The sequence below is a fragment of the Hippocampus bargibanti genome, linkage group LG10, assembly GCF_051943395.1.
Source record: "Hippocampus bargibanti isolate YZ-2025 linkage group LG10, ASM5194339v1, whole genome shotgun sequence".
NCBI classification, from domain to species: Eukaryota; Metazoa; Chordata; class Actinopteri; order Syngnathiformes; family Syngnathidae; genus Hippocampus; species Hippocampus bargibanti.
Window position 1 is genome coordinate 285,463 of NC_142743.1, and position 71,464 is coordinate 356,926.

At 43.6% G+C, this 71,464-nt stretch overlaps 3 protein-coding genes and 1 pseudogene across 8 annotated transcripts; 3 read left to right on the forward strand and 1 right to left on the reverse strand.

Moving 5' to 3' along the window:
• Nucleotides 1–3,645: 3,645 nt before the first annotated feature.
• LOC148892008 (zinc finger protein Aiolos-like) lies at nt 3,646–18,143 on the reverse strand. 2 transcript variants are annotated; one of them, XM_089006657.1, is made up of 8 exons: nt 18,106–18,143; nt 17,762–17,835; nt 17,572–17,646; nt 12,008–12,367; nt 11,071–11,238; nt 10,580–10,696; nt 9,859–9,969; nt 3,646–5,941 (listed from the first exon to the last, which is right to left on the reverse strand). In XM_089006657.1, the coding sequence occupies exons 3-8, from the start codon at nt 17,621–17,623 to the stop codon at nt 5,319–5,321; spliced, it is 1,431 nt and encodes a 476-aa protein (XP_088862783.1). In that variant the 5' UTR covers nt 17,624–17,646; nt 17,762–17,835; nt 18,106–18,143; the 3' UTR covers nt 3,646–5,318. The 2 variants fall into 2 exon arrangements, with proteins under 2 accessions (XP_088862783.1, XP_088862781.1); XM_089006655.1 differs by lacking the exon at nt 18,106–18,143 and having other exon boundaries at nt 17,572–17,872.
• Nucleotides 18,144–19,668: 1,525 nt separating this feature from the next.
• Nucleotides 19,669–43,463, forward strand: LOC148892009 (insulin-like growth factor-binding protein 4). Its single transcript, XM_089006245.1, has 4 exons — nt 19,669–20,536; nt 29,331–29,494; nt 32,758–32,883; nt 41,170–43,463. The coding sequence occupies exons 1-4, from the start codon at nt 20,179–20,181 to the stop codon at nt 41,305–41,307; spliced, it is 786 nt and encodes a 261-aa protein (XP_088862371.1). The 5' UTR covers nt 19,669–20,178; the 3' UTR covers nt 41,308–43,463.
• Nucleotides 43,464–56,536: 13,073 nt separating this feature from the next.
• On the forward strand, nt 56,537–67,072 carry smarce1 (SWI/SNF related BAF chromatin remodeling complex subunit E1). Of its 5 annotated transcripts, none has more exons than XM_089006369.1 (12): nt 56,540–56,690; nt 57,776–57,865; nt 58,441–58,489; nt 58,695–58,738; nt 58,907–59,011; nt 60,737–60,817; nt 61,124–61,255; nt 63,801–63,972; nt 64,979–65,151; nt 65,249–65,350; nt 65,738–66,005; nt 66,122–67,072. In XM_089006369.1, exons 3-12 carry the CDS (start codon nt 58,483–58,485, stop codon nt 66,325–66,327), a joined length of 1,290 nt encoding a protein of 429 aa, XP_088862495.1. In that variant the 5' UTR covers nt 56,540–56,690; nt 57,776–57,865; nt 58,441–58,482; the 3' UTR covers nt 66,328–67,072. The 5 variants fall into 5 exon arrangements, with proteins under 5 accessions (XP_088862494.1, XP_088862498.1, XP_088862495.1 ...); XM_089006370.1 differs by lacking the exon at nt 56,540–56,690 and adding an exon at nt 56,707–56,868; XM_089006368.1 differs by lacking the exon at nt 57,776–57,865 and having other exon boundaries at nt 56,537–56,690.
• A 4,228-nt stretch (nt 67,073–71,300) lies between these two features.
• The window catches only part of LOC148892011 (glutamate-rich WD repeat-containing protein 1 pseudogene), a 1,616-nt pseudogene continuing 1,452 nt past the window's right edge, over nt 71,301–71,464 (forward strand).

The following is a 71,464-nucleotide window of genomic DNA, read 5'->3' on the forward strand; positions in this document are numbered from 1 at the left end:
AGACTTATGTCCCTTTGTGGCTACAGAACAAGCAACTCGCTCAGTAAAAGGCTCACAAACACACAAAAAAAAATGGCAATCGGCACAGCAACATTCAAAAAAGCTGTCAATTCCAGTCGCCAGCAGGGGGAAGTAGAACTCCAAAATAGCCGCGGCATTTTGGAGCGTCTCATCAATATGATGAGTGACTTTTTGAAATGAAACTCAGACTTACTCAATCTAGACCAGAGGTGTCAATCTCATTTTTGTCGCAGGCTGCTTTTCGGATTGCATCTTGCCTTGGTGCACCTAATTTAATATGTAATATAATATCACGTAAACAATGTTGAACCACCAAATTCCAATCACTGAAATTAACTATCACAGTGTGTCACATTGTTTCCAAGTGAGTGTTAAACAGAGAGAATGATCACAAATCTCGACATTATTGATGATACATGGAAATTGGACAATCCAATACTAATTTTACACTGGATCAGATTTGTTGACGCGTGTGATTTTGCCAAACCGGAGGACCCGGAGAAAACATGCAAACTCCACACAGGGAGGCCGGACCGGGATGCGAACCCGGTGTGCTAACCACTGGACTACCGGGCCGCCCATAATCATAATAATAATAATCATCATAATAATAATAATACCTTTCATTTATAAGTGCCTTTCAAAACTCTCAAAGTCACTTTTAAAACCAGAGAATGAATTTCCTTCTTTATTTCCCAAATGCAATATTCCTTCGAATATTGTGTTCACAACTATGAGAGGTGGTTACGACATATAATTACACGTGTGTTTTTGAGGTGGTTTAAATTGCATCTGCTTCAAAAAATGTGTCAACTGTCACGGTTTGCAAGGTGGTGATGGCGGGTGCAGATCCCAAAAAGCAGGCACGAGGGAGCAGGAGGTTGTTTGACAAATTGTATTAAAATAAAGGTCAACAGGAACAAAATGTAATACATCAAAATCATCTGAATGGAAAAAAATACAAAATAGCAAAAGAAGACCAAAAGTAAAAGTCCGCCAAGGTTAAACAAACACATGCAGCAAACAAGCAGCAAACAATGAACCGACACCGGATGGTCGTGCCGGGTGTCCTTTTAAGTGTCAGTGATTAAACGACCAGCACCTGCGAGGCTGCAGGCAGGGCTGACGTCGCTACCCGTTCGTCGCCAATCTGATCGGGACGACCAGCACCTGTGCAGGTGCAGGCGGGGCCGACAGCGCCCCCCGTTGGTCGCCAACCAGATCATGACATCAACAACGAAGAATGAGAGTTCCCTCGGAGGCGTTGATGCTGGCACAGCTGTCGTGCAGTTATGCAGACAGTCACATTCCAACACATTCAGCCAAAGCTCATTTTTGGAAATCACCAAAAAGGTCTTCACTGAGCGACACTCCACATTTGTGTTCACAAGATAATATCCTGTTAGTCTGGCCTTTCATGGGATAACTGAGACAGCCAGCGGCATGCGATATTGAGCACAGGTGGTAGACTTCCCTTTGCTGAGGTCTCGATTTCCGAGAAAACTTTTTGGAAGGTCTGCTTTCCACGTCGGCCTGGTTTCTTCGTTCCTTTTGAAATTGGAAAAATGCTGCGGCTCCATTCAGTGATACGCACATGGAGGACACGACTCGAGTGGGCAGTTTTGATCAATTGTTTCAACTTGGCAGCACCAAACAACTCCCGTCGCCTGCTAGGGAATGATGAGGAGTGATTGCACCTGCTGTTTTTTTCTTGCATTGGATCCACAAATACGCGGGGAAAAACATTTGAAAGAACAAGTTAAACAATGTGCCTTGGAAAAAGCCGATTTGCCCTTGACTGGCATAACAACTCTGTTTAAACTGATGTTATAGAACCAACAATTACGTGTCTCAGGTCGAGTAGACCAGTATTTTTCAACCTTTTTCTAGCCAGGGCACATTTTTTTCATTGCGGTACACCACTAACCAAAAATGTTATACAATGACATGAACAGGATATTTCATAACAATACAATTACTCAATTTATTTATAAATCAGTCAGTGTGAATCCTGGGCCTTTTTAGATGAACCTTCATCCAGGCGAGAATTTTATACTGATCCAAATTCGGAGTTTGCAATTGCCCTTTTTAAAAACCTCTCCATGTCTGTCACCACGACCACCTCTCATGTGCATCAAGGCAGAAATGAGTGCATCCAAAAGATAGGCTGCCAAATGAAAAAACATGTCATGTCGTTTATTCAATACATTGTAAATGTGAAATTTGTAAAGAGCAATACATTGAGGAGACTAAACAAATTCTCAAAAAAAAAAAAGACTATCAGCATCGCAGGGATAATACTTGTGGGCCTCAATCTTCAGTACATATGCACATAAAAGCTATCAACCAGTCATTTGACGACAATGTGGTTCATGTCTTAGCAAAAGAAAATAGATGATTTGAAAGGGGAGAAAAAGAAGCTATTTTTATAAAAGAGCAGAACCCTTCACTAAATCGCCAAGGTGGGGAGATTTCATTTTGATCATTCTTACAACAGACTTCTTAGACCACATAGGCTTAGTTATGCTGATGAGGTGATACCAGAGAAGATGTGGCAACCAGGCCAGTCGAGACCCCATAATCAGGCAGGACAATAAATAGAAGTAATCAGTCAAGACAATAGGGGTAAAATATATATCTATAGTGATACCTTGGCTTACGAACGCTTTAGCTAATGAACTTTTCGCCTTACAAACATTTAATTTGCGAGAATATAATCTTGGCACACGAACTAGTCTTCGGGAAACACACGGAGCGCCACGGGACTAGTTTTCGGCGAAAGAACACCAAACCACACGGCCGAATAGCGCCACGGTGGCTGTCGGACTACTTTTCCACGTCCCCTTTCTCTGAGTGCATATGTGGTGTTTTCAAGGATACATATATGGGACCGAAAAGGACTCCGCCACAGGCTAGTGTTCAGCCGAAGAGGACACAAAACAAAATTACCATCGAGCAAAAGGAGATTATCGAGAAACACCAACGAGGTGTGTGTTTGTGTGACTTAGCGTCCCAGTCATGTATGCTAAGTCAACCATTGCCATGCTTCGGAACAAGGAAGCTATTAAAGGTTTGTGTGTTACCAAGGGTGTTTCCGTGTTGTCTAAGCAACGGTCTCAGGCAATAGAAGAGGTTAAAACACTTCTGTTAATATGGATTAACGAAAAGCAGTGAGCAGGTGACAGCGTGAGTGAAGGAAATATCGCAGAGAAAGAATGGCAACTTTACTCTGATATCGTCAAGAGGCAACCTGGAAGTTCGTCATCCATTAATGATTTCAAGGCTAGACACGGATGGTACGATAACTTTACACGTCGTACAGGGATTCGTAGTGTCATTCGTCATGGGGAGGCAGCCAGTTCTGACGATAAAGCTGCCGATGCTTACAATGAATCATTCCTCAAGATGGTGGAAGAAGAAGCCTACGTTCCTCATCAAGTGTTTCATGCTGATGAAACCGGGCTTTTTTTTGGGGGGGGGGGGGGGGGGGGGGGAAAGATGCCTAACCGGAATTTCATTACACAGGAAGAGAAGTCCGTCCCTGGGCATAAGCCTATGAAAGATAGGCTAATGGAATATGACTCTCCTTCCAAACAGTAGCTCCCTCCCTCCCACCTCCTCCCACTCCATTCCATCAACGACCATCACAAAGGTAAATAAAATGACTTTGTTATACACTACAGTAAATTACAATACAAAAGTGCATTTATTATACATAAAATAAGGTCTATTTTGTGTTGTTTTAAGACTTATTTACTCGAAAGTTATGTTTTATGGGGACCTGGCAATGGATTAATCTCATTTTAATGGTTTCTTATGGGAAATTAATGTTTGAAAGACACATTTTCGCCTTACACACACACTTTCTGGGAACCATTGAGTTTGTTCTTTGAGAATTTCTGAGAATATCTCATCTCACGGGAACCTGTAGTATTATTTACTTCTCTTCAAACCCAAAGTGAGAAAAGGGAACTGCCTCTGATGGATGGATACATGGTAGCAGCTCGATGAAGCCAACACTGTCAGGACTTAAATAACATTCATCAACATCAAAATCGCCAACATACCAGCAATCAACTCTCAACAAGCCTCAAATGCCGCAAAAGTGGGATGGCTTCCACAAATTCAGAAAAAAATGAGTAAACTCACAAGTAAAATCACATTCACCAGTGTCAAATGTAATGAAATGTATTGATCCTATACATTGTGTGTTTCAGGAGTGAACAAAACACATTCTCGATGGGAAACTGCTTGTCCTCCTAACCAAAGCCTACAAAGATGAGATGTAACCTTCAGTACTTTTTCTTTTAGTTTGTACATTAAATATTTGGTGATGAATACAACAAGGAGGAGGTATTCGTGACAAAAATAGTCATTTTATTCTCATCTCTTAGCACAAAAAAAAAAACATTAGCAGAATATATTGAGCATTTGAGTGTTCAAAATGAACAAAAATTATAGCCTGGTATGCAGCACAATGTATAACACCAACATAACACCGATCGATTCTTAAAACCAGCCTCCTACTGTGTAATATACGCTCAAACCACACCACATAGTCCGTCCTTTCATTCCTTGTTACACGATCTCAGGGGTCGGCACTACTCCGGAGCTGCGTGTGGCTCTTAAGCACCACATAGTGGCTCCATGGAGCTTTTTGAAATGTTTGAAATGTTTGGAAAATGAAGAATGAGTGAAAATAGATGTACGTATATACTTTTTGTTTGAATATGGTTTTGGTAGGCGGACAAACATTCTTAACATTTTCCAGTGCTGAAAAAATTTCTGGAATAAATATTACATGTCAATATTTCTGTCAATGAAGCTTTGCGGCACACATTTCTATAAGTATGGCGCAATGGATGGCAGGCAGGTGGCTGTTGTCAGAAGAAATTGCATTTCGTGTCCAATTCACTGAGGGAACTGACAAAGAATGAAAATGTGTTACGGCTGTTGCTCATTATGGCATGCGCGTGCATGTACGATTGATTATAGGTCGATCGCAAGAGGCTGGTGGGTTGAGAAAAACAGCGCTTTGGTCAAAAAAGGTTAGACCACCCTGCTCTACAGGATGCACTGCAAGGAACACGAATCAAAGTTCAACGCAATGCAATGCAACATAAAGTAGCTAATATACACACAGCGTTTGTTGCCTTCTTTCTGAGGCTTTAATTAGTTGCGGCTCCAGGCACTTTTTTGGATTGACGACCCCTGCACGAGCTCCATTAAAAAGTAAATCTGCATCGTCATTTGTCACCTGACTAAGTGTGTAATGTGGGCCCTTAATGGAATAGCGGCTACTTCATTTCCAATCGGTGCTCCCCGCGGACTATGTGTGACGAGAACTCGTAACGGTCTCGACTACGATGGCCGCACACATTGCACTCAAGTGGGTTGCGGAAGCCGTGGCAACCCATATGGATTGTGAACATGACATAGTCAAGAAAGATCACCTTGCAGTGACTGCAGGAGTACAAGGCCCCAGTCATCCCCCCAGCTTCTCCGTTAGCCACCCGCAAACCTTCCAAGGATGACAAGGGAACAGGCTGAGAGTGTGGGATCTCGTTCTGATGATTGAGACCACCCAGCAAGTGGCCAAAGCTATACGTTAAAGGAGATCCCTGGAAGCTATCAGGGTTGAACGCATCCATGCTCGGAGGTTGCCGGGGGATGTGAGGTAGACCCGGCAGGGACATTATCGTCTTGTGGCCGTTGTCCAGGCCAATAGGACTGATGTCACTGCAGTTTAACACAACAGGGTACGGCCTTTGGGACGAGTGAGCTGGGTCACAATCAGGGCCTGAACGCATGAATGTTTGCACATCAGGCCCCGGGGAGCATAAAGGAAGGTCCTGTCGGTGAACCGTGTTCCTGTTCAAGCTCAGGTCCAGACAGATACCATTATCACCTCGATCGGCACCTTCAAAAAAAGCAGACTCATTTATCACACATCATATCGTAGTAGGAAGAAGTCAATGCCGAGAGCAGGACTGTAAGTAGACGAGGTTTGAGGAGACGGAATGATAACCAGGGCCAAGTCAACAAAAGAGGACCTCACAAAGGAAGCAAGAGCAGAAAGGGTTTGCAGGGCAAAATAGTTCAGAATCTAGAGCAGGAGTCGTGAACCCATGGCTCGCGAGCCATTTACGTATATGGCTCCTTTGATGATTGCATCTGGCTTGCCGATAAAACTAAATACGTACTCCATATTCTCGCTTTTTCGCTGTTCATTTGTTCTTTGGGCGGCAGTAGGCGGAAAGCGCAATTTCGATTGGATGATACTGACCGAGGTTGGCTGAAAACTCCATTTTGCTTGAATGATGGATTGGATTGGATATGCCTTTATTAGTCTCACAGTGGAGAAATTGGAATGATGCTAACCTAGGGTGGCCATTGATGGTCAAGGAGCAATTTTCATTGGATGATACTGACTTAGGTGCCGTTCATGTCGAAACAGGTAAACAGCCCATTTAAAAAAAAAAGAATGATCGTACACTTCAGGTTGAATGGACCGAAGGATTCGCCTTTGTGGAAAGAAAAGGTACTGCCATGGTTCTTATTTGCAATGAAACAATACCATTGACGAAACAGTCGAATGTCAGTGGCACTTTGACAAGCCCCATGCTAACGTTAGCATCGATATACTTCTGCGAGAGACAGCAGAAAACAAGCGTGCAAGCTAATGAGCCGTGTGCAGGCTAGCTAGCAGTAACTTTGCACGTGGACCCGGCAAGTTGACTTTCATTCCCATCATTTTGGATGGATTTTGACCGATCGTGAGGAACGGAAAACCATTCGCATTCATGGGGAGTATTATCACAAAGTTATTTTAAATAACACATTCTGACATTTTGTTGAAATCGCGTGCGTGCGTTTTGCGTGTCTGTGTGTGTGCGCGCGTGTGTGTGTGGCTGTCACTGAATAACATTTCTAAATACATATTTGACTTTTATGGCTCGCTCTCTGAGTCAAAAAGGTTTGCGAGCCCTGATCTAGAGGAAGCAGTTGTTCTGGGGGGCATAGAAAGGATAGAGAGCAGATAGGAAACAGACAACTCAGACAAGGGCCTCAAGTGCAGCTGCGCTACAGAACAGAGGGGCGCACCCGCTGACATTTGTCTCCTCCCGCCTTGTTGTTTCCCTGCGATTGAAGTGGTTATTTGGCTTTGTCTCCTTGTGGCTGTCATATTGAAAGCTCTCACTTCATTTGTCAACCCGATGAAGCCATTTGGAGGCGTTGTGCCCCCAAACTCTCATGCGTGCGTGTGGAGTTCTTTCCATTTTTCACGGCCCTCTGAATCGGGATCGTCCGTCGTCACGGAAGGATTACTGGCTCTGTACTTTTATTTGATTCTTTATTGAAGCACTTTGCAGCAGAAGAAGAAGCAGTGTCAGTCGATGAATAATCCAAAGTACACGAAACGCAACAAACTAATTCTTTTGATCTTCATTTATCGCAATGTCAATGTGTGTCGTTGACAATTAATTTAATACCTTCAACTTAACAATAATTAATATATTCTTATCATCATTATCCCAAAGGTAAGAAACCATGAAACGCAAACTACAAATTCCATGGGCCAAAGGCGGAAGTGACGCGCCGGCAGGATTCACGCTAGCCATAATGCAAATTACTCTACTCAGTTAAGACATTGCAATGCAGCCGGACAAACTCATGTTTGAAACCAACGGTGGGCCGTCAGGGCCTGCAAGGCCTTCTCTGCTGGCCTAAAAATATCTGAATGACAGACAAATGTTAATTATATTTTGTCTACGAACTTTTATTCGTTTAATTGTCTTTCAGCTTCCTTTCATTGCTTTTTCCTTGTGCTGCTTCCAGATGCGTTTCGTATTTAAGCATTTAACCAATCACATTTCAGCCATTATTCGTTACCGCCGTCAGAAATCGACCTGGACGCCTTCACAATCAGTTCGGCAGGCCTTGGAGCATAAAAATCGATATTGATGAAACTGTTGCTTTAACCAATCAGTGTTCGAGTTGGCTACCCAATGCCTGCTGGAAGTCACTGGAAATGTCAGAGTTTTTGCAAACTACGATTGGCTAATCACATGATTGACTAGTCACTAGCCAATCATATTATCATTAGCCGCTAATGAAGAGCATATTGGCTGGCTACAGATACAGTGTGCTAGCTTTATCTGTAGCGAGCTGCATAAGCAAATATATTGTTGTGTTGATTTAATTGCAGTTTTGTCGAACCACAATGGCTGAAGGAGGAGAAGAAATGTATTGTGTTGCAGACACTGTTCAAGCCAGTTTTCAAGACAGATTTTTCAAGTATAGATGAACATCATCATCATCATGAATACACACGTTCATGGTAAAAATCCGAACACTTTAATGACAGTATTTCTTCAGTTTTAATCAAGTCACGAGTTTTTTTTTTTTCCTGTATTGGACGTGTCGTAATATCACACCACACTCGCAGCTGATTGACTCAGACATAGCACTACTGGAGGCCTGGGAGTGACATGCACGGCCCACCATTGTTTGACACGATGCAAAAACAATTCAGTACAAACACTACTGTGATTGAAAGACTTTCCTGAATGACTAAACCGCTGCTAATTTGCTAAAAGTAACATGCCGCGATCGCAATGTGGCAAACATAAAGCGCAACAGACACAAGGCAACTCCGACAAGAAAAGCAACCGATTAGGATTGAATCTAGATGGGAACTCGACAGATCGTACACAAACGTGACTTAACATGGGGCCATGCGGATAAGCAAGTGAACAATTTACCAAAGAAACAAACTGTGACACCACTTTTTATTTGTCGATGCGAACGGTCACCTGTTACTGGCGGACCAGCCCCTCTTAAAATACAGGTAAATCCAACATGGCCGGCTTTAAACACAATTGTGCAAGTGTTTGTTTTGGACAACAAAGGTTAGCAAGCAACCCAAAAGTATTAAAGTACAAATAAAGAAGCTTTACAGGTGCGCCATTGACTGAAATTTTACTTTCATGAATTATTCCTGTTTGCTCTTCGTTCAATTTAAATAAAACAAGCTCAACACATTCAAGCACAATTTTCCCTTTGCACTGATTGAATCAGACATAGTCAATGAATAATCTAAAGTACACCTAACACTCATCTGTGGATGGTTATACCCACCTATGACACAGTCGGTGTTGAGTATTGAGGGTGCCTGAGACAACTCTCTGGGGTTCCTGGCAAGACACGGAGGCCAGCAGCAGACAGACAGACAGACAGACAAACACAAGTAGCTCAGAAGCGCACCCCCCATCACACACACACACACACACAAAAAAACATTGAAATGCTCTAAAACAAGGGTCTCAAACTCATTTTTTTGTTGCGGCCACATTGTTTGTAGTTACAATTTCCTCTCATTGTTGGTTTACATGTGCCAATTTGAAATGTGGTTCGGACTTTAGCAAGCCTCATGGAATTTCACAATTTTGATTTACTTTCGCGGGCCTAATGAAATGATGTGGCGGGCCAGATTTGGCCGCCGGGCCTTGACTTTGACACCTGTGCGCCGAAAGCTCATTTTATGGACAAAGCGCATGGCTGTACGGATCTCAAATGGAAAATCATAGAAAAATAAAACAAATAATGAAACCTAGAAATAAAGTTTCATTAACGTGGTCCAGTCCAAATGTCCGTCATAGTGTAGCGGAAAAGCACACATAAAAGCACAAATATCACGCAACAGCAGATTTTAAAAAGAACTTTCTAGCGTCGTTTTGGAATAACCATAAAAAATGTGAAAAGTCAGTCCGTGTCGAAAACATCTTAGTGCTTACATTTTGTCGTTTGTGAGTTGTGGAGCGCCGGGGTACTTACCTGTAAACTTCCGCGGCATGCATCGCTTGCGTTTGGCTACATTTGTGACGAGCCTGTCAAGTAGCAGAGCACGCTCAGTGCCCATCCGAGTACTTGATGGGTGACTCGTGTCTGCCGCAAAGAATCGGAGGGAGAGCCTTAGTTATAGAACAGAGTCAGGAAATGACTACGTTTGTTCTTTAAGGCGCACGCACACACAATTAAATGAAATAATGAAACGGTGTCCAAATGTCCACTTTCCTTCCTACCTTGCATGTAAAAATTGAGCGACTGGCACCTCGGCAGCTTGAGGTGAAGGAAGTACAAGCTATTGATGCAAGATCAAAAGTTCTTTTGATCTTACTTCCTGGTGCACGCGTGCTTTAACGTCTCAGGATGAGGATGTACTTCCTCACTACTAATACACTATTGGGCGTAAACGTACGACACTTGGTGACCAAAGTAGGCACAAAATGATCGATGCGAATCTGAGAATGCAGCAGACCGCACCACACATAACCTATTTTGATGTAATGAAGGGGCAGCAGCTATGAAATCACATTTATTTACCAGCCCGTAAGAACAAGCTAGAAAGCATAATCACTAAGTTTAATGCTCAGTGCAGTGATTGTCTTACTCATCTTACGGCACAGCTAGCGGGTTGTCTACAGTGATGTGAAGTCCCTTCGAATGGAGGACAATGTCTTTTGAGCTGAACGGTGAATGCAAAATAGCTTCTGACCTTTGTCAACAGGCGCTTTGTTGTGAACGTACGCATGGCACCTCTCTCTGTGCTCTTCGAGGGAACTGCGCTGCTTGTAACTGCGACTGCAAAGGTTGCACTTGAAGGGCTTCTCCACTGTGGGAAGGACATTGAAACCCAGGCATGTGAGTTTTGATTTGTCCCAACATGAAAAGCGCCAAAACCCAAATCGGAACAGGGCACAAATGCTATTGGGAATGGATGACTAAACAATGGAGAATATATTTGCAGAAAGCAAACATTTCCTGAACGCTGATGATGAAAGAACTGAAATTGATCGTTTTCGGAGGTGAACGAGTAATGTCATGTGCGATGCGTGTAATCGTGCATGGCGGGTTTTTTGCTGGAAAAGCAGAAATAATGCGTTTGGGTTGAACACCAGTCAAGACACAGGTGCGTACAGCGTCAGCTCACAGGAGTCGCTCAACTGAGTGTGCATGTGGCTGGCTGGCTGGCTGGCTGGCTGGTACCAGAATGGGTGCGCAGGTGCCCGCTCAGGGCGTCACGACGGCGGCAAGCGTAGCTGCACATGGGACATTTGAAAGGCTTCTCTCCGGAGTGGAGTTTGATGTGGCGAAGCAGATTTCCTTTCTGAGTAAAGGAAGCTCCACATTGAGCACAGTGGAATGGCCTCTCACCTGGAGGGATGAAAACATTTTCCATTCAACGCTTGCACCAATTTTATGGAGACGACTTTTTTTTTTTACTGCAGAAATTTAAACAACCGTGGTCCCCCGATTAAATATCTCACACAAGTGATTTGCTTTGAACATATTTAAGTGATGTTTTTCAGTAACTAAACTTCTGTCCAGAGAGCAACACTTCACATCTTCCTTTTATGACTTGCAAAAAAACATATCAAGAGCCCACTATCTTTGAAAAGGGAACAAAGCACCATCCCACTGTCATTGTCACAAACTGTTTTCTCACATCATATGTAGTATACAATTCACTCTCTCTCTCTCTTATATATATATATATACACACGTATCTGCAATGTGTGTGTATATGTACATGAAACACATAGTCTGATATTTCTATTATTATATATACTATATATTAGTCTTATATTCTTTTGCTATTATGAAAAAAAGTGCAGCTTTGCTTTCAGTCTCCACTTTTACACCTTTGTTAGGTTCATATATTGATTTTGATTTGAATGTTAATTTGATTTGACCAAAAGAACCAAAGTTCATTGTTTATTTTTCCCACTTGATCAAAGTCACTTTTAACCTCTTTTGTCAAAGCAGGTCAAAGATAATTTCCACGTTCAAACAAAGGTTGAGCGCAAAGCAACTTTTTCACTCCACTTGCACAAAACACGACACTACAGAAGGTGCCGAATAAGTGATGATTGCACAAGGGTTGATGTCTGATGTGAGGTGTTGATTGGTTTCCTGCGCTTACCCGTGTGGCTGCGTTTGTGCACCAGCAGTACGTTGACGTTGACGCAGGACAAGCCGCAGATGTCACACTTAAGCTTCCCTATTGACTGCACGTGGGGAGTTCTGGCTCCTGTCACGTAAGTTCTCTGCGAAGCGGCATCCTGCCGAGCTGCACTGTCATCAAGTGAATAGTCCACCATCAACAAGTCCTCCGGCTCAGTCGCGGAATCTCTCTCTTCATCATTTTCATCATCGTATCCTTCCTCCATTGCTTCTTCAGTAACGCACTCTTTTTCTTCCTTTGGCAAAATGCCTTTTGTTTTCTCAGCCTGAAGATATGCCTCATTGTTTCCAATCTCTTCATCCTTGACCTTAATTAAGCCTACGTAAGGATAAAACAAGGAAGGGAAAATGAGTATCTGATGTCTAATTTTACAATGTTGTTAGATTTACTCTATATGAGCTTCAACATACTATTGGATGAAACAAGATTCACAAAACGCTACAGAACATGTAACTTTGTAGCCGTTATTTTTAGTTTAAATTCTAGCATGCTTCCGTGGCTAAAGGAAGAACTTGGGCAGATCACAAGTTAGGATATGTGTGCTGAAGATTGGGAAAAGACATCTTTTTCCCCGATGAAACATTGAAGCCAACAGGTAAATTAACATGATGTCCTTATTGAATTAAAATGATACTTTATGCAGGTTCTGGCGACATCCCGAAACACTGACGTGTCCTCAGGCCTCATTTACATAATCTCTCTTTAAGTCATGATACAGTGTTTTTATACACATCCGTAAACATCCTATGTTATTTCATGTTTAGTTTAGTCTATATGGATGTGTGTAGCTTATGAGATAACTTGTTGGATCAATAGGATGCAACAAGTATTCATTTTAAGTGTCTAATGTTCTCTCCCAACCCCTTCCCGTTGCTGATAGGCTTGGTGGAGATGATGTCATCGCTGCTGTGTGATAAAACTAAGTTAAAGGGGCGGGCTTTGCTCTCTTGGCTTCCCGCTCCGACTACGGATGTTCTTCTATTGTTTACGAGAATAAAGTAGTCTTTTCTGTTCACCATCTATGGTCCCCGCTGGTATTTCATCATAAAACTCCGTTGAACGCCGAACCAGAAGAGATACAAGGATTAGAATCCAGCAGTACTCGCATGTCAACCAACCACCAGTGAATTCAGGTCCATCCAAAAACAACACCGTGGTCTCTAGAGCAACAGACAATGAGCTGACGAGCGTCCCGTCACATGGTGGAAAATGTTTAAATGTGCAATGGAAACTTTGCACATACCAAGTCCTGATTTAGTAAACTGGCTCTAGGGCACAATAAACCACATGGGGAATAAAGACCCAGATGAAGGACCGGAAGAACTGCTCCAAGAGACACCATGATGGATGGGCCTTACCTTTAGAGTCAGGCCAAGAGGTTGTGCTTGATCGGGCATGCCTGGTGGCTGAACAACCCAAACAGGCAACAAAAGTTCCCATGGGGGCACTACCGGAGGGAGTGGCCAAGCGGGTGTTTAGCGAAACGGGTGGCTGTCGAAATGACGTGACAGTCCTATCCCTGGCGACATAAGCTGGCTCGAGGATGTGAAATGCCATCTATTTGGCAGGGTAGTTCCTACAAGATACTGTTGGACTACAACTCGACATGTTGCTTTGGTTCTGGTACCGGACTTCAAAATACAGTTTGCATGACATTCAACTCTGAATCGATGAAAAGGTTTCTTCTGCCGTCATCTGTACTTGTTTGAAGGTGTCAGACGTTTTTGCTTCTTAAGCAAACTCAAGTCGTACTGGTAGTGTTGAGTGAAGGATTTAGCTGTTTTATGAAAATCGCTTCTTTTACCCCCCTTTCAAACCATCTATGTTCTTTCGCTAAGATTTTAACCTCATTGTTGTCAAATGAATGGTTGCTAGCTTTTAGGTGCAAATGTACTGCCGATTGAGTCCCACTAGTATTATCCCTTCGAGTAATTCTTCAACCTCAACAATACTTGTGTCACTGGGCACTTCACTCACAATAACCGCATGGGCAGGATTAATGTTTTCTTCACTGCACCAGGTTTGTAGCTCAGATAGTGAGAGGGGACTGGATGCAGGAGCCCTAGCCTAAATGTTGTATTTTATTTATTTTATTTTTTTTGAGATACGGTCACTCAGCAGATCCCGGGCGACCACCCGCTTTATGTAACGCCTGTTACGAAGCGTCTCAGACTAACTAATAGTAATAGTAATAGTAATAGTATAAGTTCATATGCTGACGGTCTACTAAGAGTGTGGGTGACCGGAAAATAAAGGAATAAAGAGGAGTACAGTGGGGCCTCGGTTTACGAACACATTGCCTCACGAAATTTTCGGTTTACGAACGTTAAATTTATGAAAATTAAACCTTGTATTAAGCACTACTTTTCGCGATATGCACCCCCCACCACGGCTGGCGCAGTAATCTTTGGTGAAAGAACACCAAAGCACATGAACAGCGCCACAGCCGGTCTGCCTTTTCACACCCCCTTTCTCTGAATGCACACGTTGATTGAGAGAGAGAGAGAGAGAGAGAGAGAGAGAGAGAGAGAGAGAGAGAGAGAGAGAGAGAGAGAGAGAGAGAGAGAGAGAGAGAGAGAGAGAGACAGAGACAGAGAGAGACAGAGACAGAGAGACAGAGAGACAGAGAGAGACAGAGAGACACACGTCAATCGCCTCCAAGGAGTTTTTGACAGATACTTTTGCTGTTATGGGACCGAAAAAGACCCCACCACAGGCTCGTGTTCAGCCGAAGAAGACAAAAAACAAAATTACAGTTGAGGAGAAGAAGGAGATCATTGAGAAACATGAATTTGCGTGGTGTGCGTTTGTCTGATTTAGCGGTTTAGCGGATATGCTCAGTCCACTATTGCTACCATCCTTCGCCTAAAAGCTTTACACAAAGGCTTTATTTATTCGACGCTTTCACGTGACTAAAAGCTTGGCATGATGTTACCCTTTGATCCTTGAAAGCTGCATGGAATAATTTGTGGACCGCATGCATCCTTGAGAGGGACTTTGGAGGATTTGATCCTCATGACTCTGTTGTTTTGGATGACATTGGACAGAACATGGGACTCGAAGTGGATGCAGATGACATCGAGGAGCTTGTTGCTGACCATAATGAGGTCCTCAACACAGAGGATTTGATTTGCCTTCAAGAGGACAAGCAGAAGCAAGCCATTCAGGAGTTGTCATCTGAGGGCGAGGAGGAGGAGATGGCTGCAACATCAAGTGCAGGCTTTTATTGAACAGTTCCATCCAGAAAAGACTGTGGCTATGAGAATCATCAACATGATGAATGATAATGTGATGCCTCAGCTTCGTAAGACCTTACAAGTCAGAAAGCAACAGGTGTCAATTAAGAGCCATCAACGACCATCACACATGTAAATAAAGTGACTTTATTACACAGTGCAGTGTATTTATTTCATTACAATACAATAGCGCATTTATTATACATAGAATAAGGTATGTTGTGTGTAGTTTCAAGGCTTATTTAGTTGAAAATTATATTTTATGGAGACCTGGGAACGGATTATTCTCATTTTAATGGTTTCCTATGGGAAATAATTTTTTGGGATACACACTTTTCGCCTTACACACTCCGTCTGGGAACCTATTAAGTTCGTAAGCCAAGGCCCTACTGTATCTCGTTTGGCACTAGCCCCCGCCTCCCCTACTGAAACCACGCTAGGTGACGCTATTTTCCCATAGCGTCAACCACCACATACACAACGGCACCACATACACAACCAAACAAACCCGACATTCAACGCCTAATACAGTTCCACCCTTCGGGATCGAGGGGTTTAGCTCTTTATGTTAATCAGCCCTATGCTAAAGACCAGCCGCCGCGAAGACCAAGCGTCTTTCTTCGCCACCCGGCGTGGAGTAGGTTACTCACCCCGAAGGTCCACAAGCGCTAGGCCAAAAGCCACTTCCACTTAGTGGTGGAAGCAGGGGTTTGGGAAGCCCAACGGACTCAACGAGTTCCCTCCCGCGAGCTCCTCAATGACACGGGAGCTATGATCTGGCGAGTCCCAATCCAAGTTCTGTTCAGTCTTCCACCATTTACTTTTACCGGCTACAAATCCGGTCCTAAGCCGCCACTTTCCCCATGTTCTGTCGATAAGGAGGAGGGTACGACTCCGCCGCTCTCTCTCAGCCCAGTTCTTCAAAAATGTCTTTCACTCCCCTCACGCGCACTGGCTCGCCCTTTTATCAGGTGCTCAATCACCACCAATTGCCACCACCGGTGCTATTGCCATTGACGGATTTACGGCCAAATTACCCAATCAGGGCACTCGAACATTGACCCACGGGCAACACACATCATTTTATTCGGCCCGCGAGAGCAAATCAAGCATGTCAAGTGCCATAATGCTTGCTCAAGTCCGAACCAAAACTTCAAATTGTCCCATGTAAACCACAATAACAGTCATTATTCTTTACTTCAAATTTGGAAACTAGTTATTCATTAATTTGTTGTGAATTCTGTATGTAATGTGGAGGAGATGAAACATTCTAATGGCTTCCTCAACGTCCCCGAGAGGAAACCGTAACTACAATGTGGCCTGTGACAAAAAATGACTTTGACAACCTTGATTTAGAACAATCTCATGGAAAGATTGTACCAGGGTAAGACTCTTCCTGGAACTGTACAAAAGCGTGGCATTTTATAACTGTTAAAAAAAGTGATGATGCTCCATAACAGAGATTTTCAAAGTGGGTGAGGACTCAATAGCAGGCCGTGGGCAGACAGTAAAAAACATTTTAGAAGCATTTTGAGGTGGACCGAGGTCCTATCCGGAACATACAATATTCGATTTAGAACTGTTTTGAGGTGGAGTGAGGTCCTATGTGAAATTAATATGTGATATTGGATAAGGATATTGTACACTCGTCACTCGCTATTCTGAAAGCAAATCCAGTGAAAAGTCAGCCTTGGCTAGCAATATATCAAAGTCTGCAATTAATAATATAACACACAATAAATGTATTTTCAGATGCCATTATCATCCAGCCATTATCTGAACCAATTAATCCTCAAGAGTTTTGTAGGTGTACTATCCAGCTTTCTTTGGACTGCAGGTGAGGTTTAAACCCTGAACTGGTGGCCAGCCAATGGCATGGCTCTCCCAAGTGTTCTTAACCTCTTTAAAATGAGTCGTGACTTTGAAACAACCATAAGAGAATGGTTGCAGCATGGCAGCAATTGAGAACCAATACTAAATGATGGATGAAATACCAAGCTCGATGTGGCACAATAACGTGGGCAAGTGCAGCTGCTTCACATTTGCATCAGCAGCGCATCTGAAAAAGAAGCAAAACATCTTCAGAGGTTTTGCTGTCGTTTTTGTTGCTTTAGGAATCGAACCCACAGGATACTAAAGCGTGATTCATCAAACTACTCGGGAAAAGCTGCCTGCTGTGCATTTACAAATGACACGTCCAATTTGTGAATTCCTTACAAAGATTTAAAATGTCTTGTGTCGTCACGGGATTGTAAAGTTACCATAAAGATGGAACAAGACACTCACCAATCCCATTTCCAATGGTGGCCACAAATCCAGTATTGTCATCCGTGCTCATAATGGTGTTCCGTAAAAAGGAGTCTATTTGTTCGACAAGGGACAGATAGAAAGGCGGTAGAAAATATGAAAGGAGGTTTATTTTAAGCATAACCAGAATTGCACCATTTCACAGTTGATTGCTCGAGCAAGTCATTACATTTAGCCTGATGTGAGAGAAGTTCAATGCATGCGTGTTTCCTGCCACGTTTGCACACGTGTAAAATAACTTTCCTGTCCAAGACACACACAAAAAAAAGATTATTCGAGCCTCCTACTTCTAAAAAGTTTATAAAGTTTAAAGTCTATAAATTTCAGTTTCAGTTTAAAAAAAAAAAAGAATACAATTGCCACTGAAACTTTGCATTGTGAGACCCTATAAATGTACAGGCAAAAATACTTCACTCAACCAAAGGTTCAGATGCTTCATGAGAATTTATTTGTAGAATCGTGAACAGAACAAAAAAAAATCTCTAAATGCGAATGATCCAAAAATAAACTCACCCGATGAGCTGCTTTGTGCTGTGCACGTGAAGATCTGCACACTGCAACAATCTGAATATGAGCAAAGTCACCAAGAACGCTTTTGGAGAGACCACTTAAAGGAACAGACCTCATTTCAAACAAGGTGGAGCAATAAAGATGATGCAAATTCAAAATGCACAGGTTGCCAGTCTTTCAATGACCACATGACTTTTTCTACAACTTGAATGAGGGCATTTAAAGCTCCATATTGAATCCTGATGTTTATAAGTGAATGAAGTACTCGGTAGTGAACCTGGTATCAAATCATTCTAATCTAATCAAATCTAACCACGTGATCATTTCGTTTCAATGATGAACTACGCCATCTTGTGGCTAAAATAAACGTTCACTAACGTCAACACGGAAGTAAACATTTCATATTTGAAGATGACTCATTATCTGGTAAATTAGCCAGTGTGTTCTTGTGCCGGTCCCAAGCCCGGATAAATACAGAGGGTTGTGTGTGGAAGGGCATCCGACGTAAACGCTTGGCCAAAACAAACGTGCAAATCAAACCTCTGAAGATGGAGGACACCGATTGGCTGTGGCGACCCCTTGAAGGGAAAAGGCCAAAGGAAAAGAAGAAGATCTGGAAAATTATTATGAAAAAAAATGTGGAACAAAAGCACACAGGCATGTTTTGGGCTGATTTATTAAAGGTGAAAGTGCATTGGAATCAATGACAAGCATTGTTACAAGAAATGTGGCAGACAAGATTTACGAAGCAAGTGTACATTTGGTGTATCAGATTGAACAACTCAGTGAAGCACCCACCTGAGTTGCAAGGCTTGGCGGGCGCCCATCGGCTACCTTGGCAACCAGCCACCTTCTTGAAGAAAAAAAGCACACACACACACACACACACACAAAGGCAGTACAACACATGCAAGGTTTCCATGGTAAAAACGGGGCCATGGAACGGAGGGAGGGAGGTGAGTAGGGGACGGCAATGCAAATTATCCAAATCTTGTTTCAAACCTTGAAGCCAAGGCAGAAGGACAAAGAAGAAACACACATTCATGGAGAAGCAGATCAGAGAAGCCACTTAATAAGCGGTTTGTCTGCGTTTCAATCAATCTTACTCTGTATTTATTCTCTTGGGTGCGGTGAGGGAGGGGTGCTCCGAACCAGTGGAGCACGATGGCGTTTGGAGGACTTACGCTCCCTGTTTCCTTTCAGAACTTTGCAAAGGAACACAAATGAGAACACGTGATGAGGAACAAACATAAGCGCACACGCATTTGCTGTTGTCACGGTCTGACAAATAAGGTGTTAATACAACTTGTTTGTTCTCTGTGGAAAACAAAACCATTTCAAGGAAATGAGAGTTGCATTTGCAAATGAGCAAGGCAGAATTCTGCCATTTCCTTCTTTGTGCAGTCAAGGTTGAGAGAACAAGGAAGAGGGAGTAAGATTGTGTTTGAGAGGAGGGGGAGAGAGAGAGAGAGAGAGAGAGAGAGCTTTAGCCTGGCTTTTCTCTGCTGAGCCTTTCAGCTTCTCTCTGACTGTAAAAAGAGGCGTGCACATCGAGAAGTATAAAGTCCAAAGCGAGCCACTCAACTTGAGCCATTCTCAGGCGCCAGTTCTACGCTCTGCACACCAGCAAGAGGTCAGACCGCAGTTCAAAACATTGCCTACTGATTGCTGATTTCACCGCTGGACACTGATTTTTGGGCGTTTGGGCCGAAAGTGGCAAGACTCTGGACTTGAAGAAGAGGCTCACCGGAACACGCCGGTGGATATTTGTTTTGACATCACGCAACCTGGTTGATATCATCACTCCAGCCGCCAGCTGAGCAGATCAGATCAGGAGCAAACTACTATTTCGATGGCGTTCCGTTGAATCAGTGGGATTAAGAAGCATTACAGACGAGGCGCGGTGTCTGTCCCGAGCTGAAAATATCAAAGACCGTTGTGGACAAAGACTTTCTCTCAAGTCCCATCCCCTTGTTGGGCTGCAATCTGCTTTTGAGAATTTGAAAAGTGACCTCAAGCTGAACACCACTCAGGAACATTAAATAGTCGGGTGCGTAGGACTGCCCGCAGGCTGCCATGGTGCGTGAGGGTGGTGTGACGGTGCCTCCATCCTACTGGGGCCTGTGGGCTTTTGCCACTTTGATGCTAGTGGCACCGAGCTTGTCCGACCAGGCCATCCGCTGCCCGCTGTGTTCCGAGGAGAGGCTAGCCAGCTGTCAACTGCTAGAAAACTGTGACGAGACGGTGCGCGAACCGGGCTGCGGCTGCTGCCCCACATGCGCCCTGCCCAAAGGGGCGCACTGCGGCGTCTACTCGCCGCGATGCGGGACTGGCCTGCGCTGCTACCCGCCACAGGGTATCGAGCGACCGCTGCACTCGCTCATGCATGGCCAGGGCTTGTGCACCGATGAGAGGGAGGTGGAGGACAACTCAGGTGAGCTTCCATCTTTACAAGTTATTTTTTCCCCCTTTCCTATCAGGGTCAATGATCTCGAGTTGCTCTCCGACAAGGAATTTCTGCTGGATATTGAGGTTACCTGGGAGCGGTTGTTTACACTAATCTTAGCTACGGCCCACGCAGCGGCTCCTTCTGCACGGCCCGTTGGGGGCACGGTCCCGTTGTCTTGCAACCAACCGCTTGCTGCGAAAGGGGCCCCGCAGCAGGATCCGAAGTAGACTGCTGTGGTGATAGCTGGTGTAGGCGTGGACGGGCGGCGAGCTCGGGCCGGAGACATCTGCTGCTCGAGCATGCGGTCTCGGTGACCTTTTGACCTACCGAGTTATCGTTTTCAAAACACACATTTATTGAGGCCATATCAAAAGGTGCGCGTGTATGTGTGTGCGCGCGCATTAACTAAATCATGGCAATGTCCTGAGGTTGTGTGTGTGTGGGTGTATCTATACCGGAGCCAATAAAAGCATCAGTATCAAAAGTCTATGATGGAGTGCGGCTAGTCTGTAAATTGTCCTTGAGAGTTTTGAAAGGCGCTTAAAATGTAATGTATTATTATTAGTCTTGGGCTAATAAAGCTCTCTGTTATCAGTAATTCGCTGTTATTTCTCATCTCTTCTGCAAAAGGTCTGAATTTGTCTTTGATGTCTTCATCTCACACCTGGGACCCTTGTCTTTGTGTCTTTGCTGTTTTCCTCATACATACTTTTTGTTCTGTTGTTAATCTTACAATACCTTATCTGTGTCTCCCTTTCCAGTTCAACGGACTTTAACTTCTCCCTGTTGATGTAATGGTAGCAACTCTTGTCTGTCTTCATCTAATGCAAACAAATAGAGCGGTGTTGATGATTTGCATGACTCCATGTGAGGCAATTGTTTTTGATTGTCAATGGTCATGGCTCTTTGATTTGATCAAATTTACCCACATACTGGTCCCGCGTTAACTGGTAAATGCACAGGCTTTCGGCTCCAGCCAGAACAACAAAGCCTTGGATCCGTCATTAGAAAATTCCCAGGACACTCATCTCCAGCATCTGTTTCCATTGTACCCCTCCGCCCTACACACACACACACACACACACACACACACACACACACACACCATCCAACCCCCAATTCCCTAACAAGCCTTCGAATGCATCGCCCACCGCGTCCAGCTCCTGCAGGAGGATGAGCTCATCGGCACTCATTCCGCCAGAGCTGAAATGAGAGCCTTCTGCTCTCCATGCAGGGCCAGTACAGGTTAGGCCAGCACATAGCGTGACTAAATGGAATCAGAAAGAAGAGGAAAGCTGCTTGGAGCATGATGAAAAAAACAGAGGAGGGCTCTTCTAGCGCTGAGCAGATTCAGAGTTTCTGAACTGAAAATTACCCACAAAGAGGTTTGAGCTTGTTAAAAAGGCCAAGGGTTCACTTGCCGAGTTCAAAAGTCTTTTGATGTGCTGAAATCTGACCATTGAGCTCTGTTCGGCTCGACGCTTCTTATTACCCTCGGAATCATAACAAAGTGAAGGCGATGTGTCCACTGAATGGTAAATCAATGTTCCGCTGAGCAGCTACTCAAATCCACGGCACAAGAATGACGGATATATTCATGGCGATGTGGAGCCAGTGCAAAAACGAGCACTAGATAAAGCTGGAAAGAAATGTGTTTGCCGCTATTAAACAAGGATGTGATTTCTATTGACACGTCGCACAGTGGCCAATCAACACTCTGCATAAAAAGAGAAAAAACGTTTTCTTTTTTAAAAAAAAATCCAATGGAACTCACTTGGAAGGAATCTGTAATCGCAGCAGGTCTCAACACCAATCCAGGATCAAGCATGGAGGCCATCGATGCATTATTTCCACCATGTTTCCAGTGAAGCCAAATTCCAAGCGCTGCTATCATATTCCAAGGTTTAAGGCAGATTTAGCGATAACGTCCCCTACTTTGAAAGCCTGTCTACGCTAACACTCAGAATAAGTCCATTTGTGTGTGTTGGCATCCGGGCCGACATTCCGATCAAGTCTTCACCGGTGTGAGACACACAAATTCTTCCTTCCCTTTTCCGAAAAACAACATTTGACGTGAAAAGTTGAATTGAAGGAAGGTCTGTGAAACTCAGCACCGAATTTCCCATCACCCATCTTACGTCGTTGTTCAACGTGTCTGCTGTCTCGATATTGATTGGGGATTTCATAAATGCCTCTCAGGTGTACTTCAGCGTTGTGTATTTGCTCACTCAAGGTGCTGCGCTGCATTTGTACAGCTGCGGCCCCCTCTTAGGCCCCTCGTAGCGCCAAAGGCAAGAGATCCACAAATAATCCGACACTGACCTTTCTGAAAGACATTGAATCTCCAGGAGATTATTAGCTTGCGTCCAACGGCTGACGTTTGGGCTTCGACTCCGGCTCAAGGCTTCCTCACGGAAGTTGTCTCGCCAGCCTACTGCCCGAAGACGGCAGGGAGAGGCTCCAGCACACGCGTGACTTCTGTGACAATAAATGGCTGGATGCAGATATCCCTTTTTCCATCTATCCAACGAGGCACAATTTTTTTTCTCTTAAAAAACGTCCATCCATCCATCCATCCATCCATCTCCTGCCACTTATCCGGGGTCGGGTCGCGGGGGCAGCAGCCTCAGTAGGGAAGCCCAGACTTCCGTCTCCCCAGCCACTTCTTCTAGCTCGTCCTGGCGGATCCCGAGGCTTTCCCATGCCAGATGGGAGACATAGTGCTCATGCTCGGAACACCTCACGAGGGAGGCGTCCCGGGGGCATCCTAATCAGATGCCCGAGCCAGCTCATCTGGCTCCTCTCGATGTGGAGGAGAAGCGGCTGCACTTTGAGCCCCTCCCGGATGACCGAGCTTCTCAGCTTATCTCGAAGGGAGAGCCCGGACACCCTGCAGAGAAAGCTCATTTCGGCCGCTTGCATCCGGGACCCATAGCTCGTAACCATAGATGAGGGTTGGGACGTAGATCGACCGGTAGATTGAGAGCTTTGCTTTTTGGCTCAGCTCCTTCTTCACCACGACAGATCGGTACAAAGTCCGCATCACGGCAGACGCCGCACCGATCCGCCTGTCGACCTCTCGCTCCCGTACACCCTCATTCGTGAACAAGACACCCAGATACTTAAACTCCTCCACTTGAGGCAAAATCTCCTCCCCGACCCGAAGAGGGCACCCCACCCTTTTCCGACTGAGAACCATTGTCTCAGATTTGAAGGTTGCTGATTCTCATCCCAACCGCTTCACATTCGGCCGCGAAACGCTCAAGCGAGAGTTGGAGAGCTCCACTTGAAGGCCCCAACGGTACAACATCATCTGCAAAAAGCAGAGATGCTATACTGAGGGTACTCTTAAAAAACGTAAGACATTCATAACATCACTCTATTTTATTTTCTTCTCGAAGAATCATAGCGTTTCTTACAGACCACAGAGTAAAGCGTGAATATCAGACGAGGCTGCATGTAGGGAAATATTCACATTGGTCTCGAGCAGGGGTGCTCACACTTTTTCAGCATACGAGCTACTTATAAAAACTACCAAGTCAAAATGATCTACCCACGACAAAAATGCAAAACATAATTATTGTCAAATGTTTGAAGGATTCTTTGTATGTACAATACGTCTGTGGTGGTTCTTAATTTGGTTCTCAAATTTGTACAGATGACGGCTGAAGAAACCTTCTCATCGTTGTATGTTGATGTACCTTGCATAACTGAATAAGCCAATATTGCACAACACACATAATAACTACATATACATAACAGAATAAATAACTATTAACATTTTTTGTAATTACCTGAGTTTACTTTGATGACTTGCACTGAATTGAATCAGCCAGGGATGCATAGTCCGGACAGTAGCTGCTGTCAGCCAGCCTCAAGCACATTTCCAAATGTTCATCATTCATGGTGGAACGCTATTTGGACTTAATGATCTTCATGTAGGAAAAGGCTGACTCACATAAATAAGTGGAGCCAAATAATGCAGTCAAGGAGGTAGCACATTTCCTCATGTTGGGGTACTTTTCCCGTGTGAGTAAGTTCCAGAACTGTCCACGAGCCCTGGACTTCAGCAGTGAGAACACTCACAATCTCCGATGTCTTTCCACATTTGCTGGGTTAAATCCTCAGCCGTGGCTTCACAGCGCCGTGTAACTGTATGTCTTGACAGCTGCAGAGCTTTGATTGAAGATAATATCTCTGAACAAGGAGTGAGCTGCTTCAACAAATGTTTCTTTTACCATCTCTCCGTCTTGGAAGGACTTATTGTTTTTAACGATGGCGTGACTCACCCGAAGCGATGCTTCGGTTGGCGGCTTTCGCTTTTGAAGTGTGTTGAGTGAAAAATGACTGCTGTCCCATGGGAATGAACGTTACCTTTGATTGCTGGATTGATAAGGATAAACACTCGATGAGATGAGATGTGATCGGGTGGCATTTAATAATTTTTAAACATTGGACAGTCCATAAGGAGAAAAGTAGCGATAAACTTTTCAACCAATGAGTCAAATGCAGTCAAATCTGTTTTTAAATAAATGTTTGTATGTATGTATGTGTGTATGTGCGTATTTGTGTATGCGTGCGTGTGTGTGTGTGTGTGTGTGTGTGGTGTGTATGTGTGCGTGTGCTTGCGTGTGTGTGTCTATGCGTGTATGTGTGTGCGTGCGTATGTGCGTGTTTGTGTATGCGTGTGTGCGTGTGTTTGTGTGCGTGTGTGCGTGTGTGTGTGTCTATGCATGTATGTGTGTTTGCGTGTGTGTGCGTATGTGCGTGTTTGTGTATTTGTGTATTCATTCATTCATTCATTTATTGATTGATTGATTGATTGATTGATTGATTGATTGATTGATTTATAATGCAGTTGACCTCCAAAATGTGAGCGGTACATGATTGGGACTCGTTTTCACCTGGATAAGACAGGACAAGACTTTGTTTTTTTGTTTTTTAAATTACGGTTCAGGACTAGGATGGGATGGAATTCTTTTCTGTGGGAGTGAGATGGCAACATGGTCAATGTCCATTCCCGTGTCACCCCTTTAGTCTGCACTTCACAAAATGTGGTTAATTTTACAGAGCGCAAAGATTTTAATTGAAAATAATATTTTCATGGGCAGAGGACAAGTTTATTTGGATGATGATTCATCCATCCGTCCGTAAGACTGTTTCTTCTGTATTTGTATTTGGCTAATTGTCATTACAAAATTGTGTGTGGAAGAATAGACATCACGGCCACAGAATTGTTTTTAACTCATGCTACGACACATCCAGTAATATTTTTACCACTATAATTAATTTATAATTTTACATTCATTGACAAGTTCTGTTATGTGTGCTCAGTTATTTTATTGGAAGAATCTCAAAAAGACATTTGAAGTTCACATAAAAATGATACAATGTGCCAACTTCAAATCTCTTCAGATGTTGCTTCTTGTGGATTAAATCAACCATCTAACAAATAAAATGCCTTTCTTTTCTCATTTACAAAGACAGAATAGACCCGGTGATCTGTTTTGGAGCAGCATGTGGCAATGTAGCACTCGCAACACTTTCTCTTTTTCTTTTTGGCAATTTCTTTTGGTTGACTCTTTGGTTTTGGCCTGAGCAAATTAATAGAACTCCCTGCTTTCCGGCTCATGTTATACCACGCATTGATTTTAGTGTTCTGACCATTTCTTTAGATTTGGACCAGGCTATATTATTGATTGATGTTTTGGACACATTTGCTGTTGACTCTGAAAAGGGCGTTCCCGTTTCCTCGAAGAAAGTCCGGGTGGCTTTTGAACTCACTGACAGATGATTAACAACAACAACAACAAAAGAATCATTGCTTGTGCTAAATAAACGTTGTTGGTGCGACATTTTCAACATCGCTTATCCTGAGCAGAAGAGTTGTTTTCATTTATTCCACCTCGCAGAAAGCAGTTGACACTCTCAACCGGTCACCAGTCAGACGCAGGGGAACCGAGAGACACGCAATCCTTCACACTATCACTGAGTGGGAACTGATCTCAGATTCATTGCACACAAGTGCGGTGCGTGTACCATTACAGCATCAACGACTTCAACGTGCAATCAGTGTATTCTTTTTTATCCTTCCATGAGTCATATATTGGTCTTTGTTTTTAATCCAAACAATTAGGCTATGCTCGATTCTTCATGTGGACTGTAGACCATCTAAAAAGAATGTGTAATTTCAAGCAATTACGCTAGTTTTTCTTTCACGACAACGTATTTTCACACACTTGAAAGTGCAACTCAAGCGAAGCCTTTCAGCTTTGATCGCGCTTGAATGAAAATATCCTATTGAGGAGTTGCATCTTTCGTTTTACATAATCCTCAAAGTCGTTGACAGAGAAGACCAAAATGAAGAACCGTTTTCCAACAAATGCAGAGGGCTTCAAACATAAAACACACTCATCATTCGGGAATGAGGTTCTTTGAAGATGAAGCCGAGATTTAGTTGGACCACACTTAAAGGAACCAAAAAAAAAGAGAAGCAGTGAAAAAAAAAAGAAAGGCTCGTGAAGTAAACCACACCATATTTCAACCATGGCAAAGGCACGTCCAGTGCCAATCAGCAATACATCTATCCAAGACATTCAGAGCTATAAAACAAATGTAAAACTATGACGTGAAGATTATTTAAAGCTGGAATCATGATAAACGTGGTCAATGATCGTGTAGCGGTTCACTCTTCTGACTTCTGTGTGGGCGGGCGGGCGGGCTCTGTTAATTCAGCAGCGGAGTGTTCAAACCTGGACCTAGAAATAATGACGTTAGTTTCTTTCAGGCCACCTTTACAGAGCCTTGCTTTTAGGGTGTCTGGTTGCTTTATTGACTCGCTCGAAGGGATTTGAGGCAGACGTCACAAAGAGGGCTGATGAGTAACATTCTCAGAGGGCTGACCTTTGACCCAGGCTACCGCGGCCATTCTGGGTCATTTACTTTTAAATCATAGTCCAGTCAGTTGGTCAGATGTGAGGAAAGTGTCTGCTGCGGCGCTGAAAGAAAACACATATTGACCTCGCCTTGGCTTTTGACGTTTAACCATCAATCAAAAACACGACGGTACGCTGAGAACACAATCTGTGGATTCTACTGAGAGATTCTCTGTTCCTACTGGTTATGCGTCGCTCCACAACTTGCCTCAAGCTAAATATTGTCAACGCGTGGAAAAGATTTGTCTTCATTTGACCTCACCTTGGGTCAGTTTGAGTTCAACCTTAGATTTAGTACAATTGTTTCTCTAAATTCGGTGCTATTTGGTGTCCTTGGGTGTAAAAAAAAAACAGAACAGAACAGACCATTTCAATGTGACAAAAAGAGACATTTATTTCTGAGTTAGAGCTCTACCCGTGTGCTAGGTGTCAAGAACCCACCAATATACTATATATATTGTGGGTTATATATATATATATATATTCACTAAAGGCCAAGCAATTGTAATGCATAACATGGTATTTTTTTGTACTCAAAGAGAACATTTTTACATGGATTTCTTTTGTAAAAAGTATCAAATACAACAATGTAATCAGGACGACATATCATTCCTAATGATGAAAAAAAATATGTTCTTGTTATCGTGATGCACCCAAGAATGTCAACAAAATAGAAGATGACATTACAAATCAAATGTGTAATGATAAGAAAAAAAAAAGTTGTTGATATCCCATATGAAAATTGGCAATTGAAGCAACAAACGAGATAGCTCGCTTTAGAGCGACTCTCAAATCCCACTGCTCTGTGCAGTAGGAGTGCATGCAATCAAAAGTTTATAAAGGGAAAAAAAGAAGAATTCCCCACTTTGGATGAAGGACACCACTGAAACAAGGCTGGCGCTTGCGATAGGAAGTGCTGATGAACAAAGATTCAAAGCAGCGATGGTAAAAATCCCAAAAAAATGACACAATTCTCCAGAGGCGGGAAAAGAGAGACACTTTGACAACCGCATGACTTTTACACCTCAAGACAACAGCGAGGTTACGGAAACATTTGCATTTAATTATTAACTATATATTTAACAAAACTACATCCAGTAGGTCCTCGGCTCATGTTTTGCGGGCGTGCTAATACAAACAGCCCAATTGTTTTTTACCATCAAGAGTCAAAACGCAACATTGTGCTTTTCACATATCATCTCAGTGTACAATATACAAATACAGCATAAATAAGGAAATTAAAAGAAGAAAAAAAAAGCAAAATAACTATGCAAATGGTTAGCAGAGAGCAGCTCTCTTTGCCAATCGTGTTTAATTGGATGCCTGCAGGCGGGACCCTCGTATAGCAAGCAGAGCGCATATCGACAGCCTGCTTTGATTCCAGCGCCAGTCTATAAAATGCCACTGGTAATAAGCTGCAAGAACAAAACACTGCCAAGTCTCACAAGCCACAGGTGAAACGAGTGTGGATGTGTGCAGGGTGACGTGGACACGCACTCACAGATCCACAGCAGTGTCCATTTACAGTATGACAAATGCAAGTACAAATAAGCTTTAATAACCTCCATCTGGATTCTGGAGGGATGGAGGATGAAGAGGGAGGGGACATTTCCTCAGGAAGCAGCTGGCTGCCCGAAGGGCCACGGAAGGGCCTCGGCACACAGGGGTGGGTGAACGTGCTCCATGCCGCACGCAATAGGGGCGCTGTCATATCAACGACCTCATAAATCGTGACATGGCTGGCAGAGAGCATAGAACCACGTGTCCAGTATTATAACGGGATGAAAGTAACTTTGACAAAATGATTGATTGATTGATTTTGTCTGACTTCTCGCTGCCTGCAGTGATGGAACGGCAGGATGAAATCATCCCCGAGCACCCAAACAACAGCAATATCCGTTGCAGTCCACAAGACAAACGCTGCATCCAGAAGACCCTCGCCCGACACCCACCAAAGTCTACCAATCAAAGAAGCAACACGGCGAGGGAGGAAGCCAAGGCAGCGCTGGTGAGCAAAAGCCGCATTTTATCATGTTAATTGGAAGAATAACACAGTCGCACGGTCACAGGCATTCATCTCTCGAGCGGGCATTCCCAGACGACTGTATGAGATTCCAGGTTGAATGTTGCGAAATATAGTCCTGCGTAATAATTCCTCCTTTACGCACCCAACTGAAAAGAAGGATATTGACAGGTGAGAAATAGCACATTGATTTTACAAGTCACGAAAGACGACAAGGAACAGACGCTAGCTCATGTCTTTCAATGTTAGTTAACAAAGTGACCTGTCCAATTATGTGTGCTGGTAGCATTTGGTGTAAAGAGAGACGGACGACAATTGATGCGCTGCTCTAGCCTCAGGTCGAGACGGCCTTTAAATGACATACGAATGAACGTATGAATGTGCATCGATTGACGAAAGGAGGCATCCAAATAAAGTTCTTAGGCCAACATTTTGCGCTATACTAGCTAGCGTTTATCTTGTTCTATTAGTTCAAATATGCTCATAGGAACACCAGCTGAAAATGGCGCGTCACAGCAAGTAGTCGCCGAAACATGTCAGGTATTTGAACACCTACAACACACTGTCTGTAAGTAAGGAATCTGCTTAACATTATGTTTTAAGGCTTCTTGTATTTTACCCAACAGAAAAAAAACATACCCTGCTGACAGTTTCAGCTGTGACTCTGGCAGTCAATTCCGCCTTCATCAAGTTCAGAAAAAAGGCTGAAATGACTGCTGAAACTGTCAGCAAGGTCAGAGATTTTCTCTTCACTGGAAAAAAAAATACGCGAGAGAAAAAAATCCTGAAAACTATTGGCCGACGTGTGCATGAGAGACAAAAGCTGCTGTGACGTGAACAAGCAGTTTTTGAGTTATTGGATTGGATTTACCGAAATAATTCTGCTAACACCTAAAGCCGCACCATGCTACTCTATGCTTCGTATGTCAACAATACACAACAAAACTAAACCTATTAGGCTTTATACAGTATGGTCACACACAGTGACGTGCAGTCAGGGGAGGCAGGTGAGGCCGTGCCTCACCTGTCATCATGGCAATATCAAATGAAAAAATAAATTAAAGTTATATTTATTGAGTGATTTCGACTTGAAAGTTTTTTCCATTTAACTTCACCGTTTTTGGATTTTTTTTCAAAATGGCTGAATCTTCACATTTATCGTTCAAATACTAAGTGGAGACGAGCGGTGAGGCACCAGCCGGCTGAGCCTCACCATGGATTGCGCAATGACTATGCTAACATTGTTGGCTTGCTCTGCAGTGAGACCACATTGCTGTCCCTCTGCATATCGCTATTGAAGTGTACAAACACTTTTAGTATATGAACTAAATTTCTACACTTTAGCCTGTGGATATAATGTAGAGGCACTTTACATTATACAGTGTTTATTTTATTTTATTTTCATCAATTCCACACAGATGTTCACAATTTACAGTCCAGCCTTGGTCCTATATGACGTGAAGAGCAGCAGAGAGCGACTATAACAAGCTGGGTAACTGCTCAAAGAAGCAGTTACAACTCCAGCAGGTGGTTGCTATGAATATATCTTCCATTCATTCAAAGTACATGAATCATGTCATCAATAGTACATGGCTTTTTTTGACATAACATAATCTTACATTGCTAGCTCTTTCCCTCTTTCAGGAACAGCGGTTACTACAGTGTCAAGTTTATCATCTGATAAGGTTACAAGGTGCACGAAAGAGTTACATTCAAATAGCTTTACTAAGTAGTACTCTAGGCCACCCCAGTGCCTATACTTCAAAAACTTCAAAATGCAGCATTGCATACAAAATTTTTAAAAAGGCTTCCAATGAATGGCAAATAACTCTGTGGCATGAAACTAATTATTTTCCATCGTAAACATGTGTCCCATACTTTTATAAACCACATTATTTGGGGAAAAAACAGCTTTTAAAATGTGGATGTCAGAGGCTTCCATCTGGCAGTGACAATTTCTGATCAGCATGTTCATATTCATAACGCGTGAAATCCTGGACTCGCCCCACCCATACGTTGTAAATTGCACAGCCACCTTATGTAGCATATATGCATTTGCATATACAGTATGCTTCTATCTGGATTGCATATTTGATACTTTTACACTGTGTACAGTTCTCTTCTGAAAGATTTTTGTGCATGCAATACTTTGTTTTCTTTTCGACCCCCCACCCCCACCCCACCCACTTTCAATTTTGCTGCTGTAGTTTGCTAATTTCACCATTCTGGGACTTTATTAAAGGCTTTCTTTTCTTATAAAAGCTTGGAACAAAAAAAAATATGCCTTATGTCACACGGGGTGGGTGCTGGATCCTATCCCAGCCATTATCAGGCAGTAGGCAAGGGACACCCTAAACCAGTTGTCAGCCAATCACAGGCACACACAGAGCAACCACTTGTCACACCTAGGGACAATTTTTTAGTCTTCAATCAGCCTGACATGCATGTTTTTGGAAAGTGGGAGGAAACTAGCGGACCTGGAGAAAGCCCACGTTTTCCCGGGGAGAACAATCAAACTCCATTCAGGGAGGCCCGGACAAGGATTGAATCCATGACCTCTGCACCGTGAGGTCGACCGGGCACTAACCACTTGGTCGGCAGCCTGCCCTGCAGCATAGTAAATGTGTTGAAAATATTGATCCGAAATATATTTGTTTGACCAAAATGTCATCATAAAATAATTTGCCAAATAACAACAATAATTTTCAAATATGAAAGTCAAAATCCAAACAAACCTAAGTGTATTGCGTTACTATATCTATGATACTAGCGTATAAGGTGCAGATGTGCAGACGTCACCGTGGCTGAACATACCTGAGCACAAATTTGCCAATGAGAGGCAAGTTGGGATTCAAGTATGCCACCGTTGAATACAAATATTTTGAATAGGTTGCCCTGCTGAGAACAGTATTTGCAAAGAGTGACTGTTGTTGGGAAGAAAATTAACAACGAACATACAATAAAAAATACAAAATGAGTTCATTTCCACATTTAAATCAATTTCTTTTCTTCCTTTATGAATTGACTAATGAAACAGTACACAACTCTCCAATACCACAGTGAGCATAAACGTGCAGTTTGGATGAATGTAAATAGACGTGAGAATGGAACAAACTTCACATATCAACTATATGCAAAGACCTTGAAAGAAATGAATAAACAACAGCCATACATATTGAGTATGGGCACAATTGTTTGTAATTTATTGCCAAGTTCAATGTTCAGTGCCAATGTTCTTCCCCCTTCAGGCTCCATGTCGTGCTGAGCTCCAGAGAGCATTGGACAGGTTGGCATCGAATTCCCGAACCCATGATGATCTCTTCACAATTCCCATTCCAAACTGTGACAAGAATGGAGATTTCCACGCCAAACAGGTCTGAGACATAAAGCACACCATTGCTGGTTGTTTTTAATCTGCCAGAAAATGAAAGGCTGATGTTTAGACATCAAGTAGTTCCTTTCAAACTACATCAGCACTTTGGGAGCCAGAATACAAAACAGGCCTGCGGCAGATTAAATATTGCCTTATGAGTGTAAAATCAACAAAAATGCGTCCAAGTCGACACTCCTTTGAGATCACCGAGGTCTTAATGAATTTATTTATTTCTTTAGCTCACACGAAATATGATTTATTTTCCTTTTCAGAAATGATGAGGTGAACAGTGCATAAGAAACGCATTCTACTCAATGGCTCATGACTCATTGCAACAAATGAGCCCGGAACTGTGTAGCTTTTGAACATACAGTCTTTTTTTATGTCGTCCTGCTTTGCCAAGATTCTGCTACAATTCCTAGAAGCACAACAATAGGCAGGGGGATCTGATAGTGTGTGTGTGAGAGACAGAGAGAGAGCAAGAGTGTGAGAGAACGACAAAGAGAGAGAGAGAGAGAGAGAGAGAGAGAGAGAGAGAGAGAGAGAGAGAGAGAGAGAGAGAGAGAGAGAGAGAGAGAGAGAGAGAGAGAGAGAGAGAGAGAGAGATTGGAGATAAGATTGATTAATAGCTTTTGGGCATAGCTGTGTGTGAGTGTGTGTGTTTGTGTGTGTGTGTGAGAGAGAGAGAGACACGCAGACAGACAGACAGACAGACAGACAGACAGACAGGCAGGCAGACAGAAAGACACAGATAGAAACAGACTGGAGATAAGATTGATTAATAGCTTTTGGACATAGCTGAGTGTGTGTGTGTGCGTGTGTGTGTGTGTGTGTGTGTGTGTGTGTGTGTGTGTGTGTGTGTGTGTGTGTGTGCGTGTGCGCGTGTGTGTGTGTGCGTGTGTGAGTGTGAGAGAGAGAGAGAGAGAGAGAGAGAGAGAGAGAGATTATGTGTACAGTGAGACCTCAACTTACAAACACCTTATCTTACAAACTTTTCGTCTTACAAACGTCAAATTTAATAAAATTAAACCTTATAATAGGCACTATTTTCATAATACACACCCACCACGGCTGGCGGAGTGATCTTCGGCAGAAGCACACGACCGAACAGCACCAGAGGTTAAGTTACCAACAGTCCTTATGGAAGGTGACTCTCCTTCCATAAGCCATCAACGACCATCAAAAAGGTAAATAAAATTTTATTTTACAGTAGTTTATTTCTTTAATTACAGTCCTCATGTAATGCGCCTCTCTTTCCAAACAGCAATTCCCTTTGACCTTCGACCTCCAACGCCATTCCATCAAGCCATAAATGATGTAAATAAAGTGACTTTATGATACAATGCAGTGTATTTCTTTCATCACATTTATTATACATAGAATAAGGTATGTTGTGTGTAGTTTTATGGCTTATTTAGTTGAAAAGTATATTTTATGGAAACCCGGGAACGGATTATTCCCATTTGAATGGTTTCCTATGGGAAATTTATTTTTGAGACACACTTTGTTTTTGTGAGACACACTTTTCCCCTTACACACTCTGTCTGGGAACCAATTAAGTTCGTAAGTTGAGGTCTCACTGTACTTGCACTATGTACAGTTTTTATGAAACATTTTTGCACAGTTACAGTATACACCTCAGTCTTCTGCCATTAATAGATTTGTCACATTCGGAGTCGGCTGCAGGTGGGCGGGGTTTCGCCTCGCCTCTTGTACACATCTGCTGCCAATCACCTCGTGATGATACCGTATATTTAATGGTATTCATTCGGCCGATAGTTCGCCAGTGAATTGACATGCCTCGCCACTGCCAGTGCCCAGGTTAGATTTTGTCTACTGCGCTTCTCTTGTGTACCCTGTCCGAGACACCGCCTTCGCCCCTCGTCAGTATTCAACTAGTCGGCCTTTTTGCTTGTCGCACCTTCGTGTACCTGTTCATTTTCCGTTTGTGGAGTACGAGTGTCAGTTTTCCCCTTGCCCCTGTATTCGGACGTCGGTTTACTTTATTTTGTATTTATCCTGGCCCACATTTGGGACCGGCGCCTTTTGTTAATTTTATTGTTCATTCGACGCGGACTTTCGTGTTATCATTAAACAATCTGTTACGGATCTACTGTTTCTGCTGACTGCTTTGGGGATCCAGCTACTTATTTTTCGTTCCGACGAACGAGACAACTCTGCCTCGTTCGGAACGTGACATTATTATGCTTAGAATATCTTGTTTTTTATCCTTTCACACCCACCCCATCCCCTTTCAAATTGCTGCTGCGGACTACAAATTTCCCCATTGTGGGACGATTAGAGGCTTTCTGATTCTGACACAACACAACTATACAAGATGGCGGCGCATGAACACGCAGCGGCTCTTCTCTCTCCCGGCAAATTGGCGTTTTTGTGTTTATTATGTTTGTCACACTCATGTAAATGTTCGTCACATACTGGCCACTTGTCAAAGTCATCAGACCAGTCAAGAAGCAGATACGGGTGTGGCCTGACGGGTCGTCAGAGGCATTCCAAGACTGCTTCTCCAACACCGACTGGAACATGTTCAGCCACCTACGAAAACACCACAGACCTCCAGAGGTACATCAAACTCTGTCACCTCCTACATGAGGAAGTGCATGGATGACGTGATTGTCACCAGATCCACCATCATCCGGGCCAACCAGAAGCCATGGCTAACGTGTGAAGTCCACAGACTCCTGAGGGCTCGGACGCTGCCTTCAAAGCTGGCGACGAGCTGGGCCTGAGGACAGCCAGGGCCACTTGTCAGGCAGCACCAGGATGTCCAAGAGACAGCACTCCAGGAAGATCGCCAACAACTTCAGATAGAGCAGAGACACCAGCAACCTGTGGTGAGGCATACAGACCATCACAGACTACAAGCCCTCTCCTGCGAGAGGGCTTGCGAGAACCTGCGAGAACACCACTCTGCTGAACCAGCTGGACAACTTTGTCGCCCGCTTCGAGGCAGACAACAGCACTCCAGCACAGAAGACCCCACCACCTCCTGGCGAACAGGTGCTGACACTGTCCCAGGACAGCATGAGGCGATCCCTCAAAGGGACCAACGCACAAAAAGCCCCGGGTCCCGGGCATTCCTGGCCGTGTCCTGAGAGACTGCGCTGAGGAGCTCACAGATGTCTTCACGGATATCTTCAAACCTCACTGAGCCAGGCTGTTGTCCCCACGTTCCTCAAGCTACCACCATCATCTTGGTCCCGAAGAAGTCATCCCCCACCTGCAACAACGACTACCGCCCGGCCGCACTTACTCCCATCCTCATGAAGTGCTTTGAGTTATGAACCACATCAAGGCTGCCTTTCCCCCAAACCACGACCCCTTCCGGTTTGCATATCGGCCCAACCGCTCGACCGATGATGCCAACTCCACCGCTCTCCACACAGCCCTCACCCACCTGGAGTTCAGAGACTCCTATGTCAGAATGCTCAGCTCAGCATTCAACACCATCATCCCCCAACAACTCACCGACAAACTGAGCAAATTGAGGATCAGCACCTCCCTGTGCAACTGGCTGCTGGACTTCCTGACGGAGAGACCACAGGCAGTCAGAGTTGGAAACAACACCCCCAGCACCATCACGCTGAACACAGGGGCCCTCCAGGGGTGTGTGCTGAGCCCCCTCCTCTTTATGCTGCTCATCCAGCTCAATCCCTCTTCATAAAGTTTGCGATGACACAACTGTGGTGGGCCTCATCAACAACGATGAGGAGACAGCCTACAGGGACGAGATTAGCCGCCTGGCCACGTGGTGCAAGGACAGCAATCTCCATCTGAATGTGGAGAAGACGAGATTGTTGTGGTCTTCAGGAGAGTGCACCCACAGCATTCTCCACTAACCATCGACGGTGCTGCAGTGGAGAGGGTGAGCAGCACCAAGTTCCTGGGAGTGCACATCACCGAAGACCTGTCCTGGAGCCACAACATGCATCACTGGCCAAGAGATTCAACCAGCGCCTGTACTTCCTCCGCAAGCTGAGAAGAGCTTGAGCCCCGAGCCCCATCACGACCTCCTTCTACCGCGGTACCATCGAGAGCATCCTGGCAAGCTGTATCACCATGTGGTACGGCGCCTGCACCGTGTCCTGCCGTAAGACTCGTGAGAACAGCTGAGAAGATCATCGGTGCCCCCCCCCCCCCCTACACACATACTTCCGGACATTTACAACACCCGCAGAGCCATCAGGATCGCTGGCAATCCCACCCACCCTCCCACAGCCTCTTTAGCCTCTTCAGCCTGCTGCCATCGGGTAGGAGACTGCGGAGTCTCCGAGCCAAGACCAGCAGGCTCAAGGACAGTCTCTGCCACCAGGCAATCGGGAGACTCAACTCCCTCCCAGCCCTGCCCCCCTGCTCCTTCCCACTACCACACTCACCGAACTCTGAGTACACGCTACACGCTTTACTATCATCCTGAACTCTATCTTTTTTTCTTTTTCTGCACAACCTCACTTCAACTTTTTTGTTTTTGTATTACCACACTACGTCACTTTACACATGACACTACCTCACTTTACATTTACATGTATTGTCTGTTGTCAATTGTCTGTCTTTTTAGGCACATTATAAATGCGTTGCACACTGGGTCCGGGGGGATAGTAATTTCATCTGTGCTGTATGTCATGCATATTAGCATATTCGACAATAAAGCTGACTGTGACTTTGATATAATGGCCTGCTAAATGTGCCATTCAAAATATTTTACCTTTGGTGTCCTGTCTAGTGCAGCGTGTTCGACCGGAAACAAATTCCTTGTGTGTTCTACATACTTGGCAATAAAGATGATTCTGATTCTGTCCTATAAAAAAAAACTATCTCCAGTGCTTCAATTCCAATTGTCAAGACTTCAAAATTCAGTTACTCATTAAGACATATTAATCATTAATGAAATAATTTCTATCAGTAAACGTTGTTGTTTAAAAACAGCATTTAGTACCAAACAGCTCATCGTGCCAGCATGTGGATCAGTGTTTAACTTTGAAAGACTTGTCTTGTGGTTATTTCCAATGTATTTTTTATATATTTCATATTTATTTTGAGTGATTGATTGCGCATAGAGAGCCACAGTTAAAATAAATAAATACATACACAATAAATAAATACATAAAGCCATTCACATTGTTGCTTCTATCAGGCCCGAAGACTAACTTTTTGATAGAACAATGGTTTTTTTATCAGTTTGGGCCTCCAAGATATTACATTTTGTTTGTCAGCACCGGGGACTGATGAATGATAACTGATGGGAATTGTTTGTCAGGGATGGGAAAGTAACATCATGCAGGCACACTCCGAGTGCTCCCTTGATGAATACAAAAAAGTGTGTGTGTGTGTGTGTGTGTGTGTGTGTGTGTGTGCGTGTATGTGTATGTGTGGATGTGTATGTGTGCGTGTGTGTGTGTGTGCTTGTGGTTGCGGGGTTGTTGAATTAGTGATATTTCCTCTTGTAGAGTTTACCCCTCCCCTCCGTCCCTGTGCCTGTTGGAGATTTATAAGCATTTTTGGAATCTTTTTGAGTGGTTTGCAAAACAAAAACACAAAGAAAAATTCAGTCTACAAATGAATTTCAATTGGCTTTAATATGCCGGATTTTCACTATGTTCACCTCTTTCCAGTGAATTGCGTAGTACCATATAGTTTTATGTTGTAATGTTAGCATTTTCCACTAGATGGAAGGCATGACTTAGTTGCACTTGCGTCTGGTCTTATACTGCCCTTTTCTACAAAGCAAGTTGTCTTCATCCATCCATCCATTTTCCAGACCGCTTAATCCTCATTCGGGTCGCAGGGGTGCTGGAGCCTATCTCAGTAATCTTCGAGCACTAGGCGAGGGACGCCCTGAATTGGCTGCCAGCCAATCACAGGGCACACAGAGACAAACAAGTACTGCATTCGCTCTCCCAGGGACAATTTGGAGTGTTCGATTATCCGGCAATGCATGTTTTTGGAATGTGGGAGGAAACGGGTGGACCAGGACAAAACCCATGCGGGCCCGACGAGAACATGTAAACTACACAGGGAGGCCGGAGTGGGATATGAACTTACGACCTCAGCAATGTGAAGTCAGCGTGGAAACCACTCAACTACTGGGCATCCATTCCGAATAACATGCAAGACAAATATGATACTTTTAAATTTTGAGTGAATGTCTGCTGGAGGGCGGCCCGGTAGTCGAGTGGTTAGCACGTCGGTTTCACAGTGCAAAGGTCGCCGGTTCGCGTCCCGCTCCGGCCTCCCTGTGTGGAGTTTGCATGTTCTCTCCGGGCCCGCGTGGTTCTTCTCCTGGTCCTCCGGTTTCCTCCCACATTCCAAAACCATGCATGGCAGGCAGATTGAACACTCAAAAATTGTCCCTAAGTGAGAGCGAGTGTTGTATGTCTTTGTGTCCCCTGCGATTGGCTGGCAACCAATTCAGGGCGTCCCCTGCCTCGTGCCCAATGACCGCTGCAATAAGTTCCAGCACCCCCCGCGACCCTAATGAGGAATAAACGGTACGGAAATTGAATGAATGGATGTTTGCGGGGGATAATTAGTACAAAATGATGCTGTTCAATGCTTATTTATTTCAAATGTTATTTATCCTTTTTGCTTTCAAAACTTAGTTTGTAGCAGACGTGCACATTCCAGCATGATGTCTCTGATCCACTTGTGTAAAGGAGTCATTCATCCTCTCCTCTTTCATCTAAAACTGCTTCATCTAATAAAGTGTTTGTCTTGTATTCAAACATCATAGAGTACATGGGGAAAGTCATTAAGAGTGCACAAATGACCATGTTTTTATGTTCTTGTGTTTATTATTTTGCTTTGTGTTGACTATTATGTGAAGCGTCTGTGTAAGCTCTCATTCGTACAGGAGTGGTCCGTCGATGAGAAGGTTTCTTCAGCCGTCATCTGTACTTTTTTGAAGGTGTCGGACGTTTCGCCTCCTATCCAAGAGGCTTCGTCAGCGAACTAAAGTCTTCCTGGTCGTATGGGCCCTATTTATATATCCCTAATGTCCAGACATGGCGGCGCCGGACACAGCTATGACTACTCTATTATGTGAAGCGCTTTGTTACAGCTGCAGCTGTTGTGAAAGCACTATATACATTGGGATCTATTGTATTGTAGTGTATTTATCCACAACAATCATATTTGGTTATTTTTGTAATTTTCTTTCTATTTTTTTTTTCGTGTTGAAGGCAGGATCATTTTTTATGCACTGAGGATTGTATGATCAAATATATTTTTGCACTTCTGCACATATTTGGTCCATATTTTACAACCTTCTTCTTCTTCTTTTTCTTTTCCTTTCGGCTTTTCCCCTCAAGGGTCGCCACAGCGAATCAATGTCCTCCATCTATCCCGGTTTTGTGCATCCTCTTCTCTCACACCAGCTACCTTCATGTCCTCTTTGACCACATCCATAAAGCTCCTCTTGGGTCTTCCTCTCGGTCTCCTGCCTGGCAGTTCAAGGCTCAGCATCCTTCTGCCGATATAGTCACTCTCTCTCCTGTGGACATGTCCAAACCATCTCAGTCTGGCCTTTCTCTCCAAAGCCTCTAATCTGAGTTGTCCCTCTAATGTACTCATTCCTGATCCTATCCAACCTGGTCACTTCCAAAGAAAAGCTCAACATCTTCAGCTCTGCTACCTCCAGCTCTGCTTCCTGTCTTTTCTTCAGTGAAACTGTCTCCAGTCCAAACATCATGGCTGGTCTCACCACTGTTTTATACACTTTTCCTTTCATCCTAGCTGAAACCCTTCTATCACACATCACACCTGACATTTTTCTCCAGCCGCTCCAGCCTGCCTGGACACGCCTCCTCACCTCTTTTCCACAGTCTCCATTGCTCTGGACAGTTGACCCCAAGTACTTAAAATCTTCCACTTTCTTTATCTCTTCTCCCTGTAGCATCACTCTTGCACTTGGATCCCTCTCATTCACACACATCTATTCCGTCTTGCTGCGACTGATCTTCATTCCTCTCCTTTCCAGGGCATAAAGCAAATCAGCATTCTTAAAGCAAACCATATTTTACAACCTAATTTTTGTAATGCACCTTAATCGAACGGACATTGTCGGATGGTCCCCCCTCTCATACTTAATACGCTCATCCCCTTCTTATGTAATCAATGTAAAAAAAATGCAGTTTAGTCTGTCGCATTTGTTACGTGACTCAGTGGAGACCAAAAAAAGAACCTGACTGTACTGTACATTTCACATTACATGTAATCATGTGATCCATTTGAAATGTTGAAGAAGGTTGACTCAAATTTGTGCCCACAGTGCCATCCAGCACGTGACGGCCAACGAGGAAAGTGCTGGTGCGTGGATCAGAAGACGGGCATGAGACTGCCGGGCCCGCTCGAGTTGCGAGGGGAACTGGACTGCCACCAGTTACTGACTGCTACTCTGAAGGATTGAAAAGCAAAAGATTGAAACGAGGGTAACGAAACAGCTTAGTTCAAGTGGTGCTTAAGAGCCGATTGATCTACGAAAGAAGATGCCCCGTGCACAGTCTCGCTACATTTGAGGCCTACGGTACTTGAGCTTGTGCAACAAAAGGAGTTTGAAAAGGAAATGAGTTCTTTGATGTTGTTGCTTTGTTTCTGGATGTATTTCAATCTTCTGGGCACTTGTCACATATTTTTTGACAATGTGAAATTAGAACATGTAGTCATTTGCTACTGTATGTGCTTATACAGGTGGCAGTAAAAACGAGATAAAAAAACAAGAAAAAGCACAAAAGGGAAATCTTTCATTTTAAACCAACCACGTTATACATGTTCACTTCATTCACCCAGTTAACAGCAGAAGATAAAGTTAGCGCAAAATGAGAATGGCCATGCATGAGTAAGCCAATGATTCAATTTCTCAATCCGCAAAAATGTGCAAAGTAAGCGCAAATTGAAAAAGCCTATCATAAACTGTTGCTAAAATGTGTGAGAGCACAGCTTTTTCTTTTCTCTCTTTTACAGCAGCACCCTAGCCAATTTTTCCTCAAGACTTGTCTGTAGCACACTGCTCCTGAAGAAACGGAATCAGAAATTGGTCTGGAAGAAGTGGGAAAAAATACGTTGATGACAAAATCTTAGTTCACATGCTGCAATTTAACTGGGAGGTAAATGGCTCTGGTGAGCGCTGAGACATATTCTTAATAATTATTAATAATATGTACATTTTCTTCAAACTGTTTGACTGTGGTATGAAATGATGGCAACAACCCATACACATTCAATTTTTTTTTGGACAATGATTTATTTGGACTCAAAAGACTTTCGGGCAATTATTTTAGGTGCTACTCCTATGAGATACGCATTGGCAATTTGTGGAAAATACAGATCCAGTATGGTCTGCACGGAAACAGGCAGAATAAGTAAAGTTGTAGGAATTTTTTGGGGCCGGGAAATCATCGTCATTATTATCATCCTTACGTTGATGATTAAATCATTTTATCATATGTAAGTAAGTGGAAATATTTTCCAAAGTACGGGCAAGAGCACTTCAAGTCAAGTTGATTAAAACCCACGGGAAAAGTTTGGCTTACGGTGCAGTGGTGGAAGAAGATAGTCATTCATTTCAAAAGGAATATTTATGCTAATTTGTAAGCCAACATCATAAAAATGACAAGAGAGCACAACGCAACAGTTCAATTTAACTTGATCCAGAAGAGGTGAAAAAGAGCCAAAATGTGAAATTTACAGTCATAGAAATCGTAAATCCATAAACAACAGTCTGATATGTTTCTGGAATTTTGTACAAAAATAATGCTTGGATTTTTTCCTCTGTGTCTTTTAAGTCTCAACCCTAATTAAGTCTGCCAGTAATTCAGACCGACGAAAGATGAAAAGTCCCACTGACAATCCACACAAAGTAGAACATTCATCTTTTCATCTTGTTTTCTTCTCATGATCTATACAACCATAAAAGGTACTGACCCTAACATTTTCCATTCAAATAAATCTTATGAAAGCATCAGCAGGGGACTTACCACAAGGACCTGAGAAAAAGACAAAAGTTGGTTTGACAAAGAGAATCAACACAGCAGCTTTAAAATACGATAGACCAAAAACAAATAAATAAATCAAGTTTCCCAAAGACTACTAATAATGATGTTGACATTAAATGCAGAGCAACACATCGATGGCGTCAACATGTATTTGTTTACTGCTAGAGGGTTAAAAACATTTATCTAGCCAACTGCCTTTGTCTTTTACGATGCTAACAGACTGTCTTGGCCTTTGTTCTCTGCGGCATTCTAACGAAATAAACTCTGTATTTAAACTGTATGTCTCTTGATTTCCAACTTTGCTGGAATGAACTGTAACCACTTTTCTTAAGAAAAGACAAATGTAGAAAATGCCGTCATGTTGCATGCATAAAATCAGTCCGGGATGAAAAGAAATGTTGTGTCTCTTGTCCACAACAGGACAGCTACAGTATATTCAAACATTGAAGTGATTAACAATTTGATAGTCGTTTTTTTTGCATCCAGTGAAATTATAGGGACATTATTACTTTTTTTTGTTTATTTGACGAAAATGTAAACACTGTAAAGGATTAATTAAAACCATTGAGAAACTGCATTGCTGATGTTGTCGTTACTTGTATCCTCAGGAACAAGATGTTAATTTCGAAATGAGTTGACAAATATATGCTGTACATGTACAGAATCCTAAATACACTATATTTTACTATATTACAAACCATTAAATAACATTACATTGGGTAGTTTCGTTTATGCAAGAAACGTTTTATTTTTTTTTTTTTTTTTCACAAAACAAGTTATTTATTTATTTATTTACTTCAGAATCAGAAAGCCTTTTATCGTCCCACAATGGGGAATTTCAAAGGGAGTGAGGTGCGAAGATAAAAAAAGAGATATTCTAAGTATAATAAAAAAATTCAAAAGGCTGAGGTGCATACTGTAAGAGTGCAAAAATGTTTCATAAAAACTGTACATAGAAAAAAGCATATGAATATATGTGTATGTAGCATCAATATAAGGTGGCTGTGCTATTAACAGTACAAGAGTCCAGGTGTTTTTTGTTGTTGTTTTTTCATTCACATGTGATTATTAAGAAGCCTGATGGTGGGAACGAGCGGCGGTACCTCTCCTTCTTGCAGCGCGGGTGTAACAGTCTCTGGCTAAAGGACGTACCCAGTGCTGTCAGGGTGGGCAGGAGGCGTTCTTGACCAGGCGCTCAATTATTTTTCTGGCCCAGGTGGTGATACTGCCTGTCCAGCAGACAATTCCATAGTGGATGGCTGAAGCAACCACAGAGTAATAGAAAGTATTCAGGAGTGACCCCTGACCCCTCCGTTTTCTGAGTAGGAAAAGTTGACTCTGTCCCTTTTTGATTAGGGCATCCGTGTTTGTAGTCCAGTCCAGTTTATTTTTGAGAATAACACCCAGGTACCCAGGTGAGGTGAGGTAATACGTAATGCAAAGCGTGAGGTGGTGGTCCACTCCGGCATGCCGCAGCTTGTCCCCCAGTGGATTGGGCTGATTGGTGTTGAAGGCACTGGGGAAATCAAAGAACATGACCCTCACCGTGCTCCCCGCATTCTCCAGGTGCAGCAGTGTCGAGTGAAGGAGGTAGATGATGGCATCCTCCACACCGATGCTGGGCTGGTAGGCAAATCGTAGCGTGTCCAGTGATGAGCTTGCCAGTGGTCATCAGGTGAGACGTCTGCGCCACTGGTCTGTAGCTGTTGAGCTCCTTCGGGTGGCCGATCTTGTGGTCTAGGACCAGGCATGACATTTTCCACAGCTGTGGAGCTCTGCGCAGCTTCAGGCTCAGGTTGAACATGTGCTGGACAATGACACACAACTTGTCGTCGCAGGTCCTGAGGAGTCGGGAACTGATGTTGTCCGGACCCGCTGCCTTCCTCACTTTCAACCTCTTCAGTCGGTTCCTCACCTGTGTGGTTGTGACAGATAGGTAGAAACTAGGAAACAGAGTGGCAGCTGAGGGTGTGGCAATGGTTGAGAGGGCAGCAATTTGTTGCGGGAAGCTGGTCGGGAGAAGAGGCAGGGAGGCGAAGTCCACAGTGAAAGTGGGTACAGGTGCATCTACAGGTGGAATTGACGGTGGGGTTTAGTTCATCTCCCCAGTCCTTGTCTTTCTCGTTGAATGTCACTGGGCTTTTGTGGCCTGAAATGTTTTTCAGGCATGCCCAGACACCAGTGACATTGCTGGCTTGCAGCTGCTCCACCATTTTCATCCTGTAGGCCTTTTTCCCCTCTCTGATCTTTCTACTCAGTTGGATCTGCACGGCCTTCAGTTCCTCTCTGTTCCCCGACACAAAAGCCCTTTTCTCGATGAAGGTCCACCCAGTCTTCCACATTTTCCTGCTCAAACAGGTGGATACCAGTCCCTTGGACCCCCCCCCCCTCCGCCCAGCCTCCTTCCCCGCGATCATAGACGGCGGACCAGTGTACATCATACAGGAGATCTTGGACTCTCGACGCAAGGGTTGGGGTATCCAGTACCTAATTTGGTAGCAGGCGGCGGGTTTGCGCCGCTCCGCTTGGACACACCTGCTGCCAATCACCTCATTATGTCACCGGGTACTTAATGGGATTCGTTCGGCCGAAAGATGGCCAGTGAATTGACCTGCCTCGCCAGTGCCCATCTTGGATTTCTTCCACTGCGCTTACTGTTGTGTACCCAGTCTGAGCCCCACCCCCAGCCCGCCACTAGTATTCTACTAGTCAGTATTGATGCTGGTCGCACTTTCGTGTGCCTGTACGTTTATTTTCCGTTTCTGGAGTACGAGGGTCAGTTTTCCCCTTGCCCACTCTACTTGCACTTTGGTTATCTTTGGATTGGATTAGATTTGCCTTTATTAGTCTCGCAGTGGAGAAATTTACATTTCACAGCAGCAAAGTGATGAAAGGAAAGTAGAAAAACAAAATACATCTTTATTTTGTATTAAAAAAACTGGACACTTGTAAATATGGGTTGATGCAATATAGCAACATGCCTTTCCTGATACTTGCACTTCTTCTTTTCCTTTCGGCTTTTCCCCTCAGGGGTCGCCACAGCGAATCAATGTCCTCCATCTAACCTGGTTTTGTGCATCCCCTTCTCTCACACCAGCTACTTTCATGTCCTCTTTGACAACATCCATAGACCTCCTCTTTGGTATTCCTCTTGGTCTCCTGCCTGGCAGTTCAAGGCTCAGCATCCTTCTCCCGATATAGTCACTCTCTCTCCTCTGGACATGTCCAAACTATCTCAGTCTGGCCTCTCTGACTTTCTCTCAAAAGCCTCTAATATGAGTTGTCCCTCTAATGTACTCATTCCTGATCCTATCCAACCTGGTCACTCCCAAAGAAAACCTCAACATCTTCATCTCTGCTACCTCCAGCTCTGTTTCCTGTCTTTTCTTCAGTGGCACTGTCTCCAGTACAAACATCATAGCTGGTCTCACCACCCTTTTATACACTTTTCCTTTCATCCTAACTGAAACTCTTCGATCACACATCACAGCTGACATTTTTCTCCAGCCGTACCAGCCTGCCTGGACACGCCTCTTCACCTCTTTTCCACAGTCTCCATTGCTCTGGACAGTTGACCCCAAGGACTTAAAATCCTCCACCTTCTTTATCTCTTCTCCCTGTAGCATCACTCTTGCACTTGGTCTTCATTCCTCTCCTTTCCAGGGCATACCTCCACATCTCTAGTTTCTCTGCCACCTGTTCCCTGCTCTCGCTACAGATTACAATGTCATCTGCAAACATCATTGTCCAAGGAGATTCTTGTCTAACATCGTCTGTCAGCCTGTCCATCACCATAGCGAATAAGAAGGCGCTCAGAGCTGACCCCTGGTGGAGTCCCACCTCCACCTATAATTCCTCCGTCACACCGACAGCACACCTCACAACTGTCTTACAGTCATGATACATGTCTTGCACCACTCTGAGATACTTTTCTGTCACTCCAGACCTCCTCATGCAATACCACAGCTCTTCTCCGGGGACACTGTCATAAGCTTTCTCCAGATCTTCAAATACACAATGCAATTTCTTCTGACCTTCTGTGTACTTCTCTATCAACATTCTTAAAGCAAACACTGCATCTGTCATACTCTTTTTTTGGCATGAAGCCATACTGCTGGTCACAAATGTTCACTTCTGCTCTTAGTCTAGCTTCAACTACTCTTTCCCACAGTTTCATTGTATGGCTCATCAACTTTATTCCTCTGTAGTTGGTACAACTCTGCACATCTCCCTTGTTCTTAAAAATGGGCACCAGTACACTTCGTCTCCATTCTTCAGGCATCTGCTCACCACCAAAGATCTTGTTGAACAACAAAGTCAGAAACACCACTGCCACCTCTCCTAGAAACTTTCATACCTCGATTGGTAAATCATCAGGCCCGAGGTCCTTTCCCTCCTTCATCCTCTTCAGCGCCCTCCTCACTTCATCCTTGTTAATGTTTGCTACATCTTGGTACACAACAGTCACGTCTTCTACTCTTTGTTCCTTCTCATTTTCCTAATTTATCAATTCTTCAAAGTACTCTTTCCATCTTGCCATCACACTACTGGCACTTGTTAATACATTGCCATCTCTATCCTTAATCACCCCAACCCGCTGTAGGTCCTTACCATCTTTGTCTCTCTTTCTCATCAGCCTGTAAAGATCAGTCTCGCCTTCCTTGCTGTCCCGCCTAGCAAACAAGTCATCATAGGCCTCTTGTTTGGCGTTTGCCACCTTTACTTTAACCGTCCTCTGCATATCTTTCTACTGCTGTCTACTCTCGTCCGTCCTCTCAGTGTTTTCACTTGTTCTTTGCTAACCTCTTTCTCTGTATACACTCCTGCACCACCAAGTCTCCATATCTACCATTCTTCCACTCGATACTTCAAGTACTTTCCGACCTGTCTCTCTGATTATGTTCGCTGTAGTTTGCCAGTCATCTGGATGTCTTACCTCCTTCCTAAATGTCATGCAACACTTCTCCCTTTGGTTTCTTCATCTTCCCCACAACCAGCGTCATCCTATACACCACCAACCTATGCTGTCTGGCTACACTATCACCAACCACTACTTCACAGTCACTGATTTCCTTCAGATGGTGCCGTTGACACAAAATGTAGTCTAGCTGTGTACTTCTGTCTCCACTCTTATAGGTCACCCTATGTTCCTGTCTCTTCTGAAAGAAAGTATTCACAATAGTCATTTCCATTCTCTTAGCAAAGTCAACCTCCATCTGTCCTTTAGCATTCCTCATCTGCAGTCCAAACCTCCCCATCACCTTATCATCATCTTTGTTTCCTGCGCCAATATGTCCATTGAAGTCTCCACCAATTACAACCCTCTTCTTATCCACTTCTCGGGATGTTCTGTATGACTTCATCAAAGTCCAACCAAAATGTCTCTTTCTCCGCCAGCTCACACCTAACTTGTGGGGCATACCCACAAACAACATTTAACATCACACCTTCAATTTCTAGTTTAGTACCTTCTGCTGTTTTTTCAAATGTTTTGTTTTCTTTGAGTACTGTAAGTTAATTAATTGTACTTCGTGTGTACTTACTCTGGGTTATTGGTCTGTGTGTCATGCAGTGTGAGGGCTGATTAATCATACTCACAGCAAGCCACAAAACCCCTGGAATGATACAACATAATATACAGAGCTCAGCAATTTCTAAAAATATCTCTATTGCCCAGCACCAGAGTAAACTTTCAGGTCTGTTTAGTTCCAGTAAGTGGGTCCATTTTGGATGGCTGTGGAGGCTTAAGAACTGTGGTTCTGTCTGCATTATAAGAACAGCTTTTTGGGTCATCCACTGATTGATTTAAAATGTCACAGGCCCACTATCTGCCCCTGGGCATCCACAGCTGTGCCTGTAAATCCCTCAGTGTGTGTGCGCCCATAGTGGAGGTGTGTGCGCATGTTAAGTCTGCATAACAGATGAAAGGAACCATTCAAACTCCACCCTTAAGCCCCTATCCCACCGAGCTGCGAACAATTTGTATTTTTGAAGGTCATGAATGTTGATTTTCTTGTCTGTGTTCATAGTGTCGCAGATTTCTGCCAAATATTCGCCAGCCATTCACCTGCATTTTGAAGATGTTCCAAATAATAAGAAGTAAAAATATCGAAACTGTTGTCGGACATTTGCAACCTTGTCTGTCCCCTCACAAGAATGCAAAGTTAAATTAAACTCATTTATTCAATCATTCATTCATTTACACTGAAGTATGACTTGTATGCTCGGCTGGACAGCAAGAAAGGTGAGACTGATCTTTACAGGCTGGCGAGACATAGAGACAAAGATGGTAAGGACCTGCAGCAGGTTCGGGTAATTAAGGATAGAGATGGCAATGTATTAACAGGTGCCAGTAGTGTGATGGCAAGATGGAAAGAGTACTTTGAAGAATTGATGAATGAGGAAAATGAGAAGGAACAAAGAGTAGAAGACGTGACTGTTGTGGACCAAGACGTAGCAAGCATTAGCAAGGATGAAGTCAGGAGGGCGCTGAAGAGGATGAAGGGGGCAAAGGCACTCAGGCCTGATGATTTACCAATCGAGGTATGGAAGTGTCTTGGAGAGGTGGCGGTGGTGTTCCTGACTGGGTTATTCAACAAGATCTTACATGGTGAACAGATGCCTGAAGAATGGAGACAAAGTGTACTCGTGCCCATTTTTAAGAACAAATGAGATGTGCAGAGTTGTACTAATTACAGAGGAATAAAGTTGATTAGCCACACAATGAAACTCTGGGAAAGAGTAGTTGAAGCTAGACTAAGAGCAGAAGTGAACATTTGTGAGCAGCAGTATGGCTTCATGCCAAAAACGAGTACGACAGATGCAGTGTTTGCTTTAAGAATGCTGATAGAGAAGTACAGAGAAGGTCAGAAGGAATTGCATTATGTCTTTCTAGATCTGGAGAAAGCGTACGACAGGGTGCCCAGAGAAGAGCTGTGGCATTGCATGAGGAAGTCTGGAGTGACAGAAAAGTATGTCAGAGCGTTGCAGGACATGTATCATGACTGTAAGACAGTTGTGAGGTGTGCTGTCGGTGTGACGGAGGAATTCAAGGTGGAGGTGGGACTCCACCAGGGGTCAGCTCTGAGCCCCTTCTTGTTTGCTATGGTGATGGCCTGGCTGACAGACGATGTTAGACAAGAATCTCCTTGGACCATGATGTTTGCAGATGACATTGTGATCTGTAGCGAGAACTGGGAACAGGTGGCGGAGAAACTAGAGATGTGGAGATATGCCCTGGAAAGGAAAGGAATGAAGAGCAGTCGCAGCAAGACGGAATATATGTGTGTGAATGAGAGGGATCCATGTGCAAGAGTGATGCTACAGGGAGAAGAGATAAAGAAAGTGTGGGATTTTAAGTACTTGGGGTCAACTGTCCAGTGGAGAGTGTGGAAAAGAGGTGAAGAAGCGTGTCCAGGCAGGCTGGAGCGGCTGGAGAAAAATGCCAGGTGTGATGTGTGATAGAAGGGTTTCAGCTAGGATAAAATGAAAAGTGGTGAGACCAGCCATGATGTTTGGACTGGAAACAGAGCTGAAGATGTTGAGGTTTTCTTTGCGAGTGACCAGGTTGGATCGATTAGGAATGAGTACATTAGAGGGACAACTCATATTAGAGGCTTTTGAGAGAAAGTCAGAGAGGCCAGACTGAGATAGTTTGGACATGTCCAGAGGAGAGAGAGTGACTATATCGGGAGAAGGATGCTGAGCCTTGAACTGCCAGGCAGGAGACCGAGAGGAAGACCGAAGAGGAGGTTTATGGATGTGGTCAAAGAGGACATGAAGGTAGCTGGTGTGAGAGAAGAGGATGCACAAAACCGGGATAGATGGAGGACATTGATTCGCTGTGGCGACCCCTGATGGGAAAAGCCGAAAGGAAAAGAAGAAGATTTGTTTACACTGAAGTGGTTACCAGCCTATAGAAGCATTCCAAGCCAAATGTAAACAATGAAGACCGCAAGAAGTTTTTTATTGGTTTTTGTTCCACTAAGTATATTTTAACCTTCAGCAAGGTCTTTCAACAAGAATTGCATACATTTAATCAACTCGCTTCATCCATTGTAATACAGTAATGGCATATCAACGCTCTGTGTCTCGATGGTGTTGCCATTGTCGAGTCGTACTTATGTGTTGGAAGTCATAAAAGCGTACCTTCCCGACTTCCTTGAATGCACAATTACTCCAGTGATATACTGTATACTGTAATTGATTGATTGGATTGGATAATATGGTGTTTAAGTGGTGTTGCAGTGCACTTTCTACAGTGGGTGGTTAGAAAAATCTGATTTCTTACTCTCCTGGAGTGCATCATTTTAGCTCATCCCCATATTAACTATGAACAAGGAGGATAAACAAATACTGACAGACATGGTGCTCGGGCAGGGGTCAGCAACCCAAATTTTGAAAGAGCCATTCACTCAGAACAGTTTTTTCATCGCAAGGGTCGCTGCACTGACAACCATTTGCGCTCACAATAATAATCATAATAATATATTTCATTTATAAGCTCCTCTCAAAACTCCCAAGGACACTTTACAGTCACAGGATATTTTTTTCTGCGGGTGAACAGCGGCAGCCACACGCGCCAGCGTTCACTCAACCCGGAAGTAACATAAAGTAAAAAAAACAACAACTACATAACTACCTTTGTACGATTTATAGTGTTCAATTTGCCTGCCATGCACACAATCAAATACACTACTTCATTCAGCATTCCGAAGTCACCATGCTACCAACTCAACCTCTGGGACAACAGTCAAATTGGATTGGATTGGATTTGCCTTTATTAGTCTCGCAGTGGAGAAATTTACATTTCACAGCAGCAAAGTTATGAAAGAAATGAAAGTAGAAAAGCAAAACACAGGAGCTGCTGGAAAGGCAGCCACTCTCGCGGCGCCGTCTTGAAGTCAAAAGAACAACAAAAAAAAAAAAAAACTAAATAACATGACAACACAAAGACACAGAGACACATTCATTTTTAAGCACTTTCTGTACCCTCTTTGTTACATAAAGAAGTTCCAGATGAAAGAGGAGAGGATCAAAGTGTCTCTTCATCAGTGGATCAGGGACATCATAGTGGAATGTGCACGTCGACTACAAGCTAAATGTTGAAAGCAAACACGCAGCTGTAGCATCCATTGACGAAAAGAGATCGTCTCACATCTCCTGTCCCCCATAAATCAGCTTCAATTCCATCCCGCGACAGTTCCATATACGCATCGGCGCTCTGCGCTGACGCTACTTCCTTCTTATCGCGGGCTCCTCAAGCCATGTATCCATCCAGCCGCAGACTGTCCAACAGCACCGACCTTCCGCTAAACAAAGCGGGGCTGTGAAGATGCTGCCCATTACAGGCGCAAAAAAAGCACAATGGCCCCTTTGGTGTCCAGCGATGACAGTCGAATGGCTCCGACATTCCTCCCTTTCAAAAACAGTACTGGCATATTCATGCTGCCGAAAAGGCGCAACTGCTCAGCACAGTCTCCTCCTTGATGAATGCCGTGGTCAAAAATGCGGAAAAACAATCCGTATCCGTTCCACACAATGCACAACAACACAAAGTGACAAAAGAAAACACAAAAACAAGACAAAAAAAAAAAAAGCAAGGCTCATCAGAGCACTTGCTGACGGCTGCCTACTCGGGCGCCATCTTGGACTCCTTTTTAATTAGTGAACAGAAATTGACTGTTTGGAGAAGCATAAAATTAAACGCCTTACATAAGCCTGATGATGAACGCAACATATTTTCTATTTATACTTCCTTTTTCCTTGCTTCTTCCTTTTATAACTTTGCTGCTGTGGATTGTGAATGTATCCATTGTAAGACGAATGGAAGTTATCTCATCTGAAAAAAAACAAAATGCTGTATGTATCTACAGTATATTAGCAATACAGTATTAGCCAATTAACATGTGGCGTCACCGGTGCGCACCGCAACTTTGATGTCTTTCAAGCCCTTGATCTCCTTGATGTGCGTCTCAGTTTGACGCATATCACACGCTTGAAAATGGTCTAAAAGTTGCCGTCGCGGGACAGAGAGAATCAGACTCATCTCGGACTCACAGACTCAAAGAGACTTGCAAAGCCCCGCACAGGCACGGGCGTCAGACGGACATCACGGCACCACTTGCTCGACTCCACGCCACAATCAACACACACGCATGTCATCTTTATACTTGCGCTATGTACAGTTCTTTATGAAATAATTTTGCATAGTTATACAGCAAACCTCTAAAGATGGAGGACACTGATTTGCTGTGGCGACCCGTTGAAGGGAAAAGCCCAAAGGAAAAGAAGAGGAGATACATTTCAGTCCTCTGACATTTCTATGATGCTTCGAATACTGTACTTTGTATTTATTTTAATTATCTTTTCACCCCCCACAATCCTACCCCCTTTCAAATTGCTGCTCTGGATTGCAAATTTCCTCATTGCGGGACGATTAAAGGACAACCGACACCATTTTTTTGTTTCCTAAGTGACATCAGAAAAACGTTTGATAGCATCTAAAATAGCCAAAACACGCAGGCTGATATTTTGAGTCAAATGCAAAACACCAAGAAAAATGACTTCCAGTGTGCTAAAACTGCAAAAAATTGAGCTGCGAAATGTGGCTTTTCAGAAAGTCCCGCCCCCAGTTCGTGACGTCACGCCAAGACGTGCTGGAGAATCAAAACAATGGCTTCAGATTCGGAGAAGATGCTTTCTTGTTACTCATCCAGTTATGAATATGATTTAACTAGTTCTGAAGAGGAAATCATAAATGTTTGCAATCAATTAAAGAAGTTCTTCCAGGTCATTTTGAGGCATCATGACTGATGTGTAGCGTCCCAGAAAATACAGAAGATGGCGCCCAAGCTCTGTTGGAAATGGGCTGATTTGTCTGCCAGGAATTTGTGTCTGCGAATATTAAATAGTTGTCTTGGAGCAACACACAACGATTCACCATCGCGTTATTTATGTTTTCCTTCTAATTTCGCCATCAACACGAAGCTTTCAGACCAAACAAAGTACCGCAAAATGCATTGTGTGTCGCTTTCTCAGTCAGGGGTGTTTCCTCCGTGACGTGACGTCAGGACTCGTGACCAACTCAAAAACAAGGCTTCCTGAATATTCAGTGCAAGTCTTAAAATGTAAAATCTAGCTATATGCGGTGGAATCTTTGTGAAATACGCTTAGTAGAAGTCATTTGAAGTGATTTTACACATTATGGACACAACTTGTCCGGGGGCGTCGGTTATCCTTTAAAGGATTCTGATTCTGATAATGAGCAACAGCCATAATGGACACGAAGATAATCGAGTTATGGGATGCACTTATGGAGAGTGTATCGTACCATTCAGAAATACTTCTCTCTGCCTCCCGGTACCTTTAGTGTCAAAGAATGTTTGTGTCACGTTTGTCCTACAGAAACCCTATTCTTCTTTTACTTTTGGCTTTTCTCTTCCGGGGTCACCACAGCGATTCAGTGTCCTCCATTTCACCTGGTTTTGAGCATCTTCTTCTCTCACACCGGCTACCTTCATGTCCTCTTTCACCACATCCATAAATTCCTCTTGGGTCTTCCTCTCCGTCTCCTGCCTGGCAGTTCAAGACTCAGCATCCTTCTCCCGATATAGTCACTCTCTCTCCTCTTGTCACGTTTTGCGAGGTGGTGATGGCGGGTGCGGATCCCAAAAAGCAGGCAGGAGGGAGCAGGAGGTTGTTTGACAAATTGTATTAAAATAAAGGTCATCAGGAACAAAATGTACAACATCAAAATGATCTGAACAGAAAAAAAGTATCATAAGAAAACCAAGTGTAAAAGTCCGCCAAGGTTAAACAAACACATGCACAGCATACACAATGCATGCAGCAAACATGCAGCAAACAATGAACCGACACCGGATGGTCGTGCCGGGTGTCCTTTTAAGTGTCAGTGATTAAAACAACCAGCACCTGCGAGGCTGCAGGCAGGGCTGGCGTCGCTACCTGTTGGTCCAATCTGATCGGGACGACCAGCACCTGTGCAGGTGCAGGCGGAGCCGACAGCGCCCCCCGTTGGTCGCCAACCAGATCATGACACTTCTGGACATGTCCAACTCATCTCAGTCTGGCTTCTATGACTTTCTCTGCAAAGCCTCTAATATGAGTTGTCCCTCTAATGTACTCAATCCTGATCCTATCCAACCTGGTCACTCCCAAAGACAACCTTAACATCTTCATCTCTGCTTCCTGTCTTTTCTCTTCTCCAGTCCAAACATCCTAGCTGAAACCCTTCCATCACACATCACACCTGACGTTTTTCTCCAGCCGTACCAGCCTGCCTGGACACACCTCTTCACCTCTTTTCCATACTCTCCATTGCTCTGGACACTTGGTCCCAAGTTCCCTGTTTCCTGCTCTCACTACAGATAGCAATGTCATCTGCAAACATCATCGTCCAAGGAGATTCCTGTCTAACATCGTCTGTCAGCTAGTGCATCATCATCGTAAACAGGCTCCTACAGAAACCATATTAAAACAAAATCATATATATTTCTCCTCGCCATCTTTTTCCATTTTCATACATTTTTGAAAAAGCTCCATTATATGGTGGCGCTAAAGAGCCGCGTGCAGCTCCGGACTCGCAGATCGCCGACCTCCCGCTAGGCCCTAGCAGGAGGTCGGCGATCCCTAGCAGCTAGGGGTTGAGATAGCCCTTTCAGGAATCTCTGCAGGATTATTAAAGACCCTCCAGCACTGTATTTGTCATTTTCTAAAGTTTTAAAACATAAACACTATGTGATTAAATAGCCATTGTGTTTCAATTGAATTTGAATATCCGTGTTTGTGCTGCACCTGTACCCCGTGTGTGGTTGTGAGGGGAAGGGCGATGACAATCTTTCATTCATTTGCACAATTTGTTAAAAAAACGATTATTGGCCTGTGGTCTTTTCAAACAGATAGATTCTGTTTTCAGGTACATCTTCTTTCCTTGTATTTCTGTTAATTCTTCTGTCCATTCTTCAAAGGATTCTCAGCTTTTACTCTGCCCCCTGACACCAATGGAAAAATGTATATTCACCCTTTCACGCAACAAAAATGACAACCTGTAATCAATTGATAAAATGCCCACTGTCGTAATCACTGTCCTCGATAGGGTTAATGGCAACTAGGTCGTGTCGGACTGTTCTCCAAGAATGCAAAACATTTCACTTTTAACATGTTAAGTTTCAGAAGTCAGAAATCAGGCGATTTTCGTACTCGGCAAGTGTTGAAATAATGTGAGCGTTACAAAAGTGTCAATTAGATGCAAATAAAACGCAAAATGCGTTCATTGTTTATTTATACATTCCATTAGTGTAAACATGTATTTTGTTTTTTACGTTTTCTTTCGTTTCACCTTACAAACGAACTGTCTGTATTGTGTCAATAGTTGCTTTATAAAGTGAGTATTGTGGTTAAATTCGGGAGTCTGCCGAACAAATCGTGTACATGTACTGTGTTATAATATCACTGGAGCATCGAGTGGAGAAATGCCGTAGTTTGTAGTACAGAACTGCATTAGGTTGACAAATAACCACTGTCATCGAATCTTAACTTTTTCGTGTCTTTTGTTGTGTTGCTTCGTACCTTTTTTCCCTCTCTCAATGAATATCAAATACGGTTGCAAAATAGCCAGGGAGGCGGTACGGCGTATAGGTCTGGCGTGTATTGTCGTGCAGTGAAAGGGTTGGCGGCGGTTCGAGAAGCTACCCAGGGCGACGTCTTTTGGTTCGTTTAGTGTGGAAGCGAGCCATCTGTCGTCACCGTAACCGTAGAGGGGGACTCTGCTTTTCCCGTGAGTTTTCCCGCTGAACGTGTTCTTTCCAAAACGGACTATAAATCGTTCGATTGGCACGTTAATATGTTAAGATGCTACTAGGTCGATGCAGCGAGTTAGCACGCTAGCAAAGCTAGTCAGGATGCTAGCATACCACCTCTCCTATTTTCTGTAAACCAACCTTCAGTCCCACATTGTAAGTGACATATTCTTATTAACTAGCCTAATTCCTAACACATTTAATTCATCACTGGCAAATGCCTGGTGTCTGATACACATTTGAACTCACTCTTTCAATTTAAGGCCCGACGCGCTGTCGATCCATTGTTGTCGAAACTACTCCCGTGCTTGTGCTCTTAGCATACGAACATTATTTTATGCAAAACTAATCGTTTCAACGATTAACCGACAGTCGTACCATGTATGGAGTTGGGGCTGTCATTAAATGGGTGACCGTATTTAAGATAGTGGTCGATTATTTTATTAAGTCCCAGACTGGTATATCATTGTTTGATTTGAGGCAGCCCGCATTCACAGCTCCCCGTTTTTAAAGCATTTGGAACACTTTTTATCTCAACGGGTCGTTCCAGAATTGGTGGATATTTCGGCTTCCAATTTCCTGAAAACCAAACCTTCGTTTTTTATTTTACTACGTATTCATTAATAATAGGTATTAAATCGCAAAAGGCATGGTTATGTTATCGTGGTTCAATTGTACAATTTTGCCTACGTTATTTGGCGTTACAATGTTTGTCACTGTAATCACAATAATAGAGTGTAGGCAATTCAAGATGAATGAAAGATAGCCTTGTATCGAGAATTGAACATGGCTTTTTTTGTTAGCCTGTACGGCTCACGAAGAGGACAGGACAGATTTTCTTTCGAAATTAAGTCAAGAAAACATTTGACAAAAATTATTCTAATCATGTGCACATTGGTTAGTTGCATGACATAGAGTGAGATATTTAATCAAATGTAGTCCATTGATAAAAATGTGAAAATATCTAAGATCAGACATACTTTCCGTACTTTGGTCTTTTTCGAAAATGATTTATTATAGTCATCAAGTGTATCATGTGATTTACTGCTTTCCTCTTCTGCAGTGCTAAAAAGGTCATAGCAACAGGATTGCCTGCATGTTGTGGGACACATTGCATGAGCAGTAGCTGCCAATCAGTGTCCTCCATCTTCAGGTTTGCTTCGCATGTTTGTTTTGGCCAAGCTTTTACATCAGATGCCCTTTCTGACACAACCGTGTGTATTTATCAGGGCTTAGGGAACCGACACAATAAGACACTGGCTTGTGTCCCTTTGTGGCTACAAAACAAGCAACACTGAACTAATTAAAGATGAAGATGGTCAATAAAAGGCTCCCAAACACAAAATGGTCATCGGCGCAATGTTCCCACATTTTCAAGAGACAGTTATGAAACAAATGAAAGAAACTGTTTTATTTGAATTTTAGAATTTTAGTTTTGTCATAGGGTGGGGGAACCAAGAGAATTTGGATATTAGGGGTTTTCCGGAATTATTTTGCATTTTTCAAACTATTTCCAAGCATTTTTTTCCCTTCTGTGTGTTTTTTTTTTGGGGGGGGGGGGGGCGTGGATGTGGGGGATGATGTGGTCCCACAAGGAGCAATTGTACTCATTAACTGCATGTTTTAGTGTTATGTGCAATATGTAAAACTTGATGAGTGTGATGTAAAATGTCTTCCAATTCTGAAATAGCCCACATATTTATACATAGTCCTAAAACTGTGTTACAGAACTGATGACTGGATCGCACTAAAACGTGTATCAGTGCCAAGATGTCAAGTAAGGAAAAAGTTGTTTTCTTTTCTCTGATTTTGGTTAGTGGGGGCTGGTCTGCTCTTAATTGGTGCACTAAAAACTCAGTTCACATGAACTAATTTGAATCACATGGGGATTCTTTCAGTACAACAGGTTTAAGTATGTTTTTCAGAGACACGGGAGTTGAGGTTTTTCTGATTTTCTTGGGTCCTATTTTTCCTCATTCCAGAGAGGCCATCCTATGCTCCACCCCCTCCCCCTGCACCTACAACTGTAAGTATGGCTCAACATAATTGAACGGAAAATAATGACTTAGTGTCTCACTTACGCATGGTGTTCTCTTGCGGATTATTTTGTACTCATTTGCCACCGACTTTGTTGTTTTCTTTACTATCTTTCAGCCATTTTCATTTGCGTTTCTGTCCCATTTGTTTCTATTAGCAAATGCAGAATACTGCAGGATTTGTGGGGTACAACCCTTACAGTCATCTGGCCTACAACAACTACAGACTGGGAGGCAGCCAAAGCAGCAACAGTCGGGTAACGGTATGAATATTGTCAGCGCAAAAATGAAAACATGTATTTATTAAGGAAAAGGTTTCTTCAGCCGTCCTCTGTAGTTCTCTGAAGGTGTCCGTCCGTGTCCGACACCTGCAAAGAAGTACAGATGACGGCTGAAAAAACACTTTCCTCGATGGACCACTCCTGTATGATACAGATGTGTAATTATAAAGATGTGTATTTAAAGGACAACCGACACCATTTTTCAAATGCAAAAGACCAATAAAAATGAGTTAAAGGGTCCCAAGACTACTTCAAAATGACCCCGGAAATTGCGAGTTTCAGTAGGTCACGCCAGGACCTCTTTGCCTTGCTCTAGAATCAGAATAATGGCTTCAGATTCGGAGAAGATGCTTTTTTTGTTACTCATCCAGTTATGAATATGATTCAAATAGTTCTGCAGAGGAAAGCACAAATGTTTGCAATCGATTAAAGAAGTACTTGGCGTATCAATTCGAACCGTCAGACCTCCAATGTAGCGTCCCAGAAAATGCACAAGATGGCGCCCAAGCTCCATTGGAAATGGGCTGATTTGTCTGCTGGGAATTTGTGTCAACTAGAATCAAATAGTAGTCAGGGTGCAACACACAACGATTCACCATCGCATTCTTTATGTTTTCCTTCTTAGTTCGCCATCAACACGAAGTTTTCAGACCAAACAAAGTACCCAAAATGCACTGTGTGTCGCTTTCTCGGTCAGGGGCTTTCCAGACGTGACATCACGTCAGGCATGGTCATCAACTCGAAAACAAGACTTCCTGAATAGTCAGCACGAGTCTTAAAACGTAAAATATAGCTATATGCGGCGGAATCTTTGTAAAATACGCTCAGTAGAAGTCATTTGAAGTGATTTGACACATTATGGACACAACTTGCCCGGAGGCGTCGGTTGTCCTTTAAGGGAAAAGGGAAAGAAGAATTGAATGGGCTGGCCATGAATTGGCTTGTTAAATTGAAAGCAACATTTGTCTCAAGCTCTTATGGGCATTCTCAAAAATGCAGCCGTCCACAAGATTACCGATTGCTTTATTTCAATACATTTTAGCTTTGCATTGGCTCTGTTTTAAAAATGTTCATCCAAGTTCCTCCAGGAAATTGGGATATTAGTTGACAACATTGAACGAACACGTTTGAGTTCATTGTTGCGCTTGTAGCGACACCGCTCGAGCGTAGCGCGCCTCAGCACTCGATGTTCCGCTGCTCTCTGCTGTGCGTGCGTCAGCATGAACGTTTACACACTCGCGCGCGGGTCTTTAGGTTTCATCCGCCAGGTGCTCGCATTTGTATTTTCAGGAACATTCACCTTCATCTCTAATCTTTGGAGTCAAACGCCAACTCCCGCCAATTGCTGCTTTCTGACGGGCATGTGGAATAACCCACGCCATCCCCGTTGAATTATACGATCACTGCTTGGCACGACAGGCTCCTAAACAGTAATTCAGTCACTGCGTGAAGGCTGTGCCTGGCTAGCTCTGATGATTGTGTTATGTCACGCAGCAGGGAAAATAAGATTGGAAAGATTTCCAGTGTTATTTACTGTTTTGTTTTTTTAGTTTTCAAAAGATACGTATTTTCCATTCCAGTCTATTGTATAGTCTGGTACTGCACTGTGCTATCTTTTCAGTGATAAAATGGATGTGTTGACTTTCAAGTAATCTCAAGTATCCCGGTTGTTCAGACAGATGTTATGTTTCTTTTTTCTTTTGTCAGAATTCCTCTGGAATAAATATACCAAAGCCACCCAAGCCACCCGATAAACCACTGATGCCGTATATGAGATACAGTCGTAAGGTAAGCACCGTGCACTTTGAGAAATCTCTTTGTCATTATCAAGGCATCATTTGACCAATTGGAATACCCAATAACCACTTCCGAGTATGTTAAATATGAACTTTGTTTAAAATGTCGGTGTTTGCTAATTAAGACGGGACACAGTTAGCCCAGTCTTTGTACATACTGGGAATTAGCAACTTGGAGATGGCTTAAATCACTCGGCCTCCTCTGGTTTGTGACCTCTCTGCAAAGAGATAACCACGTACAGCCCCTCCAACCCATAGCCAACCCAATCCCACCCCCATGTCTGGTTCTCATCACCAGGTTTGGGATCAAGTAAAAGCCTCCAATCCCGATCTGAAGCTATGGGAAATTGGGAAGATAATCGGTGGAATGTGGAGGGACCTCACTGATGAGGAGAAACAGGATTATTTGAATGACTACGAAGCTGAGAAGGTTGGTTGTTTTACCAGAACTGTTTCTGGCATTTATGACCACCAGATACAGTAGATATGAGAAGTCTACAAACTTGGGATATTTTGGATTTTGACACCGTTGAACCCTCTCAACATGACACCCACCGTGAGTCTGTCTGGAGTGATAGCCCAAAGCCACACTTTTAAAGAAATTTATAATGCATTACTAATTGTACTTTTGCTGAAAAATGATGTCCCAGTCAGAAAAAAAAAGAAACGTCCAATTTTGTTGCCTTCGTAAATGGTAAATAGCATTTTTCCAGTGGTTGATCAAAACCATATGTTGCTCAAAGTGCCTTTTTTTCAAAGACACCAATACACCTTCAATCGCGCTGCGTCACTTTTTGATTTACCCTTTAGGCCCCCTACTGCAAATAGTCGAGGGGCAGAACGCACGGTGTTCTTCCAAACAGCCATTCTTTTTCTGAAGTGGTCATTTTGGACTAATTTTAACGTGATTAGCTTTGCGCAGAGCTGCTAACTTGAGTAGTTTTGTCTTCTCTCCATCGTAGAAGTGGCCAAAGTCTTTTTCAGATAAAAGTGTTGATAAACTGTAGCTGGGCTTCAGTGACTGCTTCAAAGTTAAATGTAATGCTCAAAATTGGCAACTCCGGGTTTGCTTGGTCAAAGGTAACCACGTAGAGCCCTTCCACCCCAACCCAATCCCACCCCCCATTTCGTGACACCACATACGCTCTTTAGCCTCTTCTTTGTCTGGGCTCATTCAATTCTGTGGCGATTTCAAAGCGTAACATTTCTACACGGCTGTCATCGAATCCATCCTGTGTTCTTCCATCACCGTTTGGTTCGGGGCCGCCACAAAAATGGACAAAATCCAACTTGACCGGACAGTTAGGACGGCGGAAAAAAATCATTGGCACCGCCCTACCCACTCTCGAGGACACTGCAAGAATCCAAACTAGGGCGCAGAAAATCCTACCGGACCCTCCACCTTTTCCAGCTACTCCCCTCAGGCAGGCGCTACCGATCCATGCGCACCAAATCCAGCAGACATTTAAACAGCTTTTCCCCCCCAAGCCATGAACTCTTTGAACTCTTTCAACAGTAGCCCAAATGGAACTGTATCGTGCCACTTAGCAATTTTTTGTTGATGATACTAGTGCAGCGTTTTCTACCGGAAACTAATTCCTTGTGTGTTCTACATACTTGGCAATAAAGATGATTCTGATTCTGATACTGGTTTGTTCCAAACATCAAACACAAAGCTCTTGATTTAATGTAATAATACGTCATTTCAACACAGTAGCCAGTCAGAACTTTATCTACCAATAGATCTCTGCTCCATCTATCAATATCTGCCTGTTCGAAGTAGGGAGGAGGGGGCTGGGTCAAAGCGCGCGAGTTGAAAGCTGTGAAACACCCATCTAATTTGAAATTCACTCTCTGAACATACTCTCAGCGGAGAGCAGAATTTCTGTGCACTCCCATTGTCTCGTGGTTTTATAAAACAGATGTGCTCATTACATCGATCACGAGCGATCGACGGGTCACTTCTGGGTCCCAAGTCGATTGTGAAGGATGTCGGGTTAAAAAAAAGTGTCTGTGCTAATTAGTAATATACATGTAACATCCGACTTATGACCGGGTTCCGTTCCGACCAAACAGTCGTAAGTCAAGTCGAAATCCATACAAAATGTTGAATAGAGACTCGGTGCTAAATGACTTGCAAACGATCAGATTCTGATGCCACGGGGGCGGGCGCGCGTGCGTGGATCTGGGTCGCTGCTATTCTAACAGTTGCCCTCGCTCTGCGCCGACGCGTGGTTCGAGCCCCGCGGCCCGACCCCGCAGCCGTCTGTGGTGCCGACGCACCACACGGGGGACACCCTGAAGTGGTTGCCAACCAACCGCATGGCATACAGAGACAAACAACCATTCACTCAAACCTCGGGACAATTTAGAGTCTTCGATGAGCCTTCCATGCATGTTTTTTGAATGTGGGAGGAAACCGGAGGACCCGGAGAAAACCCACATGAAGAACATGCAAACTCCGCACAGGGAGGCCGCAGCGGGAGGCGAACTGGCGACCTCTGCGCTGTGAAGCCGGCGTGCTAACCACTCGACTACCGGGGTGCTGATGAATCTCAATACATGACAGTATGATACATGTTTACATACCGCTTTCGCAGCGATGGCAAATATTAGGCTCACTTTTATGTGGTCACACACCATTTCAGGAGAGGTTATTCACAGTTTGCAACAACATTATTTTTACTCTTCTGTAAAATGTTTTTTTTGTTTGCCTATTGTGTTGTGCAAGTTGTCCGTGGACACACTTGAAATGATTAATCAAGGGTCTGCTGTTTAATATCGCAAAACCTGCCATTTGAACAGGGCTATGTAGACTGATGTCCCTCAACGGGGGTGGTGGAGGGGTGGCTCCAGTCATCATTGCTTCCTGTGTAACAATCCTGCATAACCTCTTTCCTTATCTTGATTTTAGCTGGTGTGTACTTGCTTGCTTGCTTGCCTTCCCCTTGTAATTCTTTTCATGTCCAACATAGATTGAATATAATGAAAGCATGAAGGCCTATCACAACTCGCCAGCTTACCTGGCCTACGTCAATGCAAAAAGCCGCGCTGAGGCAGCGCTAGAAGAAGAGAGCCGTCAGCGGCAGTCTAGACTGGACAAGGGCGAGCCATACATGAGTATTCAGCCAGCTGAGGATCCCGATGGTAAGGCTATGCGGCATCATTTGTTTTCCACCACACATGCTGCAATTACTTGAACGGGACCACACAAACGGAACAGGACCACATGTTGTATTTTCCACGGGTACAACTCGTTTAACCAATTTTGGTTTGGTTTTAACAATTGCATCTCTGTTTCTCACCAGTAGAATGTCTCGCGCAGCATGCGGGTTCTGTAAAATGCAGGTTCTGCAAAATGAGCACGCTCCTTCACACAAGCACACGAGAAGAAAATGAGCTACGCCCATGTCAAGGAAATGAAGCTTGGCCCAAGTGTAGCTACCCTTATTGTAAAAGATAACGACAGTGAGGACAAATACAGATAACGGCATTTAGAAGCAAGTCAAATGCCTGTGCTGTCCTGAGGAGTGTTGGCCCGCATGTAAACGTTGTTGGTGAATTGCAGTTCATGAGCAAACAAAAATAATCATTGGATAAAGAATTTATATCTTGCTTAAGGTCAGCCTATTCTGCTCACTTTCGTTTGGCCCTCTGCATAGTTCTACAGTACGCCGCACTTTGTCATTGCAAGCACAGTCGTCACCAACACCAACTAGGAAAACAAGTTTATATCAAAATGAAATGAAATCTTGATTTTATTTTATTTTTATGAAATGCTTTTTAAATGACCCGTATTTCAAATTTGGAATGTATTTTTTTTCAAATGTAAACTATTCAGTCTGGCTAACATCTCAGATTGGCAATTCACATCAAGTAATTCCAATCATTTTCCTGTGTTGCCAAAAGGCACACTTTCTGGCAAATGTAAATTGCAAATCACAGGTAAAGAGACGGTAAACATTTTGCTTATGTGTGCAAGTCAATTGTTTGAAACCCTCGCATTATACGCAAAATAACCATTGTCAATATTTCAAAATTACTCTTCCCACAGTTCTGTCATCTTCACCGCTGCTTGCCCAATCAGTTGTGATTATTCTTTGTGCATTTTAGGCTTGGCTAACATCCAACCCCCCCCCCCATGTTTTCTTAGATTATGATGATGGCTTTTCAATTAAGCACTCCGCGGCAGCCCGTTTTCAGCGCAACCACCGGCTGATCAGTGAGATTCTCAGTGAGAGTGTAGTGCCTGATGTGCGATCTGTTGTCACAACTGCCCGTATGCAAGTCCTCAAACGTCAGGTCCAGTCTTTGATGGTACACCAGGTATGATCACGTTTTGGACTTTCAAAGTTGCACACATTGGCTCATCTTATTTTGGTAGTATTTGGTAATTGTTGTCTCTGATTGTCTCCCACCACAGAGAAAGTTGGAAGCAGAGTTGCTTCAAATTGAAGACCGCCACCAGGATAAGAAACGAAAATTCATTGAAGCTACAGATTCGTTCACAAATGAGCTTAAAAGAGTATGGCACCCCTCCCCGTCTCTCTCGCTCTCTCTTTTTTAACAACACATGTTGAAACACTCCCAAAACAGGCTCACGTCTTATGTTTAATAACAGTTCAGTGAGCAGTTCTGGTAAAGTACCAACCTACATCTGCCCCCAGCCATACACTTCCATTAACTCAATCCACATGTTTTGGCAGTCACATCGCTGTTGTCTGCTATTTGTTTCTCTGAAATTAAACGCAGCGTTTGTGGGCTGTGCGGTCAATGGCTTAGAACAGTATTGATGATTATATTATTGAACACCGTCAAACTAAACATTTGACACACTAAGCTGCGTTAAAGAGGATGTTTATTTTTTTGGACAAAGTATTAAGTGATGCAAATATCTATATATTGTTTCCAGCTTTGCTGTATGAAAGTGGAAGTGGACATGGAGAAGATTTCTGCAGAGATCTCTGCAGCCGAAGAGGCCGCCCGCAAGCGTCTGGCTGAACGGGAGAAAGATGCAGGCGACAGAGGAACTAAAGAGGCCCCAACGAGTGTGTCAGGAACAGCAGCAGCAGCAGCAGCAGAAGAAGAAGAAAAACATGGCAAATCCCAACCTAATTCTCTCAGTGAGAGTACCAAGACGGGAAGTGAGAATAATGAGTTAATAAGCAAAGATCCATCAGGTGAGCCATATGACCAGCATATGTCGGTGACTAATTGAGATGTCTGGCTCATAGGACAAACCCTATACTTAACGCTTTTTGAAAATGCTCTTTTCCCCACGGATTTAATATTGCAGGGAAGCAGAAGGCCACAGATGAACTTCAAGAGCAGCCAGGCAGCGAAGAAGGGTGCTCAGAGGACAAGGAGAGTGTCCTCGAGGGAACCATGGAGGAGGGAACCAGTGACAGTAACACAGGTTCTGAAACCACTTCTGCGCAGACAGAAGATGCTCTGACCAATGAACCATCAGAGGGTTCCGGCAGAGCAAGATCAACCCATTGAGATGCTCGCCTGTTTCTGAACTATCAGACTGCCTTTTCATCTGCTGGACACTCGGGAAGTTTACCGCCAATCATATTTTGTTTTACCCCAAAAGCAAACAAGTCTTTGCAGCTTAAGTTAGCCGTGTTGTTGTTGTAAAGGAATGAACCACAAAAGAGCCTGTAAGAGGTAGCCATGTGTTTTTTTACAACAACTTCACTTAGCCCATTTTGGCAAATATCAATTTCTAATTGTGATTGAAATCTGACAACATTGAATCAAGTGTTATGTAGATGTAACAATGTTTCGGAATGAGGTCATTTCTTGTATTTGTTTTGTATCCCCGCCCACCCAATTTTTTTTTATTGGTTGTAAAGAAATGGGTTATCTTTGCAGGAAACATTTTTACTACCTTTGTTAGTATTATGGTGACGGTCTCTAGATTTTTTTTAAATGTCATTGGTAGTAGAGTGATGGTAGTTACTGGTCTTAATTTTGTATATTGTTATGTTAGCTCCGAGAAGCTATTTGATAGCATACAGCAAACATTGATGTACAGATGAAGATCAGATGATAACCAATGTTCTAAAGTTTGCTTTCGGTCAAATTAGTCAAGAGCTCAAAACCTAGAAATATTAAGATATTGTGCATGCAGCGTTGAAAAAAAATCACATTTTTTTCATACAATAGTCTAGAATGTACACTGTTTTAATGCATGTTATTGTACACATTTCTGCTAATAAACCTTTCTTCACATTCCCGATCACATTAGTTCTCGTATAATTTTAGTTTTGGACCTGCTTAACTGAGTCTAAAGGTTGCACTGTGGGAGTGGTCTCAGTCGACTTCAATCATGGGCAATCAAAATGCCACCGTGCTTCCCTAAAAATAACGGTTTTACTTTTAGTAGCAAATGTAACATATCCATTCATTTTCTGAACAACTTCATCTTCACGAGGGTCCAGGATAGATCTATCGATCTATCTATTGTTCTGTCTGTCTGCCTGCCCCTCTACCTCTGCGCCTCTGTCCTTCTGTCCCTCTGTCTCATATATATATATATATATATATATATATATATATATACATACTCCTCAAAATTTCTGCCTTGGTCACTGAGGATGATATCTGTAGTTCCAAACCGGCAGAACATGCCCTCCAGTGGCGCATCAGCCACTGTTTCCCCCTCTTGGTCTGGCAGTGCGCATGATGTCCACAGCAACTCTCTCCATGGGCGTACCAACTCTTTGTTGCCGAAGTGGTGCGTGCGATTGGGCTTCAGGTACTTTGTAGACCGCGCACTCGTCACAGCGCCGACTGGAGTCCTCTGCTCTCGTCGACGCTGCCCCCAATTGACCCCATGGCGTAGCCGTTGGAGGTTCTTTGCGCTGCCAAAGTCCCGAGCTCGTGCCCCCTTGACATGCTCTCAGCACCATCTCTCTAAGAGCTCTTGGCACGACTACATGCCATCTCTCTTCCCCGATGGCAGGGTCTTTCCAGGCTCGCTGCAGCACACCATCAAACTTGCTCCGAAGACCTTTGGAAACAACGGAGAGACCCATCACGCCTTCCTGGGGCCTCCTGCCACTCTGGAACCACTGCTGCACGGGGTTGAGATTGTGCTCCTCTTCTTGCTTTGAAGCCCACTCTCCAGTGTCCACAGCGTCTGAGGTGCAGCATGTTGGCACAGCAGCAGCATGGCCCCAACTCCCTGGTATCTCGCCGGTCGCAATAGCTGCAGTCACTAACGGACCATGGCCGCCGGGAAAGAGCGTGCTGAGCCTCAGCCCGATGTACCACAGTGAAATTGAATGCTTGCAGCTCCTTGAGCCACCGTGCTACTTGGCCTTTTGGTACCTTGTACGATGTCAATCACTGCAATGCGGCAGGATCTGTGCTGATGGCGAAGGGCACGCCACACAGGTAGTACTTGATGTGCCGTGTCGCCAGATCAACTTCTTGCAGTTCACATCTTGTAACACAGTAGCGTTGTTCACTTTTATTGAATGTGCGGCTGAAATAGGCTTCAACTCGCTCACCTTCCGGCCCCACCTGCGACAACAGGTGCCCCCATGCCGACCATGTCTGGCAAAAAAGGCTGCGGTGGATTTGGCGTTCTTGAGGGCTCTTTTTAGGGTGGAGAACGCCTCCCGAAAATCCGACTATCACACGAAGGGTTGGTTATCTTTTAGGAGGCGGAACAAGGGTGCTCCAATACAAGAAAATCCCTTCACAAACCGCATACGAGGCTAGTCCCAAAAAGCTTTTTAACTGCTTCTTGTACCTGGGTACTGGCTAATCTTTGATGGTGCGGTCCTTCTCCAGTATGCTGATGCCCTTACCGTCCACTAGATGGCCCAATAACTCCACCTCTTGCCGCATGAAGTGGCACTCATCTGGGTGCCTTTTCATCCCACCTACTGCAATCCTCCCCAGCACCAGCCTCAGAGACTCCGCTTCAAAAGAATCACCATGGAGGAGGACATCATCCAAATACACCAGGCACTTTTGCCTCGGAATGTTTGTGATCATTGTGTCCATGAAACGCTCAAATGTCCCTGGTGCATTGCATAGTCCAAACTAATGACCTCAAACTGCCAGCATCCTCAGATGGTGCAGAATGCCGTCTTGTGTCTGGACTCTGTGGTGAGAGGGACTTGCTAGGAGCCACTGCACAGGTCAAGTGATGAGAACCACGCAAAACCTTAGACCAGATCCAAGTTCTCGTCTACCCATGGTAGTGGGTAGCAGTCCTTCCTTGTAATCTTATTGAGCAGTCTGTAGTCCCCTCAAAACCACAATTTGGTGTTCTTTTTCTCGGGGACCATGACCACGCCAGACACCCACGGACTGTCGGAGGGCTTGATGATCCCTGCCTTGAACATGGCACGGATCTCTTGATCTGCGGTCTCCTGCTGGGCCAGAGGCAGGCATCGAGGCTGAACCTTCACTGGTCGCGCGTCACTCATGTCAATGTGGTCCTCGACCAAGAGAGTGAGGCCCACTTATTATTATTTTACTATGCTGAGAATATCTTGTTTTTCTATTCTTTCCCCCTCCCCCCACCCCATCCCCTTTCAAATTGCTGCTGTGGACTGCAAATTTCCCCATTGTGGGACGAATACAGTTTTTCTGATTTCTGATTCACTGGGTGGGCCAGCTGGACATGTATACTCAGTTCATTCGGGCTAAGTGCTTGGATGAACTGGTCACGAATCAGTTCATCTTGAAAGTCCTTTGGAATCCCAGCATATGCCCACCGACCTAGGCTCTTTATCTCATGGGGAAGACAACGTAGCGGCTCGCCTGGATGTTGATCACACTGCTTGAAGTCGCAGTGCAGTCTTTCAAGTTAAACTCCCCAAATCAGGTCCTTGAGGAAGGGGTATTGTCACGTTCTGGTTGGCGACCAACGGGTGGCACCGTCGGCCTGCAGCTGCACAGGTGTTGGTCGTTTTAATCAATGGCAGTTATAAGGACTCCCGGCACGACTATTCAGGGTCGGGTCATTGTTTGTTTCACCCTCTCAGGTTTGTTTCATCTTGTTACATTTTTACTCATGGTTTTGTTTGCTACTTTGTTGTTTGAGATTTTGTTCCTGTCAACTTTATTTGAAACAATTTGTCAAGTACACCTTGCTCCTCCCTCCTGCCTGCTTTTTTGGGGGGGTCCGCCTCCTCCACCACCTTGTAAATTGTGACACCAACAGGTGGGGGAACACAACCAGAAGAGACATCAGCAGGTAGAATCTTCACCTGAAATTTAGAGCTAAAGACTAAATTTAAAGACTTTTGAATTATATTAAAACAGAATTGAGTAATTGCCGTAAGGAATGATTTCCCAATGGACAGTTTAGACTCATCATGTAAGCTTAAATGCATTTATGGGGATTTGGGAGGAAGTTAATGTATTTCGAGAAAACACACGCATGGAGAGCACACACAAAAACACAAAAAAAGCGTGTCGGATAATCTAAACTGAGATTGGAATGCAGAATGACTGTGGGACAGATTTACTGTATGGTTTAGATATCTCCCTCAATCCAAATGATCATGATTGTTTTCAGCAGGACACACGCGTGTTAACGTTAACCGCAACACGCTTATACCGTATATCACCTAGACCCAAGGGAATTTGGCAGTCAAAGGAAGCTTGCAGTAACTTACTTAATACTAGAACCGTCTAGCCAGGAACAAGCTGCGCCGGAGACCAATGTTGCTCATACTCTTGCTGATTCAGGCATCATCACTTGAATCAGTACTTTAATCATCATTTGGATGGCGGCGAGTAGGCTACACACCTGACAACTATTGTTCTCCCAATGGGATGACATGGAAAAGCAGAGTAGCCAAGCGATTTGTTGTTCCCGAGACTTTTGTTTTTTTTTTTTGGTTTTGACTTTTGATGTCTGCCCAATTAATGCTCCCAAATTATATCTTTTTCTTGTCTTTTTTTTAAACATCAATCTTGATTTTGTCTCCAATAAAAATTACATTTAATGTTTATAAGGAAAAAATTATTGATTATGTCTATATTAAAAAAACAAACAATTGTTGATTTGTTATGCTGTCATATTGCTGTTCAATAAACCCTTGCTTCACGTCCCTGGGATCAAACGCCCCCCACCCCTTCAAAAATCTCTGTAAAATTAAAAAAAAAAGGTCCTGAAATGAAGTCATTGATTCACAATACTGCTGCCCAAAGATAAAAGAAAACACATGTATTGAGCCTTGTATATGATAAAATAAGATCAATACTTTTGCGTAATAGTTGTATCAAGTTCATCCTGTCTACTTGATATCTCATTGAAAACAGATTCTTTTGACCAAGGCGGAAGTAGACGCCGAAACATGTCAGGTATTTGAACACCGACAATACACTGTCTGTAAGGTAAGAATCTGTATTAAATTAAAGATCAATACTGATTGTATAGATCTGACTACTTATTGCGGAGTGGTTTACATTTGATTTGTCTGGTGGATGCATTTGGCTTTATGTTTAAGAAGTACCTTGCACTTTTTTAGGTTTTGTACCTTGTGGCTTCGCGCCGCTTAATGTGTAAAGCAAAAGCCACAACCACGGAAACAGGTGTATCACAATAAGCGGTGGCTCGCAGGGGAAATTTACAGATTTGATTTGCCTTCTCTTCTGTGAACCA

Bases quoted from the DNA above. Each gene is read 5' to 3' on its own strand.
- LOC148892008 (XM_089006655.1), bottom strand. From the start codon at position 17,713: ATGCTTAAAATAAACCTCCTTTCATATTTTCTACCGCCTTTCTATCTG. The intron at 11,239-12,007 runs GTAAGCGCAGGA...TCATCCCTCCAG, and splicing joins GCACAAACGCAGCCACACGG to GTGAGAGGCCATTCCACTGT. The intron at 5,942-9,858 runs GTAAGTACCCCG...CTTTTTTTGAAG, and splicing joins CATGCCGCGGAAGTTTACAG to GTGCCGATCGAGGTGATAAT.
- LOC148892009 (XM_089006245.1), top strand. From the start codon at position 20,179: ATGGTGCGTGAGGGTGGTGTGACGGTGCCTCCATCCTACTGGGGCCTG. The intron at 20,537-29,330 runs GTGAGCTTCCAT...CGCTGCCTGCAG, and splicing joins GGAGGTGGAGGACAACTCAG to TGATGGAACGGCAGGATGAA. The intron at 32,884-41,169 runs GTCTGAGACATA...TTGTGCCCACAG, and splicing joins GAGATTTCCACGCCAAACAG to TGCCATCCAGCACGTGACGG.
- smarce1 (XM_089006368.1), top strand. The intron at 65,152-65,248 runs GTATGATCACGT...CTCCCACCACAG, and splicing joins AGTCTTTGATGGTACACCAG to AGAAAGTTGGAAGCAGAGTT. The intron at 66,006-66,121 runs GTGAGCCATATG...TTAATATTGCAG, and splicing joins AATAAGCAAAGATCCATCAG to GGAAGCAGAAGGCCACAGAT.